This window comes from Terrapene carolina, unplaced genomic scaffold, assembly GCF_002925995.2.
Source record: "Terrapene carolina triunguis isolate 2854851 unplaced genomic scaffold, T_m_triunguis-2.0 Scaffold142, whole genome shotgun sequence".
NCBI lineage: Eukaryota > Metazoa > Chordata > Testudines > Emydidae > Terrapene > Terrapene triunguis.
The window spans coordinates 410,468-482,556 of NW_020664493.1; the positions used below are offsets into that span (position 1 = coordinate 410,468).

Here is a 72,089-nt window from a genome sequence, read left to right on the forward strand (position 1 = left end):
TTCCATGTGCTAAAAATATCCTCAGGGTGATTAATATGTTTTGGTTTAATCCAAAAAGGTTAGAATTAAAATCGTGTCCACATAAAATTAATCCCTTTCCCAAAATTCCCAGCTAAAGGTCCTTGCTTACAAGAAGAAAGACATGTTTTTGCCCAGTAGTTGGAGTAGTATCATTGGATAAATTTTATAGTAGTTAAACACACACTACTGTCCACTTATATGTAGGCATGTTTGGGAATCCCAAGTAGAACTGGGGAATTTCATTCTCTCTGGACATTTAATCTTGGCCCCTAATATGGAAGGAAAAGAAAGTTGGCAGGTAGGTTATGAATTGAATTACTCTGAATGAGATGTGAAAACTGGCCCAAGGATTTAGTGTCCATTAATTATATGCCAGGGTGTTGTCTTAAGGGGAAAGTCACAATGAATGGAATAAGATTAGGCACAAGCACAAGAGGGAGTAATTTAAATGCCTAAGAATACATAACACTTACAAATGTTTAACTAGGCTATAACCACTTTATATACTCCTTTCCAATGTCAACGGCCAAGGAACTTTTTGAGTAACAATACTATAAACTGCCACTTAGTTTGGGGCTAGATTGTACAGCCTTTACTCTCCTCAGTGAGCACTTACTCACATTGGAAACCCCACTGCCATCTTAAGTAAGGGATACACAATCTACTCCTCAGTGAACAGGAAATTAGCTATGCCATGTTTGGCTCTAGATTTACTTCAGGTCACGATTATGAGTGCAGTTACCAAATCTCTCTAGCTGCTTAATGATATTTCAACTGTACAGAAAACAGAATGAGAATGGAAGGAAAAAAATATTTTTTTCTGATCATTCACCTAATTGGACACAAACATGAAAGGGTAAATTCAAATTAGAAACAGAATTTGGTCCCTCTGTAGAGGAAATGAAATAATTTAGAGTAACATACAATAGTGTGAAGTTTTCCATCTAAATCATTTCTCCTTCAGAACATTAGCATTTACACAGTAATGCGTTTCATGAGCAAGCTGTTATATTGGTAAGCAGAGGCATGTGGTGAGATCAAAACAAATGAACATAGTCCATAAACACAGGAACATAGTAAATTGCTGCACAGGATGTTCAATCTCCCTTCTAAAATGTTGCACATTTTCCAAAATAAGCACAGTCCCTACCCTTCCCTTTAAAATATATACCGGTACTCAAAATTAAATAACAAATGTTTTGAAGCAGGGATGAAGGGCCAGATTTTAAAAGGTATTTAGGTGCCTAAAAGATGAAGATAGGTGCCTACTGGGTTTTTTAAAAGTGCCTAGGCACCCATTCACATCCTTAGGGACTGTGATGGGGTGTGCACCCCATACTGGCCCAGCAAGAGCTGGGTGGGGCCAGATGGGCCCAAGCTACTAATTAGGCTGCAAGCCAGGAAGCTAGAGGAATGGGCTCACCTGGGCCAGAACAGGTGTGGTCTGTAGAAAGCCAGATATTTGGCTACAGGGTAAGGGGTGGATGCTAGGGAAGAACAGGCAATTCCTGGAAAGTAAGAGGAGTGTTTGAGGCTGCAGGAAGGCAGGTTGCACAGACTCCCTGAGAGGAGAAGCTGGTGAACCCAGAGACAGGGGGAATCGGTTAGGTAAGGAAAAAAGCCCAGGGAAACAGCAGCAAGGTCAAAGGCAGTATAGGCCTTGGCTGTGTGTTATAGGGTCCCTGGGCTGGAATCTAGTGTAGAGAGTGGGCCTGGGTTCCCTTACCGGCCAGTGGGTCAGGATGCTGGAGGTGACAGCTGGTATGAAAAGACTGATTTCCCCAGAAGGTGAGGGACTTAGTGACCTGACTGGAGAGCCAAGCCATGGACCAGAAGTGGCAAGAGCAGGAGAGGCCACATACATAGAAAAGATGGGTTGAGAGACTGAGCTAATCCCCAAAGTGACCAGCAGGAGGTGCTATGAATGGAGAGGAAACACCATCTCAGGTGCCCAAATATATTTACAAACTTGGCCCCAGGTCTTTGTGTGTTTTTATACAGTGTCTAGCAGAATGAGGCCCTGATCCTTATTGGGACTTCTGAATGGCAAGATAATGTACTGAATTATTAAAATGTATTAAATAATTAAGAACATAAGAATGGCTATACTGGGTCAGAGCAATGTACCTGTCTTCTGACAATGGCCAATTCCAGGTGCTTCAGAGGGAATGAACAAACATGCAATCATCAAGTGATCCATCCCCTGTTGTCCACTCCCAGCTTCTGGCAAACAGAGGATAGGGACACTCAGAGCATGGGGTTGCATCCCTACCCATCCTGTCTAATAGCCATTGATGGACCTAGCCTCCATGAACTTATCTAGTTCTTTTTTGAACCCTGTTATAGTTTTGGCCTTCGCAACATCCCCTGGCAATGAGTTCCACAAGTTGACTGTGCATTGTGTGAAGAAATACTTCCTTTTGTTTGTTTTAAACCTGCTGCCTATTAATTTCATTAGGTAATCCCTGGTTCTTGTGTTATATGAAGGAGTAAATAACACTTCCTTATTCACTTCCACCACACCAGTCATGATTGTATAGGCCTCTATCATATCTCCCATTAGTCGTCTCTTTTCCAAGCTGAAAAGTCCTAGTCTTTTTAATCTCTCCTCATATGGAAGTTGTTCCATACCCCTAATCATTTTTGTGTCCTTCTCTGTACCTTTTCAATTCCAATATATCTTTTTTGAAGTAGGACAACCAGCTCTGCAAGCAATATTCAAGATTTGGGCATCTATCATGGATTTATACAGAGGCATTACGATATTTTCTGCATACACTCTATGCTGGCAGGAGAGAATTCTCCCATCAACATAATTAAAGCACCCCAATGAGCGGCAATAGCTATGTTGGTGGGAAAGCGTCTCCCGCTGACACACCAATGTCCACACCAGCACTTGGGTCAGGGGGTGTATTTTTTCACACCCGACTGACAAAAGTTTTACTGACAAAAGTGCTAGTGTAGACAAAGCCTTAGGGTCTGATTCTCTGCTCCACTGCTGCACATTGACATAAGTGTTCTACCGGAGTGGAGAATCAGATTCTTACATTTAGCGAAGTACATTAGAGGTCTTACATTTCAGCCCTTCTCAGTCTATTGTATTTCAGTACTTTCTGTTATAGTGAAAGGTTCTTTTACTGAAATATGCAAGTTCTACACTACTGTACAATACAATGCTAATATTCTTGAAGAAAATAGTACAAAACAATGTATTACTGGATGCAGATACTTGGAATCAACTTGAAAACGTACATGTAACACTGGTCTACAATTTTTGAGAAGTCGTCTGCTTCAAAGATAAAATGTGCTATTTATTATGTATTTTGATGTGCTGAATTCAAATATGACAATTAAAACAACTGATTTGCTACTGTTTCTAAGATATTTAAGTTTTTACATTTTATGTCTATGTATATTGTGTAGATAGTAGAGTTTTAATCATAAATTGTAAACCTAGGTCTTTTCATGTGTTTATGGTTGCTTTACATGATAATATTTCACCTGTCCTGTTTATGTAACACTTTAAAAATCAGCAAAAGGGTTATATAAATAAAATTTATTATGAAACAAAAGGCAAAAAACTATTCTGTACATAGTTTAGTCCTATTCAGTGTCTACTCGGCGCTTCTTGGCTTGTCTCTTGTATTCATTAAATGGAGCATCTCTTGTCACTGTCCAGCAATAGTCTGTAAGCATTGATGGGCTCCATTTGCCCTGATAGCGTTTCTCCATTGTTGCAATGTCCTGGTGAAATCGCTCGCCGTGCTCGTCGCTCACTGCTTCGCAGTTCGGTGGAAAAAATCTAGATGAGAGTGCAAAAAATTTATCTTTAGTGACATGTTGCAACCAAGGTTTTTGTATGCCTTGAGGAGGTTTTCCACCAACAACCTGTAGTTGTCTGCCTTGTTGTTTCCGAGAAAATTTATTGCCACTAACTGGAAGGCTTTCCATGCTGTCTTTTCCTTGCCACACAGTGCATGGTCAAATGCATCATCTCGAAGAAGTTCACGAATCTGAGGACCAACAAAGACACCTTCCTTTATCTTAGCTTCACTTAACCTTGGAAATTTTCCACGGAGGTACTTGAAAGCTGCTTGTGTTTTGTCAATGGCCTTGATAAAGTTCTTCACCAGACCCCAGCTTGATGTTTAAGGGTGGTAACAAAATCTTCCTTGATTCAACAAGTGGTGGATGCTGAACACTTTTCCTCCCAGGCTCCAATGACTGTCGGAGTGGCCAATCTTTCTTGATGTAGTGGGAATCTCTTGCACGACTATCCCATTCACAGAGAAAACAGCAGTACTTTGTGTATCCAGTCTGCAGACCAAGCAAGAGAGCAACAACCTTCAAATCGCCACAGAGCTGCCACTGATGTTGGTCATAGTTTATGCACCTCAAAAGTTGTTTCATGTTGTCATAGGTTTCCTTCATATGGACTGCATGACCAACTGGAATTGATGGCAAAACATTGCCATTATGCAGTAAAACAGCTTTAAGACTCATCTTTGATGAATCAATGAACAGTCTCCACTCATCTGGATCGTGAACGATGTTGAGGGCTGCCATCACACCATCAATGTTGTTGCAGGCTACCAGATCACCTTCCATGAAGAAGAATGGGACAAGATCCTTTTGACGGTCACGGAACATGGAAACCCTAACATCACCTGCCAGGAGATTCCACTGCTGTAGTCTGGAGCCCAACAGCTCTGCCTTATTCTTGGGTAGTTCCAAATCCCTGACAAGGTCATTCAGTTCACCTTGTGTTATGAGGTGTGGTTCAGAGGAGGAGGATGGGAGAAAATGTGGGTCCTGTGACATTGATGGTTCAGGACCAGAAGTTTCTTCCTCTTCCTCGTCTGACTCAAGTGAGAATGATTCTGGTGCATCAGGAACCGGCAGTCCTTCTCCGTGGTGTACTGGGCGTATAGCTGATGGAATGTTTGGATAATGCACAGTCCACCTTTTCTTCTTTGACACACCTTTCCCAACTGGAGGCACCATGCAGAAGTAACAATTGCTGGTATGATCTGTTGGCTCTCTCCAAATCATTGGCACTGCAAAAGGCATAGATTTCCTTTTCCTGTTCAACCACTGGCGAAGATTTGTTGCACAAGTGTTGCAGCATATGTGTGGGGCCCACCTCTTGTCCTGATCTCCAATTTTGCAGCCAAAAGACAGGTGATAGGCTTTCTTAACCATAGTGGTTATACTGCGCTTTTGTGATACAAAAGTCACTTCACCACAAACATAGCAGAAGTTATCTGCACTGTTCACACAAGTACGAGGCATCTCTGCTCACTTTGGCTAAACAGAAATGTGTCCCTTTGCAAAATCAAACACTGACAAATAAGAGAGCACGACACTGTATGATTTCTAGAGCTGATATAGGGCAATTTGTTCAGCAGAGTGATGTAAGCTTCGTTATGATTGCATCATCCATGACTTCTAGGAATAACATGATGCAATTCATATCATGTATGACGCAATACCAGCTTCAGATTGCATCGTTCATTGTTTTGCCTAAAAAGCAAGTACTGTCCAAACCCAGTCATAGATTTATGCATAGATCCAGTCAAAGATGTATTTTAGTCATTTCTGGTTTAAATTGAGATTCCTTCCCTTTATAACTCACTTATCCTCCGCCATTCCCAAGTCAAGGGTCGTATATACTGACCCAATAGTATATCTTGAAAACTAGAGCCAATCAACAATTTTAAGCATCATTTTCGTTCTCAGTGACCCAGAATTAGTAAAGTTTGACTACATTTATTTCAGAAGCATTTTGGCTGTAGAGCAGTGTAATGGTAGATAATAGAGAACAAATAATTTACTCAACAATTTTAGACTGTTTTCAGTTCACAGAATGTCTACATGCAGATTGTGATATCCTCTCATTTGTTCATTATTTGAATTAACTCAGATTTATTTTGAAAACTTATTTAATCTTATGGATCAGGTGTGTACAGGGTGTTGCCAGTATTTAATATTTTATACTGTAAATTCAAGTTGCGTTAGTTGCAATTGGCCACATAAGACACATGATGCCCTTTCTGTTTCCTGACTGTATGAATGTAATTCTTATAATCAAGACATCGCAACAAAGTCATGGGGCCTTTGTTTGGTGTATTCCTTACTCTCTCTCTAGTTGAGAAGTGTGTATATGTGGTTGCCTATATTGTAACTTAGAGGAATTCTTGGAGTTCTTGCAAATGTGTTCACAACCATTTTAATTGGGTATACCATACAAAAAAAGAAATCTGACTTTTCAAGCTGTACTCCAATAGAGGTATCTCACCCTCCCTGTTAGACAATGAACCCAGGCCTATTAGTTCCAAAAGAAGACAGGACAAAGCTATACCATTACTGTATGCTTTGATCTCACCGGGGAACCAGGTTTATAATTTATTTCCTGCTTTGATCAGCCAAGCATTAAAAGGTGTGGGGGGGAAACATTGTTTGAACAAGCATAGGAATCGTTATGCATAGGGATATTGAATATGCGTTGCAAAACTGAGCTGTTGCCAAAAGCAGGCTACAAAAAATAGTTCCCCCCCCCCCACAAAACCAATTTGCAAATGTGAGGAGTACAGGATCAGTGTATTTTCAGTTTCTACTAAAACAGGCTGGTTGAACAGCACAGCTTATGAAGCACTGTAATTTGAATTTCTTTTAAACTGAATTTACTACTATATGTGACTCAAAACTAAAAACTATCTAGGGAAGCATCTCTCCCAGCTTAGTGAAGTCTATATTTAGCCTATCTTTCCCTCCTTCTAGCAAATGTTTGCTAGCTTGAAAATTAACTAAATGAATTCCCCCCTCCTGCACCTCTGTCTCACTCCTTTCTATCAACCCTCATTATAGGCAATAGTGAGAAGTAATTGTAACTCTCTCATACTCTTCATTAGGTTACCATCAATTTTCTTACATTTGTCTTCTGGTATTACTGTCTGGCTTGAGGCTCTTTATTATACTGAGGCAGTAGAGACATCACTTCTCACCTGTACTGAAATGCTGAAGATTAGGAGTGATTTCACTGCACCTGCTGCATGGTATAGGAGTGTTGTGTGTGATCTCACTGTCAGTGTCTCTACTGGAGTATGATGAAGTAATCTGTTTGAGAGGTGACATAGATGCCTATTATCTTTTTTTAAATCTGCTTAATGCTGTTCTCATTACATTAACACATATTGTTTAATCCTCTAAAAGTTCCATTCATACACTTCTGATTGCATAAGGGCTCTTCAAATGCAAACTTATTTTGAGCGTCTGGTCTGGTCCATACAATGGGGACAACACACCATGAAGATTAATCTGCAAAGTGTACAAATCCCACCCCCGCTCCCCAATACCAAGCAGCTTCAGGAGAGATTGTGCTCCCTCTTTTTCCTTTATTTACAACTAAATCAGATTAGAAATACTCTTAATTGGAGATAAAATAAAAGGGCCCAATCACATAAACCCTTAGTCAGTTCACCTATTCATTATCCTGGTAGGATGGGAGTGATTCAAGTGACATCTGCCTAACAAATCTGTGCAAACATGCTGAGGAAAACTACTATACTCAGTGGTAGAAATGCTTCAGCTCCTTATGCTTCTTCTCCTCCTTCCTCCATCCCCCAACGCAGAGGAGATGAATGGGACAGACATGCGGGATCACGTGCCTCCACAGATTTTCTGCTTGGCTTGTACTGCCCATGCTCAGTAACACCATTGAAGCCAGCCAGGGCCGGCTCCAGCTTTTTTGCCACCCCAAGCAGCGAAGTGGGGAAAAAAAAAAAAAAAAGATAAAGCCGCGATCGGCGGCACTTCGGCGGCACCTCAGCCGCGTTGCTTCATTCTTCGGCGGCAATTCAGCGGCGGGTCCTTTGCTCCGAGAGGGAATGAGGGACCCGCCGTCGAATTGCCGCCGAAGACCCGGACGTGCCGCCCCTTTCCATTGGCCGCCCCAAGCACCTGCTTCTTTTGCTGGTGCCTGGAGCCGGTCCTGAAGCCAACTGCCCTCACTCTGCTCCCCCACTGCCGCAACTGCTTTGCAGTCATTTCAATGAGATTAAGGCTGTGGCAAAGTACAGGTGAATGTGTTGCCCTGAAGAACACATGTATGCATTTCAGTAACTGTGAATCCAGCTTCTCTTGCTTGAGCCTCACCATCTCTAGTCTTGTTAGGGGTGCAGTAGCTGTTAGCAACGTAGCTACAGTGAGAATGCATTGATAGGAACAACATTAACTTAAAGATCACATCTCTGTCTGATTCTTTTTACCTGTTATTTTTACAAGCAACACCAAAGATTACCATAAAATGAACATAATCACAGAAGAGAAATTCTCTATTTTTCACCATTTTGTTTACTTTGTGCATCTGGCAATATTGTGTATAGCAGTTTCACTCTTTCCCTCATGTAGACAGTTTTTGTTTCCATGGATTGATTATGGAACAGGTGACAGAAAAAAAAGGAAAACTGTATTGTAAATCCACAAATTGGGGCACCTAGAGCAGAGTTCCTTAAATGCAGCCACGGTGGCCACATGCGGCCACCAGGGGCTTTTCTTGCAGCCACAGCCTTTTGGGTGGTTATTGGTGGGGGCGTGGCAAAGCAGTGGCCCCTCTCTGGGGACGCAAAAGCTGGAGGAGCAGGCAGCCAGTGAGTTCTGCACCTTCCCAGAGGCAATGTGGTCAGGCTTCAGCCCTGGAGTGGCAAGTGGCAGGCTTCAGCCCCAGGGCTTTGGCCTCCGTTCCCCAAGCTCACCATCCCTCCCATCACTTCTGGCCCCCGCTGTCTTCCCTAGTGCCCCATTGCCCCTGGCTCCTGCTGCCTCCATACCCACCTCCCCATTCACAGCTCAATTTGTCCCCGGGGTTTAGGGTGACCAGATGTCCCGATTTTTATAGGGACAGTCCCGATTTTTGGGTCTCTTTCTTATATAGGCTCCTATTACACCCCATCCCCATCCCAATTTTTCACACTTGCTGTCTGGTCACCCTACTGGGGTTGCCAGGGCTGAGTTAGTCTGCTGTGAAAAGTGATATTAACAAACACACAAATATCACTTTTCACAGCAAACTTAGTAGCTAGCAAGTCTTTAAAAAAAGCAACCAAAAAAGCAAAAGAAACAATAAGAAAAAAGACATGAACGTGCTGGAAAAATTGTCTGAGGCCACCAAAATATTTGTTATGAGAACCCCTGAAAGAGTAGACACAGATAAAGGATAAAATGTGATGTAGCTTGAAAAAAATAGGCATGGTGAACAAGAAAGGCAGCTGCCTGTATCCTGGGACTCAGAACTATGTTTATGCTTCAGGTGGGTGTTACTCCAAGAAGCCCGCTAGAATTTCTAATCTAAATTTTAAAGTGTGTATGGCAAAGTTTGTACACAGACTTTGTTGAATCAGACTTGAAGTTTCACCTGAATTATTGTAATTATCCAAAACAAGCTAATGTAGCCCAAGGTCGCAAATTCTCTCAATTATCTGATACCTTGCTTTTTCAGGACTTATTCTTTGCCCTCTTTGTCAAAAAATGAAAATTACATCCCATTTTTTAATCAGATCTACAGTTCAATGCGAAAATTGAGGATGAACGATATCTCTTTGGTTAGACAATTCTGGCTTTTTAACCATTTTTACAGCCTCCTAAATATCAAGGGTGAAATCCTGGCTCTACTGAGGTCAATGGCAAAACTTCCATTGACTTCATTGGGGCCAGGATTCCTTCCTCTAGTCTCATGCAGTAGCACTGTCTTGAAGATTCTGTTTATATATGTAATGCTAGCATATGATTTATGAGATTAAGAAGAATTTTCCTAAGTGACCTCTGGGCAATATCTATTCTGTTATAAAAATCATGAGTGTCTAAGCCCTGATAGATTAGAGAACCATTTAACAAAAGTAGAAAACTGCCCTACCATACACAATTTCTATCTAGCTCTTCACTTTGCATCTTCTCTTCACCTTCCTACTGCCCTCTGGTTAACCATTACAATTTTATTAATGAGTTCAAGAATCTTCTGTGAATCTTTTTGCTTTCCTTAGTTACAGCAAACATTCTATTGAGACAAGCAGATATTTTAACAACATATATGCGCATATTGGAGTGTACATAAACTACCTGTATGATTAAGAAAATTTAAGAAATCTCTTCACTCAGCTAAAAATATATCCTCTAGGTCATAATTTTTGTTTTATAAATGCTTCAAATGAGCTATAGTATACATTAGTGTGTAAAATTCAAAGATATGTCTTATTACTCCTTCTCCTACAAATGACATGATTTATGGATATGAATAGAAGTGTTGCACATATTCAGTGTTGTTCCTTTGTATCACAATAACTCAGAGCATAAAGAACAGCAGCAATTAATTCTATAAATCTATAAAGAAAAATGAACAGTGCACAAGTAAGATCAATATAACATTTACTCCTCGGGGAATTCTGCACCCCAAAAAAAAAATCTGTGCCAAAAAATTAAAAATATTGCAAAATTCTGCTGTGTCACTCTGTATCTCGGGGAATACCCTGCACCCCCATGTTCATCCTTATAATACAATTGTGTGGTATCCAATGCAAAGTTTGTCATGTTGGAAGTCTTTGGAAGGCTCATGATGCACTGAGCATTGTTGTTATAGGAATGTTATGTTATAGGTTGTAATTTCGTGTATATAGTTATGAGGCTGAAAATGTCTCCTCATAGCTTAAAACAAGCCCAGGCAAAACTCACCAGGAACAGAGGGGCAGTTCACACCACATCAGGACATGTATGGGACAAACCCAGCCCAGCCTCACAAGAACAAAGGACATTGGCCTAGGCAGTAACAAAGGATCTGTTGGACTCTCGAGTGAGTCACCCACCCTTCCTTTGGTTAGTTTAGGACTACGATGAGGTAATGCTCACCTGACCCTTAAGGGGGGGGAGTAAAACCAAGGGGGAAGAAAGAACATGATAAAAGGGAGAGACCTTTGCCATGCTTTTCCTCTCTCTTCTACGTACATCTACAGACACCATCATCAAGCGACTGAAGTGCTGATCAAAGGGGAGAGCCTGGCTGAAGGGCAACCAGCCAGCCTGTGGTGAGAAGCATCTAAGTTTGTAAGGGCACTGAAAGTGTTAAGATCAGCTTAGAATGCGTTAATAAATTTGTTTGTTTATTCTACCTGAAGCAGTGCATTTGGTTTGAAGCGTGTCAGAGACTTCTCTTGGGATAACAAGCCTGGTACATATCAATTTCTTTGTTAAATTGACGAACTCATATAAGCTTGCAGCATCCAGTGGGCATAACTGGACACTGCAAGATGGAGGTTCCTAGGGTTGTGCCTGGAACTGGAGATATTGGCTAGTGTCATTCGGTTGCACAATCCAAGCAGCAGCTGGCCAAAAGTGCTCACTCACGTAGCTGGGAGCAGCTTACATGCCAGAGGCCCAGGAGTGGGGGTTCTCACAGCAGAGCAGGGTAAGGCTGGCTCCCAGAATCAAGGATTGGAGTGACCTAACAGATCACCGATCCAGATAACACCAGAGGGGAATGTCACATCTGCATATGTTGTCAAATAAAGCAATATAATCACGCCAGTTTCAATTATTTTGGTAATTTATTTAAATACAGGAAAAAAATTTAATACAGGAAAAAATGGCACAATAACTATTCAGCATTTCCTAAACACATGGAAGTTAAGTTACAGATACTTGCTAACCAATACCCTGCATTCCAGTTATAATCCTGGCTGGCTACTTTTGGAAGTGCTTGGTTCTGACTGTCCTGACATTTTATCGATTGATTGATAAACATTTTATTTGCCCTCAAAGTCTTTTTTCTAATGGGTAAGTAAAATAGATCCTGAGCTATAATCTAACCCCATTGTGCCTCTCTGGCACAGGAAAAATGCAAGAAAGCACATAGATCATCCTAGCTGAGGATTCCCTTACTGTCATTTACAGTAAGGCTCCTTTACACCACTCTGGCAATGTAAAGGAACCCTAAAACTTTTAGACCTGTTTTATGCTCTTGGGGGAATTCACTAAGAATGGGAACAATCAACTAACAACAATAGGAACAATTATGCAGGCAGGCTGCTACATTTTCTGCTTTGCTTGCGGGGACAGAGCCTGCCTCGTGCTTACCTCCAAACACTGAAGCCCTACTGCTCCACGTTGGGTGCGCCACAATAGCGAGCAAGAGGGACAGTCTCTCTCGCTTACACATGCAGCTCCACCCCCCGATGGTAATTGACATCTCCCCATGCACATCTCCACCAGCTACTGCGAGCACTCGAACAGACACGCCTGGACTGCTGGGGAAGGGGCGCATGTCCTCCGCTGATTTCTTTGCTTCCCCATTTTTCTGTGGGGAAGCAAAGAAGTCTGTGGGGAAAGTGAATTCTGGGCACACGCAGTGGCGCAGAATTCCCCCAGGAGTAAACATTATGTCTACTACAATACACAGCACATCATTCTGACTGTAAATTACATGACTATTATATTCCCCAATTTACTCAGGATGAGAATGTTCCTTAAATGCATTAGTATAATTCAACCTTCTAGTTCATGGCTAAAATGGTTAAGCTAATTTACTATGAAATCAAGAATTTTCATTGACACTTAAGGTTTTGTCTATAAAATTTAACAAAACAAGTTTTGGACTGTAACTACTTAACAGTGTCCCTGCAAATTACACAGTGGTGGTAGTCTGCCAATCTATAGCTCTCATGCCTTGGATCATATTCAAATTAAGAGACAGTGGGGACACAGACAACAAAGGAGAGGTGATCCTGTAAAAATGAAGATACATTGCCCAACAGAGAAAATTTTATACATTCTCACGTCAAGAAGCTTTAAATTTTTAAGTTGATGCCCAGAGGTCACAACCAAGACCAGGGCCTCATTGTACTAGGCCCTGCACTAATACAAGGTCCAAAGAACTTACCAGCCTACCTAGACAAGAGTGGGAGAAAGGAAGTGTCATTCCCACTATGCTGATGGAGAACAGAGGCCCGGTGAGATTAAATGATTTGCCCAGGATCATATGGAAAGTCTGTGGCAGAGGCAGGAATTTAATCCAGAACTCCTGAATCCCAGTCCAGGGCCTAGCCCCCAAACTTCTTTTCTAGCTTTTTGGAAATTGATTAGCCTAATTATTGTTTTCTGACTGCTGCCATATGAGCCTTTCTAATAAAAGCCGTTGCCTCTACTGTGGCAAACGGGGGCCATACTCTCAGCAACACTGACCCGAACAAATACTACACCCATGTGCCTATTATTTGCGGAAGCTTACCCACACCAAATAGAACTATGAGATCCTGGGTAAGGCGTTCCTAGCCATTAAGACATCCTTTGAGGAGGGGTGACATTATTAGGAAGGGGCTCACCATCCAGTCCAACTGTTCGCTGACCACAGAAACCTGGAATATGTGCTAAAGGCAAAGACATAAAATCAACGGCAGCTCTGGTGGGCTCTATTCTTTTCATAGTTCAGCTTCACTATCATATGTTGCCCCAGAACTAGAAACAGCAAAGCCGACGCTTTGTCCAAGAGCTTTGATACTGAACCACATGGACCTAGCTGGGAACCGGCCCACATCCTCGAGCCCCACAACTTCCTGAATGCTGCTCCTTGCTAGGACCTAGTTGCACTGATTTGTTCTGCCTCTGACTCTGAAATTCTGTCCAGCGAACTAGCTGCCATCAACAGGGAATGACATGACACTCAGGAGGGGATCACGTCTGTGAATAACAGCATTTACATTCCTCCAGGTCAGGCTAGAGTGGCAGCCTTACAGTTATGACATGACTCCAACTGGCAGGACACGTGGGTCGCTTTGAAACTCAGCAATTGATACCTGGTCTTTTCTGGTGGCCTCGAATAAGCCCCAAAATACGGGCCGTCATACCATCCTGTGATGTGGCTTGAGCCAAGATGTCATGCCACAAACCCTGCAGTATAAGTTCGACTCTAGACACTCCATCCCGACCCTGGGCCACTATGGCATTGGAGTTTATCGTGGAGCTCCCTGAGTCCAACAGGTTCATGACGATCTTGACAGTGGTAGACCACTTCACCACAATGGTCTATTGTGTGCCCTGCACCAGGTTACCTTCTACCAAAGAGACACCCAAAGTCACAATTTACAGCTTGAGTTTGGCGTGAGGCCCTACATTTTCTGGGGGTCCAGCCTCACTACTCCTCCACCTACCATCCTCAGTCTAATGGCCAGATGGAAAGGGTCAATCAGATTTTAGAGCAATACCTACAATGTTATATTAACCACCATCAAGAGGATTGCTCTGCACTACTACCCTACGTGAAATGTGTGTACAATAACGCAGATCACGCATCCACAGGGGAAAAAAAACTTTCTCAGCCAACTATGGTTCCACCCCTGATTCTACCCACAACTACCTACGACCTCTCCTAACTCCATCACTTCAGATTTAGTGCAGATGATTCATCAAATTCAGGAAGTAAGGGGCCACCTTGAAAAAAAAGTGAAAGCTAACTACAAGTGACATGCAGACCAACATCATCAACCAGGTCCCACCTATTCAGTGGTACAAAAAGTGTGGCTCTCAAAAGAACACCTCTGCATCAACAGACCCCCTCGCACAAGTTGGACTTCCAGTACCTTGGCCCTTAGGAAATCCATCATCAAGTTTATCAGGTCACCACTGAACTACACCTACCCCAATCTCTCAATATTCACCCGGTATTCCACATATCCCACCTGAAACCCTATATCAAGAACTCATTTCCACACAGGACTCAACCACCTCCCCTGACAGTGTGTGTATAAGGCCACAAAGAATATGTAATACATGAGATCTTGGATTCTAAATGCCAGCAGGGAAAACTTTTACACCTTATTGACTGGGAAGGTTATGGTCCTGAGGAGCATATGTGGGAGCCAGAGAAATACATTCATACACCTGCTCTAATACAATAAGCCTTCAAGAAGAACCACCCTGAGAAGGCCAGACCCACAACACCCAGAGGGCACTCCTTGGAGGGAGGGGGTGATATCAGGCCCTGCGGGTCTCAAACCTGGGTGCATAGGTGTCCTGGGAGTCATCACATTCCAATTCTCCACCCAGCAGCTTACAGATAGCACCTAGGACTGGGGTCCATGAAGCCCAACTAGGCCACAAGACTCGCCCCTACACTCTGATTGGGTGAGATCCAAAACTCCTTAATGGGCTGCAGCCTCTATTTAAGCCAGAGGAAGAAACAGGAAGTTTTCTGTACAACTGGGTCTCATCCTGCCATGGACTGCTAGTCTGGTGTTTACCTGTTCCTGCCTTCTGATCCTGACCTCCTGGTATCCTGACTGTCGATTCTGATCTCCTGACATTCCAACTTAGTCTCATTCCTGGTAATTGGCTTCTGGACCCTGAGCCCATGCCTGACACTAACCCCTAGGCCAGCCTGCCCATGCCCCAGCCCTGACCACTAGATTAATAGATTATAAAGCCAGAGGTGACCAATGTGACCATCTAGTCTGACCACATGCAGAGAAGGTCTCTTTCTTCCCAGCAATCACTTTTTTCCCGATCCACAAAGAAGAGGAGTCTCCAGGTCCATCGCTGAGCTCCCAAAATATCAGTGTTCGCTCAGTGAGCTCTGGAGATGGTCACAGGGCTCACTTCGGTAGTGTCAACAGCAGGACACCCAGAGCATGAACCCTAATGTTAATAGTGGTACACCTGAGATTAATACATACTACATTTAGAAGTCTACACATTTTTAAAGCCTTGCCAAACCAAAGTGTGCAGAAAGTGGCAGAAAGTTGTCTTAACCTGTATACGTGTTATAGAAAGATTTCAGTTGAAAGCAAGTACAAAATCAAAGGAATCATGTGGACTGAGTTTTAAACTAAAATATAATATAAAAATGCATATCTCAGGTTCTTCTCGGACATTAAAAGGCCACTTTCTACTGTTTTTTAGATATTATTTATTACCTTAAATTGTTTGTTACTCTTTAAAACTTAAAAAACATTCTCTGTGCCAGTGTATTAAATTTCTACTTACCAAAAACATTTTAGCACTGTAGCATTGCATTAGAGGAGGTGACTCATTTGCAGACATGTTTCCCAATTCAGAACTTTTCCACTAAGCTTCTAACTCCTAATCCACAGAAAAGAGAGATATGAGGAGTGGGTCTTGGCATTGTACTCAAAGAAATTAGAAGCTGAAGTCTGATAAATACACAGTCTTAAGAGTTTTTCTGATGTCTTCTGCTGCAACAGGTTAGAAAGACCTGTCCTGGATGAAGAAAATAAAAGGTCATATTTATTTTGCTGCCAAACAAGGGCTTCAGCAATTGAAAACCTCAGATTTCACAAACACAATGCAGGTTTTCTCTGTAAATTGCAGACAGATGCTCTATCCTATGCTGTCTCAGTAAATCTCTCTTTTACACTCTTCAGAAACACTAGATTACTGATCTGCGTAACTTCACTTCCCTGTCAGTGAAAACAGTCCTCCTGCAGCACCACTTGCAGACTTTACAAACCCTTTTCTGGGCTTGCCATCAAAGAACATAAAAAGAGGAATAGGAGAGTAATGAATGACAGAATAAAGGAAATGTACGCCCACTGACCTTTTTTAGAGTACTGTGATGGTTATTTTAACTGACATCTTGTACTCAGTCTGTCCTAATCAACCTTCCAGAAGCTGACATTAAATTCTTATTATATAGTCCAATTCCTGCTACTTCTTGAAGTAAGAAAATAAAACTAAATCAATATTAACTATGAAGTCATTACAATAAACTAAATTAACTGCAGTAGAAATGTAGTCCTAACAGCATAAGCACTTCATGAATAGCTGAATTACAGCAACAGTAGAAATAGGGCCCGTACTAGTTTCTCTATCATTGCCCTAGATTGAGAGTGAAATCTTGGTGCCACTGAAGTCAATGGCAAAATTCTCATGGACTGTGTGGTAGGGCCAGAATTTCACCCTGAATATACAGCAATGCTCTACCAAGAACCTGAAGTAGAAAAACTGTGAGAGGGTCCCATTAGTTAGTGTTAGAAATCAGGAAGCAACTTGGTCTGGAATAATGTTAATGTTTTCCAAAACCAGAAAGATACTCAGACTGCAATAAAAATGTACTCAGACTGAATTTAAATCTTTCTACCCTGTTTTGCTTTACTGTATGAGCCTGTAATGTCTGTGCACATTGCCTGATTCTCTGAGTCATCTTGTAAACAAGGTCATTTCATCTCCATTAACAAGCCAATCTACAGTATTACAGTGTATAAATAAAGTCAATTATAGCATTACATGGCCTGATTATGGAAGTAGGGGAATCAACCCAGAGGCAAGCTTAATGGGTAAGGCATTCTGTATAACTGGATGAAACTACTTCCTTGAACTATGGAGTGTGATCATATAAGGATGATCTTTTGCGTTTGCTGGTAACACTAAATGACCCCAGCAGTAAAGAAATAAGCACCCCTGCGATTAAATTGTACCAACAGAGCTACAATCATATCACAATTCAACAAAGCATGGCACAAAGGGTAGGATTCATGAAAGGACTAAGGTGTTGCATTGCTGAGTGTCATGGCACCTAGAAAATTACAAGAACAGCACTGCAATCCACAAAGCCGAGTTAGGCGACTAGGCTCTTCATATAATGAATGAGGTGAGATGGGTGCCTAAAAATGTGATCCACAAAACCCAGCATCCTAGGCAGGAAGCCACTTAAGCCAGCCAATGGGGGATGCTGACAAGAGGTGGGTGTGTTAAGCCCTGACCCTCTCTTGGAGATAGGCACCTAAGTCTGGGCAGCAGGAAGATGCCTATCTCTGCTTAGCGATCCAGGAATAGGAACCTGATGCCTGGAGTCAGGCAGTTTAGGTCACTAAGGGGTTTCTTGTGAGACTAAGTAAGGAGCTAGCAGTCAGTGGTTAACACATTCCCCTAGAATTTGAGAGACCTAGGTTCAATTTCCCTCTCTCTATCAGAGGAGGAAAAAGGATTTGAACAGGGGTCTCCCACCTGTCAGGTGGGTACCCTGACTACAGAATCATTCATTCATATTCTCCCTTCCCCCATTCTTGACTACTTAAGTATTTACCCATTATGAAACAATCACTGGTGCCAGAGAGAAAATGACTGAAAGGTGGGAGATCTAGGATGCAGTCCCCCTGCTCCAATCATTCTTTCAATGTGCTGTGACATTTTTAATTAGGCATGCAATTCTACACTTGCATACAAAGTGGCATCCTTCATGTACATTCAGGAGCTGGACAGAATCACCCCACGGGCACAGCCAGCCCTGGGACATGCGAGGCATGCATTGTTTAGACGGATGGCATACCATTGCTCTTTCATTATGTATTCACAGTGGAACAGTTTCAATAGGATTGAGGGAGCCCTCACATCAGCATATCCCATAGCTCAGTGATTAGAGCACTCTCCTGAGAGGTGGGAGATCCCCCTTTCTCTACCTTAGGTAGAAGCAGAAATTGAACCTGTGTCTCCCACATCCCAGGTGAGTGCTCTAACCACGGGACTAAAAGTTGTATAGTGGGCAGCAGCACCACCTCCTCCTCTGGCCTGATTTTGAATGGCACCCAATCTGGTTGGCATGCCAGAGGTCACCTACCAGTTCGGGCCCTGCATGTGACTTAGGTGGCCAAATGCCTGTCTTTCCCTAGTTCATGAATTGCTCTGGGGCTTAGGTGGGAGACAGGCATCCAGATGCCGAGTGAGGCAGCAATGAGTATGCCCAGAGACAGAAACTGCGACACTGAAACCCCTTGGCGAAGAGTCTCCTGTTCTTTGCAAACTCCTCTCAGCTCAGACCTGGCAAATTCACCACACCAAACATGTCTTACAGGATATTTATCCATAAAGAGTATCATGTAAGGTATCTACAGAAATCTTGTAACTTGTCAAGATTCATAATCATTGTGAGGTGGAAGTACGGGTAATATTTAAGGAATTGTGTATTTATATTGAAGGTATGCTTTACGGATTTAAGAGTGAAAAATATTCACCAGGGATAATGTGTTTCACTGATGCCCATTTGAGCAAAGGAGAGTTGTCACCGCACCTTGGGGTTAGCCAGTGAAGTGTCTAGCCTTGCTTGCTCCCAAGATTATCAATTGAAAACCACCAGAAACAACTATAAATGATCAAAACCTCTAGGAGGTAAAAGAGGAACATTACAACAAGACAGGAGCTTGCCCTGTCTGTGAATAGGAACAAAAGATTGTTTTCAGTATAACATAGAGGAGGGAGAAGCACTCTGTATTCATTCACTCAGGAAAACCCCTCATGGAGGGGGATGCTTTCATGAACGTTTGGATCCTGGTTTTTGTGAAACCAACCAGATCTGCAATAGCCTGAATTTTGAGGGGAAAAAAGCCTACTTTATTATATAGGAAAGGTACGTATTGATAAGTGTAGAACCAGATTTACATTTTATGATTTTGTTTTGTTTTGTCATCAGTTGTTCCCATCACTTTCTCTCACTTCTAGGTAAATCTTTATTCTTAAAAAACCCACTTGTTTTATTATAAGTAAGGCTACAATTTAGTCATGGGTATTTTTAATAAAAGTCATGGGCAATAAACAAAAATTCACGGCCCATGACCTGTCCATGACTTGTAATATAAATACGCCTGACTAAATCTTTGCTGGGGGGCCACTGTCTGAAGGTTCTGGGGAGGCGCTGCTGGGAGGGGCCCCTGGGGGGAGCGGCTGCTCTGCGGGGCCTCAGAGGGACGCTGCTCGGGAGGCGGGAGCTGATGCTCTGGACGGTCCCCGGAAGCCACTGCTGGGGGGGGGGAGGGGCTGCCCCTGGGACTGCTGCCAGGGGCCGTCAAGCTATGACTGCTCCTGCTGCCCCCGAGGTCTCCAGGGCCAGCCACACCGGCCGTTGCTCAAGCGGTCCCCAGGGCTAATTACCTGGGGCCACCTGAGCAGCGGCTGATCCATCTGGCCTTGGGGCAGCTCCAGCAGCAGCCAATGTGGCTGGCTGTGGGGCTGCCTGAGCGGCTGGTGTGACTGTCCCTGGGGCCTGCTGCTTGGGTGGCCCTGGGATCAGCCACGCTGGCCACTGCAGAAGCCATGGAGTTTGCGGAAAGCCATGGAATCCATGACTTCCGCAACCTCCATGACATGGAGCCCTAATTATAAGTACTCACAAGTGCGGTTTAGTTTACAGGAGCCATGGTTTAATAATAAACTAGTAAGCAGGTATACACTGCATCTCTGAGTGCAACGGATCTGGAATTTCTGTGAGTAGCCAGTGTCAGGAGCTTGATATCATAGGGGAAAGATTCAAAGGGACTTGAGTGTACCTACTGTTAACATGCCTGCCAGAGGAGAGTGCTTGAGCGGCTGAAGGGCTGGCAATGCCAGGGAGCCGACACACAGATGTGACAAGAAAGGCTCCTTCTCCCTGGAAGCGGGGAGTAACAAGGTCACTGGCAGTCCTGGGCACCCAGAGAATTGTCTAAGAAACTCAGGCACCAAGTGACTTTAGGTGCCGACCACATTTGGTAAGAGTTTTGTATACCATTCATATGTTCATCTGTTTTAAAAACAAGCATTCATATATATATCAAAAGAAAATATTATGTACACTAAGTATCACTGTCAAAAATGTCATAGTGCTCATCATACATGAGATTAGAAACATGAATCAATCTGGGACACCTGGAAAATTACACAAAATAAGTGACACTTCATAAAAATGCAGGAAAAAATGCCCTGGTCCCTTTATACTCTTATGGTGGCTTTGTCCTTTCATTAGAGTTAAATTTCTGGTCCCAGGTCAAAGACATCACAAATGAGCTCACAGGACTACAAGTTCCACTTGGTCCAGCCATTTTCCTTGTAGGATGCTAAATATCCTTCTGATTCATTTTTTAAAATCTCAGTAATCAACTTCTCTTAGCTAAAAAATATTACTGGCCACATGTGGAAAAGAGGACCAACATCTACAACTGATGAATGCATTCAGTATTCTTGCTTTGGAAGAATGTAACTGCTTGCTTGGCAGCCAAGTATCAGAACTATATATGTATGTGGACCGCCCTTGTATCAATACATAGAAAAGAAATTTTGCAATGTATGAGACCTAGTCTATGGGTGTGTCTAACGCACAGCTGGCCTGTGGCAACTGACTTGGGGAATGTTTAACTGCAATGTAGACATTCCACCTTGGGCTGCAGCCTGGGCTCTAGGGCCCGCAAGGGTCCCAGAGCTCAGGCTGCATCCTGAGCCTAAACGTCTACACCACAACTGAACAGCCCCTTTGCCTGAATCCAGAGAGTCTAAATCAGATGGCATGAGCCACCACAGGTGTCTAATTGCAGTGTAGACACACCCTAAGATTCCTCATTATGTGATCTTGGAAGGATTAGATTTTTATTGGTAAATGTCGGTTAACCTCGATTTCACTGTACGTGCACAAACCAATGAAAAAACATTTTCATCAATAATTGAAATTTACAGATAAGCAAAGTAAGAAAAATGCTGCTTGATAGCTTGTTAAAGTTTGATTTAAGGATATTTACTTTATATATTTTGACATGTGATGTTGACATTTTGTGTTTTAATGGTTATAAAGCTTTAATTTTTGAATCTCAATGTCTACTTTCATTAAATAATTGTCTGGCCCCTCTTACCGTCTGCCCCTACCATAATTTCCCACACCTATGAAAATGTAAATCAATGACAATAAAAATTCTTATAACCCATATTTTGCACAATTCTGTACATTTACATTGATAAAAATTAAAATAAATGTTCAAAAATAATTATTCATCAAAATAATTTAAAAAATTGAATTCTACCAACCCTAATTATGACTGATATGATCATTATGACTGTCTATTGTGTTTGATTTGACAAACTATTTTTGTACATTATTTCTAAATGAGAGAACTGTAAGGATAATTTTAATCATGTTTTGCTAAATAAAGATTACTGAGATGTATTCATTCACATAATTTTCCAAAATACGCAAATGAAACCATTGTGTTTTATCTTCTTTTGATTATGTCTTATTTTGAAGAGACACAAACACTTTGTGCATGGCAATTTTTGTTTAAGGTGCATATTTAAACATATACACACACACACGGTTATATTGTATTTGCTTTGATCTTTCTCTGGAAGATGAGGGTAACTTTTTGTCAACTGCGTCATCTTCTAGTACAGAAGAATGCCCAATTTTATAAAATAACTGGGGAATAAAATCAGTTAATTGAACATCTCAGAATTACAGTAAATGTGGTGCATCACTTTCTTCTTGTCCTTCAAACCACTCCAAAGTGATTTAAGGCATCGAAATATGAGGGAATGTCGAGTTGTTCTTTAACCAACATCACTTTCATTATGTGATTTATTTATTTTTCCATCAGGAAAAACAGTTCATATAACTAGTCATTCATAAGATTAGTGTTTGTAAAACTGAGGGTCTACTGTATAACAATGAATAAAATTAAAATTACACTCTTAAAAAAGGCATTTCTCATCAGCAACGGCAACAAAATATGAAGTTTCTAGGCCAATACATTTTAGACATATCATGAGCTAAAAAACTGTTGGAAAACTTTTCAAAAAGAAAGCTACAGCTGCATTTTCAAAACTCCACACTATGGGCCAGATTCTTTCCTGTGGTCAAGCTCTGGTTAGTGCTAGAGTAATGGGGAGGAATTAGGGAGCTGATTATGACTTCCTGGTTCTGAAGACTGGTCTGCACCAGTCCTGACCGGAATTAGATCTTCTCTAACTTATGCCACTTGTGTAGCATTTTAAATGGACAACACACCAATGGATGATAGGTGTTGCAAAACTCTGCTACTCCATGTGTGATATGACTAATACACCCAGGTTGTGAAAGGAGATAGTGTAGCTGGTGCAGGAACAGCCTGTCAGTTTTGTGGGAGCACGGAGTTCTACACTAGGGAAATTCTCTGCTGGCCACTTATAGCTCCAATCTAGATCCATAATTAAAAAAACCCTTTAGGTGCAATTCTCCACTGCTTTCTACCTTGTGTAGACTTATTTCTAGGCAGCAAGTTTAAAATGCTACCAAATCAGAATAGTAACCTCTTACACCCACCTGGCACATGGGTAAATAATTAGTGGAGGATTGCAAACAAAGGATTGTTATAAGTTATGGGATTGGCTTCTGGCCTTAATGGCCAGCATGGAATTGCCTTAATGTAGGAGAAGTCCCTGGGGTCTGATTTATTGAACCAAACTTTCCAGAAAAAAAATTCACCCTGGGATAAGATGCAGCATGTAAAATTTCAGGAAGAAGAGTTTCTTTTTGAGGAAAGGGAGGGCGGGGCTGAAAATAATACAGCTCAGTGTAAGTTTAACATTAGTAAGTAGATTTCAATAATGTAAAAACTTTGTACCTATCCTATTTTTATTCTACTTCCTTATTGTCCTGTTTAATTTCCTTTTCAACACAGCAAAAACAGGCCTATTTGGGTGGATATCTTTATATTACAGACAAATGAGAAGAAAAGTGCCTTTGTTTTGCAAGCTTTAGGAGTAGCCTCCCTCTTCCTGCTTATTTTTTCACACGTTAATTACAACTCCAATTATTATTTTAAAGTACTGCATTGTTTTTTTTTCTTTAATTCAAATATATTCACATCATGCCATTCAGAGGGGTATTTCTGTTGTTTTGTGGCAGGGTTTTTAAACTCTTCTGCCTAACACTTTCCAGTCTGCTGGTTTATTTCTATTTATTTGTTTGAATCTCTGATATTGCCTTCCAGTTTCTGTGTTATAATTACACACTGCTAAAAAAGATAGAAATGAGGCAGATAATTAGCTATCACACAACACAGTCAATACCTCAAGGGTGTGTAAATAAGAAATGCACAAAACAAATACAATAATGAACCCCCAAGTCTAGAATTGCTGCCCCAAGTCTCACTCATTTGGAGAAAGAGAGGAGACTTAGTTAGGGGTAGATTTTAGGAAGTTTTGTTTACATTATCTCTGGAAACGAGAAGGAATTTGCTGTGCATAATTTAATTAGACATGTAGCATTCAGCTCTAGTCCATCCCTTGCTGGATCTGTATATGGAATAACTCAATACTCCCTGGTTGGCAAATTCAGATCATATCCACTCTCCTGCTATTTAATATTAAAAAAACCCTCGCTGAGCCACTCAAAGTAAACAATAGCAGTATAAATGAATTTAAACGAGTGTACAAGACCTAGAATGCAATGACTAATAAAATTCCAGTGTCTGGCAACGACAGAGCAAGCACTTCTCTGAGAACACTTTAGGTCCTGAATCTAATTTTAAATATCCCAACTCTGGGGCTTGCAACAAATGAGAAGATTATGCCACAATATAATAGATTTCACTATGAAGTTCTTTTGACATTATCTCAATGTTCCCTTTCTCAGTTTCACCCCATGAACCCCGGTTCTTATACCTTTGTGTACCACAGTAAATTATTACCCCCTTGGTGTTTACATCTTTGTCATCTGTTATCATGTCCCTCTGTTGTGTCACTGCTTCGCCAACTTGTACATATTTAACTCTTTTAATCTTTCCTTATACATCTCAGTCATGGTTAACCCCCTCTCAAACAATTCATCCCACTTTGTGCCAATGCTCCTGAAATACCCTTTCTCTTTAGTGGGATGCATTGTGAAAGCAATCTACCTTAAAATTGTGTATTACTGCCTATGACCATACCCAGTTGCCTTCTGAGCAAAATATATTAGCAATAGCAAGTTCATGGAATCTCTGGTTCTTAAATTTCCAGTTTATAGAAACTCTACTTGAGATAGGGTTTTTCTTGTTTTGTTTTGTTGATGTAGAGGGCACAGAAAGGGACCACTTGATGCTATGAATGTTCTGGTTATGGTAGAAAAGATTGATAAACCAGAAAGCTTGCACAGTGTTTCCTAAAGGTGGTCAGATTTTAGAATCATCTAAATTCCTCCTCTGGAAGTTCATTCTCCATCCACAGTCTCTCAACTCTCTCTTATCTTGTTGAACCCTACCCTTGGCTGAAAACTTGAAATGACCAGAGTGAATGAAAAGTGGCAGAAAAAGATCATTTTCGTCTATAAACAGGCATGTAAAATTACTGTTGAAAAACCCCCCTGGGATGTAGTCACCACATATCTAAACAGTTGTCTCAACTAAAAACTGATGTTTACGGGTTTTCTAGGCTTCTAGTGGCGCTACAAAATGGTTTTACTAAAAGACAGAATTTTTTGAGGACAAGAGGAAGTGTATATATAGATATGAACCACAAACTATTCTTTGGATGGGTTAATTTTGACAGGATAAAGTTGCCAACGTTTTTGGACAGGCTTTTCTGGGGAGCACCTAGTAACTTGTTTACACCTGGCAGAGAGCATTAGCCATCATCACATTTCTGATCCTGAAAGATTTTTTTCTTACCATCCAAAGAAGGAATCAGAAGCCATTTCATGGCTGTGTCCTGAGCGACTCCTGAGATGTGAAGCTAGGGTCCATTTTTTCCACCTCCTCAACATGTCAGTTTCCTCTTTCACCTTATTTCTGCTACATCTCTTCTTTCTTTTTGCCTTCTATCTAATAAGATTACAATTCAGCAAGCTATGACAGATTTAATTTTGTAACACTTTTGCTGTGACCAGTTTGGAAAGCAATAAGCGATAACAAGCAGCCTAATCTGCAATGAAAAATGTACCTCCCATAAACCAGTGAGGAAAATAAAAGCAATTTAGCCAAAAATTTGCCACAGGAGAAAAGCCAAAATGCAGAAATGGCCAATTGGGTCACAAGCTGTAGCCTATGATCTTCTAACAACTGAACAACAAACACCAGAGACAAAAAAGCTGCATTTTCTTATGTTTTCCTATTCTTTCACAATTATTGTGTCAGTCTGTTTTGTCCCAAGAACAAAATGGATTGAATTTTTACAAACAAAAACCTGAGAGCTACTACCTAAAATTTATTCTCTTCTTCTAAGCAAGAGCATTTGAGACCATCCAAGAATGTCAGGCGAGGAGTTTACTTTTAAGAGATTCTATAGAGAGAACATGGGAATTGTTAAAATGAAGACTTAATTTTGAATTTTAAATGTTTTTAGTAGGTTCTGTTTATTTTCTTCTCTTCTTTTGGGTTCATTTAATGAATGTTGAAAATTTATTTTTTGTTTGGTGAACAATCAAAACCAAGACCAAAGCAACCAAACCCAAATTACTGATAAAGTTTGCAAATGGCACAAAAATTTTAATGTTACCTGGGGTTCTTTCAACCCAAAGCTCTTGGTAACTTTTACTCTGTGCAAGGTGGTGTCAGGAAATAAATCAGGGGAGACACGGCTGGCCAACCGATAGATGGCTGGCACAAACAGGACAACACAAGAGTGGTTTCACTTAAAGCTAAACTTTACTTAGTCTCAAGCACTTACACACCCCCAACCCTCGATAATTACAGAAGCTGAGCGTGGCTCTCGAGTGGCACAGCAGCAGCCTGTCTGCTGGTAGGGAACACAAGATGCATCCAGAGGGAGTCCAGTCCCGAAGAGTCCCACTACTTCAAACTTTTCCCCCTTATTTAGTAATAGAATGCCATGTCCCTTAAAGAAAACTTGTTAAGCAAGCCATTTCAATGGTCAACCAGGTTTTCTTCTGATTATTGATTAACTAGGTGTGTTTTTTTCCAGAGTTTGTAGCCTTCAGACCCTGTTAGACACATTCCTGAGGGCACATCCTGCTCTTCTAAAATGCATGTATCAGGAACTTCAACACAATTCTTATCAGGAAGGATGTGGGGTCAAGCTGCCCTTTCTGTGGCACCCAAAACCCCCTCCTCTCCTTCCTTGGATAAGCTAAGCCTGCTGACTTGGCTGCTTTTCGCCATAAGCAATAGTGGGTTCAGGCACTTTATTGGTTTGCTGACATCTCCCCATACAGTAGTAGTAAATAATGAAGAGGAAAGGTCACTGATTCAGAGCAATCTAGATTGCTTGGTAAACTGGGCACAAGCAAACAATACATCTTTTAATACAGCTAAATGTAAACGTATACATTTGAGAACAAAGAATGGAGGTCATACTTACAGGATGGGGAACTCTATGCTGGGAAGCATAAGAACAAGAGAACAGCCATACTGGGTCAGACCAAAGGTCCATCTAGCCCAGTATCCTGTTTTCCAACAGTGGCCAATGCCAGGTGCCACAGAGGGAGTGAACAGAATAAGGAATCATCAAGCGATCCATCCATTATCGCCCATTCCTAGCTTCTCTCAAACAGAGGCTAGGGACACCATCCCTGTCCATCCTGGCTAATCTTCCATGTGTAGTGACTCTGAAAAAGATTTTGGGGTCATGGTGGATAATAAGCTGAACATCAGTTCCCAGCATGACACTGTGACCAAGAGCTAACGTGATCCTGGGATGATGAAACAAGGGAATCTCAAGTAGAAGTAGGGAATCTCCATCACTTGGGATTTTTAAGAGCAGGTTGGACAAACACCTGTCAGGGATGGTCTAGATAATACTTAGTCTGGCCTTGAGTGCAGGGGACTAGACTAGATGACCTCTCAAGGTCCCTTCCAGTTCTATGATTCTAATAGATAGAATATCAGGGTTGGAAGGGACCTCAGGAGGTCATCTAGTCCAACCCCCTGCTCAAAGCAGGACCAATCCCCAGACAGATTTTTTCCCTAGATCCCTAAATGGCCCCCTCAAGGACTGAACTCACAACCCTGGGTTTAGCAGGCCAATGCTCAAACCACTGAGCTATCCCTCCCCCTCCCTAAGTTATTTTGCAGCTCTATTTGGTACAGGTGCGACCGCTGCTGGAATACTGTGTCCAGTTCTGAAGTCCACAATTCAAGAAAGATGTTGATAAACTTCAACGGGTTCAGAGAAGAGCTATGAGAATGATTAAAGGATTAGAAAACATGCCACAGAGTGATAGATTGAGCTTCTTGAGTCTATTTAGCTTAACAAAGAGAAGGTTAAGGGGTGACTTGATTACAGTCTAAAACTACCTACATAGGGAACAAATATTTAATTATGAGCTTAGCAAAAGAAGATATAGCATGATCCAATAGCTTGAAGCTAGACAAATTCAGACTGGAAATAAGCCACAAATTTTTAATGATAAGAATAATAAAAACACGTGGATTCTCCCTCAGTACAATTTTAAAATCAAGTTTGGATGTTTTTCTAAAAGATATGTTCTATGAATTATTTTGGGGAAGTTCTGTGGCCTATGTCATACAGTAGGTCAGACTAGATAAGCATAATGGTCCTTTCTGGCCTTGGAATTTATGAATTATTAATGTTGTGGAAGTGAGAAGAGTAACAAGTAGGATAACAAGTTATAACATTGTTAAATTAAAAAAAAAAACCCTCACAAAAAGCTATCTCCAATCTTGCAATATTCCTGCTATCCCTTCTCTCTGGAAATTAGCCTCTATTGTGGGCAAACACTGCCTGGGCCCCACCTCTCTCTAGGTTGGATCCTTCCAGACTCCTCTCTTCCTTTGCCAGGCTGCTAGATGAACTATTGGGCTTCTGTCATCCTTTGATCTAGCCTTCCGGACTCTACACTACTTGGCCCATTGGTGGCTCCAGCTCTCACCTGCTTCTCTGCTCCGCCATTCCCCCTCCCTGTGGCCTCACAGACAGTCATAATCATAGAGTTTAAGGCCATAAGGAACCACCAGTACAGAGGCCATTCGTCCAGTTATAAACCAGACACTTCAGTTCTCCTTTTGGGGTGGTTTGTCCCCCATGCGGTACCGAGATAAAATCAGATGTAGGTTTGTCTGGTATCAGATGGGGCCCTCCATAAAGAGGGGCGCGCTGCCCCACCCCCACCTCACAGACCCCATGGTAGCGGCATGAGCTGTGGTGCCCAAAGGGGTCACGTTGGCAGGGGCAGGCCCACCCCGTTCCTGGAAGAACCAGACCGACCTCCCGCACCAGCACCTGCCCACTCAACCCCACGGCCAATTACACCCAGGCGTCACCGCCCACAGGAGACAGACCCTTGTGCGCCACAGGCCGAGAACAGGCACCGAGGGGCCCCGCCGCCCCGGGCCCCGCCATGGCGGAGAAAGACTGAGACGCGCCCACCGCTGTCCCGGGCAAGTGACTCACACCCACAGGGAGGCGAAACCCCGCCCCAAGGTCCCCGCCAGCCTGGGAACGTCCTTCCCGGCCCCTCCGGGCGGCTCCTGCCGGTTACCCGCCCGGCCTTGTCCCCACTCTCGGTATTTGCGCGGGTCCAGCAGCACAGGCCCCCTGCGCCACCACGGGAGCCGGGGAGGAGCCAGGCCCCGCCCCGCCTCCCAGCGGCAGGACCCAGGGTAGCTGCCCCGCCGCTGCCTGACGAGGACCCGCCCCTTGGCCCCGCCCCCGCCGGCGCAGGGTCTCGCTTGCTCCGTGGCGGTTTTGTTCAGGCGGCGGCCGGGCAGCTCGGGCGGGGCGGAAGCGGAGGCGAAGGGCCCCTCGGCCGGCCGGCGCAGCGGCGGCTGACGTGTGCCTAGGGGCGGCGGCGGCGGTTCCTGGGCCCGGACCGGATCATGTGAGTGACACGGACACACTCCCCCCTCCCCCACCCGCCCGCGGCCTCGCCCTGCCCCGCCGGCTCTAACGCTCTGTCCTCTGCCTCCCCAGGTCGAAAGTCACCTTTAAAATCACGCTGACGTCGGACCCGCGGCTGCCCTACAAAGTGTGAGTGACACCTCCCTCCGCCGCCGCCTCATGCCTTGTGCGCATGCGCTGCCACATCCATCCTCTCCCGCACCCACTGCGCGTCCTCCCAGGGGCACCACTGACTGCACGGGCACTGCCCCCCCCACGCCACACACCCTCTGCCCCCAGCCGCCCCGCCCTGGGCACTGTCCTCTACACCAGTCTCCTCCTGCTACCAACCCCCTATTAATCCCCCAGTTACCCCACCCCCAGGCACTGACCCCTGCATGCCAGCCCCCCTACCCTGCCCATGGGCATTGCTCACCAGCCCTCTGCCACCGACCTCCCTGCTACCAACCCCTATACCTTGTCCATGGGCACCACCCCACACCAGTCCTGCAATTACCCTGACGAGGTACTGCCTGCCCACACCAGCTCCTCCCACACCAAAGGCCACTGCTCCCTCACACGAGCCCCCTTGCCATTGACCCTCCCCGCTCATGGGTATTGCCCCTCACCCCCCCAACTCCTGCTGCCCTGCCCATGGGCGCTATGCCTCCTTTCACCGCCCTGCCCACAGTCACTGATCTGCACCCGCCCACTGATACTGTGTGTAACCCTCCCTGAGCTGTGCCCCAAACCCACCCGTCTTGCCTAAAGACACTGCCCCTGAACCCATGAGTGCTGCTCCCTCCCACAGACTTCTCTGTCCATACAGAGACTGCCTCATGCCCATAGTCACAGAGTTTAAGGATAGAAGAGACAATCAGATCATGTAGTCTGATCTCCTCCTCATAGGTCACCAATACCACACACTAAACCCAACAACTGAAATTAGATCAAAGTATTGCAGCCCACACAGGAGACTAGACTGGTATATGCCACAGGCAGAGAACAGGAGGGACTGAACTGCACTGATGCCAAAGGGCCCTGCAAAGGCAGAAAATTGATTGAGATATACCCAGGTAATCTCGGTAAGTGACCCGTACCCCATGCTGCACAGGAATGTGAAAACTCCCTAGGTTCACTGATCTGTGTTGGTACCACAATATGGTTTTTGAGGTCTTATCATTAAATCAGTGGTACTACTCATGGTGTTGAACACCATCCTCCATAGTAAGCGTTTGCAAGATCAGACTGTTGGTAGGGGAAAGTTGAATATGTAATATCTCACACTCAAAAAGGTATGGAGACTAGATACTGGGAAGTCTTCCACAATTCTTATGTGGTAGACATGTTGACATCACTTCTTCTGGAATGCCTGTAATAATGTATTTAAAAATAAAAACTTCAGTTATTTTTTTGCAATGTACCAGTCTTCTTTCAGTGTTTTAGGCCCTGATCTAGCAGAGCATATAAGTACATGCTTAACTTAAACTGCAGGAACACTCCCATTGATTTCAGTGAAATTATAATCAATAACTTTAGGACCATTGGAATTGGTCTCTAATTTGGTCTAGAAATCATGTTTTCTATTAACTTTTCTTTGTTTCAGGTTAAGTGTGCCTGAAAATACACCTTTCACAGCCGTCTTGAAGTTTGCTGCAGAAGAAGTAAGTTTTGAATTGTGACAATGTTTACATCATTAACCAAAGAGTTAAATTACAAGACTCATGTACATTTTTGTGTGAAATTATAGATGGCTGGGGCAAGAATGAGTCATGTTGGAAGTTTGCTTTTATTGAAAAAGCTAATTGGAATTTCATCAAGGCAGTTACATAGTTATTCTTTTTTAAAGTAATAAAAAATATCTGATCCATACTTATAGCATGGGTGTAAAATATGTGTGTGTATGATTTAAAAATATATAGAGATAGAAAATAGGAAGTAAACATTAAGTTAATGAAAGAGAGAAACCTGGAAAGCAGTAATGCTGAAATTCTGGTAGTGATTGTGGACAACAAAATGTTGGCTTTTTTGCTATAACACATTTAACTTGTTTTGGGCTGCATCTGAGGAAGTGCCGCATCACAGTTCAGTGGGGAAATGGTGTATCTCTACTTGGCTTTGGTGAATCTACACCTGGAATATTATGATATTTTGAACATTTTCTGGTTCAAGGGAAAGTGATACTTTGGAGGGATTTCAGAGAAAGTAAAAATGACGAAGGAGCTGGAGGGATAAAAGAAAGAGCAAGAGAAATGTGTATAAATTGCTAAGTGATGACTAATGCCCCATGTGGGCAGGGGACTGGACTCGATGACCTCTCGAGGTCCCTTCCAGTCCTAGAATCTATGAATCTATGAATAAGGTGGAGGCATAGCTTATAAATATTTGAAGGGTATAAATTACAAGGAGTAGTGAAGAAGAATGGTCCAGAGGTTAGGGAGTCAGGTTGAGATTTGGGAGACTTCCTGTGTGATTTCGAGCAAGTTACTGATGGCTTGCCATTGTAGGAAAGTTTATACCAGTATAAAGTAAGATGTGAATTTAGGCTGTGTCTACACTGCCACTTTCAGTGCTAAAACTTTAGTCATTCAGGGGCGTGAAAAAACACTCCCCTGAGCGACAAAAGTTTTAGGGCTGAAAAGCGCCAGTATGGATAGCGCTTTATCGCCGGGAGTTGCGCTCCCAGCAATAAAGCTACCACCCCTCATTCGGGGTGGTTATTTTTTATTTCTGGGAGAGCTCTCCCCCTTAGACTTTGGGCTGGTCCACACTGGGGCGGGGGATCGATCTAGGAAATGCATCTTCAGCTACGAGAATAGCGTAGCTGAAGTTGACGTTTCCTAGATCGAACTAAGTTTACTTACTGCGGGTCCACGCGGCGCAGGCAAGCTCCCCCGTCGACAGCGCTTCCTCCTCTCAGCGAGCAGGAGTTCCGCAGTCGACGGGGGAGCGCTTCTGGGATCGATTTATCGCGTCCAGATGAGACGCGATAAATCGATCCCAGAAGATCGATCTCTACCCGCCGAATCGGGCGGGTAGTGTGGACCTACCCTAATATACCCTTAGGGCTTGTCTACACTTACCGGAGGGTCCGGCGGCAGGCAATCGGTTTTCTGGGATCGACTTATCGCGTCTAGTGAAGACGCAATAAAATCGATCCCTGATCGCTCTGCCGTCGACTCCGGAAATCCACCGCGGCAAGAGGCGGCAGCGGAGTCGGCGACAGCGCGGCAGCGGTCGACTTTCCCCCGTCCTCACCGCCAGGTAAGCCGACCTAAAATACGCAACTTCAGCTACGGTATTCACGTAGCTGAAGTTGCGTATCTTAGGTCGGACCCCCGCTGTAGTGTAGACCTAGCCTCAGACTAATATAGTTGTACCAGTATAACTCCCTGTGTGGACACTCTTATTTCTGAATAAGAGTGTCCACACAAGAAGTTGTACCGGTGTAATTGTATCAGTTTAACTATACTGGTATATATAACTGGTAAAACATTCCTGTGTAGTCAAACCCTTATTCTCTCTCTGTTAAATGGCTAAAAATAACAGTATGGCTGCAGTGGCTCAGGCTAGCTGCTCAAGTACAATCCCACTTTACTCCTTGGAAAATGTACTAGAAGAAATAATAGTGTATTGGCAGAGGGAATGGACTTGATGACATAGGACTTTCCATATTAGAAAGGGTTTGCCAGTATAGCTGTTCAGGCAGATCCTCTTACTGGAGAAGCAGTTTGCACCAGCAAAGAGTGCTTTTGCCAGTATAGCTTATACCAATTCCCCAAACAAAATAAGCTATACTGGCAAAACGACTTTTTTGATGGTATAACTGCATCCAAAAAGTGTAGACCAGACTTTTATAGGTCTTTTCCATTTCTAAGGCTTTCATGTACCTAGCAGCCCATGCTTTAAAAACAGCCATGTTAGGAAAGGATTAGTTATTAAAACGGTCCCATTAAACAAGATACAGTTTCAACTAGTGTGTATTTATGTACTTTGGATCATGCCTTTTGAAATCAATGGGAGTCTTTCTGTTGACATCAGTGGGCTTTGAATCATCCCCTTTGTGTAGGTTTACAACCTAAAGGGATAATTATAGCTGTTTTCAGGAGGCTTAGTGGGAAAATGAAGAACAATTGTTGTAGTGGGCTCTTGTACCCCACATATCATTAGTGTTCAGTTATATAAATCCACTTAGCGCGCACACACACAAACATTTTATTTTTAAAAGATAGGTTATGATATTTTTATAGGTTTTTTTTGGAGGCCACCTATAATACAATATGACAATATTTAGCTCTTTCACACGCTGGTACAAGGATCTATTATGGGGAGGAGGAAATAGTGAAATGATCACTTTTCAAAATACTGCATTGTCTTTGGTTGTTGTTATTTATAATATTTATTTGTACTACAGTAGGGCCAACGAGCTCTAGTCATGAACACAAGACCCCAGTGTGCTAAGTGCTATACAAACATAGAATAAAAAGACTTTGCTTCCTTGCTTATTAGCTACATTCTTTGGGGAAGGGGAGAGGTGTAATTTAATTTTTAATTCAGACCACAGGTACTGCATGTATTTGGCATTGAAAAGAACAAGACCTGGTTTCTGGCTTTATAAATGGACTATACTCCTTGAACCACTTAGTTTAATGTTAATTCAGTCATTTGAATAGATGAATCATTCATTTACTGTGGAGGGAATTTTTAAAGATAACATACAGAATATCTCGTAGCCCCTCAGAATAAACATGCTAGTGCTCTTTTAGAATGTAAAAAAAGCATTGTTTACGTGTTTCTAGAGGTAGAGAAGTAAATGATTTCTAAATTATGTTTTTACTTGGGCATGCCATCTGAAATATGTAGATATTTTGTTCAGTTTATTAAGATGTTATCAATTATTAAATATGGTATGAATAGGTTTCATATGAGTAATGTTTTTAATACTATACCTTTTAATATTATTACCCCTTTTGACTGAGCTGTTAGCCGAATTTGGGGTGTTGCAGGTAGGAAGAGAAATTGATGGCAGAGACAGGTATTTTCTTTGATGCAAGCTTGTTTGTTTACAAAAAGTATACATAAAGTCCTGTTTTCCTGAATACAATAGGAATCAAACAGCAGGAGACAGTTTCTTTACTTGCACTTCCATACCTGCCTTGCCACCAGCACTCTGTGCCCAGATAGTTTTCTTTCTTAGCTTTCTATCAGGGCCACATTACCAGCACTTCTGTTACTTTTGGCTTTCTTGCTGCTTTGGTCTCTGACCTACTTCTCACTCTCGCATGTGCACATACACACACACACGCCCTTAAACAATGCCCAGCTGAGCCCCGGTCCACATAGTTCATGTTCCTTAGTAGCTTGGATGTGCCTTTGTTTTGGCTGGAGACATGGGCCTGTGTTTAGGGTGGAGTCAGCTTCATTGTTTCAGCCACCTGATTACAATATCTTCTTCGTATTTATCCTGAATATACAGCAGATGATTATGCCTGACCCATAACAACAATGTTTAACTCAGCCCATAGCAATATGATTTTTTTTTGGGTATAACTCTGTGAAGCAAGTATTTAAACCATGATTTAACCATTCTTTTTATACCTAAGCATTATTTTGCCACTAATATTGCAAAGAATACAAATGTGGACATTTCTACAATAGACATGGTATTTGCTTGCAAAAAGGATAAGTCCAGCAAAATTGGATGGCTTTTTCTATAATATCAGATATGATCTTCACATTATTTACCCACATCAGTTTGAAATATAGGCATTCCCGCAAATAGGTCTTGATCTGGCTCCCGCTTCTTTTCACGGAGTAGGATCAATCCCCAAATCTGTATTACTGACATAAAAACTCTGTTAAAAACAAGTTACATAGTCAAGCACTCAAACGTTAGAAACTGCTTGTGCAACCTTAATTTAGCCCCCCTGTGCATTATGATACAGTTTTTCATTACATGATCACATACTATTTTTTCCAAAGGACCCCTCCCTCATTCAATGCACATCTCCTGTTCTGGAGATGAACCTGGGCAGTGTAGTAAAGGAGGCTGCTGTCTGTAGGATCCCTGCCTCATTTGTTGCAGAAGTTGAAAAGTAATGAACAACACAGGGAGCTGGATGAAGAGAAAGGATGGTTTCATGGTTAAGGCAGCTGGATTCTATGCCTGCTTCTGCGACAGAGTTCCTGTGTGATGCTACCATGCAAGACACTGAGACCAAACCTTTCAGAGGTGGTCACTAATTATGTGTTTCTTATTTTCTGCATGCCCAACTTGAGATCTTGCGCCTGTTTTACAAAAATGCTGATCGCTCACAACTGCAGTTGGAAGTCCAGGAGAGCTGTACTTGAATATATAAAGTGATATAAAAAGTTAAATACTTTCAAAAATCAAGTCCTAGGCATCTCAGCTTGGGCACCCAAAATTGGGGGGTACTTTTTACCTTACTGTCTCTGTGCCTCAGCTCCCCATCTATAAAATGGAGATAATTCCACTCTGTCGCCTCACAGGGGTGTTTGTGAAGATAAAATAATTTTATGAAGTACTCATATATGAGAGTGATGAGAAACATAGAAAAATTCATGCAGATATCTTCAGAGCAGGGTTTGAATATTGTGTGTTTAATGAGGTCTATGGCCACACCTTACATAAAAAAATTAATACAAAGTATTGTATAGCTGTTCATCCAGTGCATTGAATGAGACAGATCTGATGGTAAAAAGAGTAGGTGATCATGTAATTAAAGGCTGTGTAGTAATGCATATGCACAAAGGGGCTCAATTAAGGTTACACTGGAAACTTTAATTGAGGCATTTCCTAACTGTTAAGTGTGTGACTTTGCAATCTGAATGTTTTTTTAGTGTAGTTTTTGTGGGTGTGTGTAACTTCCTATCTTTTTAAACAAGCAAACTAAACAAACATAAATTCCATCATGTGGCATCATATGGACACTCAATGATTCATCAACCGGATTGAATCCTATAGATCCACCATGCAAATCTCTGCCACCGGAGCTAACAAAGTAACCGATAGTAGTAGTAAATTGTCATCCTCTGTGTGGGCCAGCAGTAAATGGGGATGAGACACTTTGCCAATAGGTTTCACACATACTTTCAGACAGCAGAGGACTGTTGGGATAGGAACCTTGGGTTCCATTTCAAGCTCTGGAGGGGAGTGTGCTCTAGTGGGAACAGACTCTTCTTGTTTCCCCAACGTGATCCCTTATACCCCTGCCCCTCCCCCTCCAACCTGTCCCTATCCTGTCTTTTCCCCATCCCTGGCTCATTGTCCCAGTCCCTCTTCTCTTGCTTGTCCAGTCCGTCTCTACTCCTCAGGCTTTTCATTCAAGTTCCAGCTTCCTTGTCCAGTTGGTTCTAATCTACCCCTCTGGTCTTGCTATCCCAGTTCCAAATTTCCCCTCCCAACATCCAGTCCCATTCTCCTTGCCAAGTCAGTCCCAGTCCAGCCCCAACCTTCCCATCCGATCTGTCTCTCTCCTCTCTCCTTCCACTGGCTCCCAGTTCTAGTCTCCCTCCCTGCATTCTTCATCCAATCCCAGTCTCTCACCTTCTCCCTAGTTCCTTTCCCAGTATCCCCTGCTGTCTTATCCCAGTCTCTTTGCCCAGAAAATCCAAGTTCTTTCCTCATAATCCATTTCCTTGTCAGATCTGTCTCCCCTTCCCCCAACACACACACTCTGGTTCCTAGATCCAGCCTCCTTGTTCAGCTTCCCTCCTCCCCCCACTTCCTCATCTCGTGTTATCTCAGTGTCTTCGCACCCCAGTTCCCAGTCGTAGTCTCTTTGTCCAACCAGATCCAAACTGCCCTTCCTTCCTACCCAACCAATTAAAGCCTTCCCTTTCCCTGCCCCCCACGGCTTCCAGTTCAAGCTTCCTCTCCCTTTCATTCCCAGTCACCTCCCGCCCACCCTGTTCCCTTGCTCAGACAATTCTCGTTTTCTCTGCCCCCTCCAGCCATAGTCTTGCCAGACTACTTGTCCGAATCTCCTCTTTTCTCTCCCCAAGTCTGCCTTGTGTCTGCTCTGCTTTTGAATTTGGCAGTTTCCACCTTCTTACTGGCTGAGTTCCAACAGAGGTGTCGCTGAGAGCACAGGACAGACTGGCTTCTTGCTCTCAATTCCAGTGCCAAGCCACACTGCAGCCTCTAGCAGCCGTTACAGGGAAAGTCCGGCTTCTCCTCTGTAGCCTTGGGCTGGAAGGAAGCATGTTCAGTCATTCACTGGAGATGATGCATATACCAACCAGTCATATAGGAGATGTGAGAAGATGGATGCTCAGTTGCTCTTTGGGGATAGCTAACAGTATCCTTTCCGTTACATACAGTTGGTGCATGAATTCAGGGGTTCCTTGGAACATTAGCAAATAATGAGTAACATTGGGAGCCGTATAAGCACTGATTACTGCTGCTTTCCCCTTTCATCCCATACATCATAGACTTAGGCCATGTCTACACTACCACTTATGTCGGCAAAACTTATGTCGCTCAGGGGTGTGAAGAAAACACCTCCCTGAGCGACATAAGTTTTGTGGCATAAGTGATAGTGTGCACAGCGCTATGTTGGTGGGAGAGCTTCTCCCGCCAACCTAGCTACCATTGCTCATTGAGGTGGTTTTATTATGTTGATGGGAGAGCTATAGAATCATAGGGTTAGAAGGGACCGCAAGGGTCATGTAGTTCTGCATCTTGGTTAGATTTGTTGTGTCTAAACCATCCAAGAATGATGGTTATCCAGCCTACTTCTGAAAACATCCAGTGAAGGAGCTTCCATGACCTTCCTAAACAGTCTGTTCCATTGTCCTGCTGTTCTTACAGTTTGGAAGTTTTTCCTGAGATTTAATCTAAATCTGCTCTGCTGTAGCTTGAACTCATTGTCACTTGTCCTGCCTTCTGTGGCAAGAGAGAACAACTTTTATTATGGCAGCCTTTCAACTATTTCAAGACCGCTGTCATGTCCCCCTCTTAGTCTCCTCTTTTCCAAACTAAACATACCCAGTTCCTCCAGCCTTTGCTCATATGGCTTGCATTCCATCCTTTTGATCATCTTTATCGCTTGCCTCTGGATCCTTTCCAGTTTCTCCATATCCTTTCTATACATAGGTGACCAAAATTGGACACAGTACTCCAGCTGAGGCCTAACCAGCGCCAAGTAGAGCAGTACTGTCACTTCCCGTGACTTACATGCAATGCCTCTGTAACAGCATTGCATTATTGGCTCATGTTGTGGTTGTGATCCACCACAACTTACAGATCCTTCACAGCAGTGCTGCTACCAAACCGGTTATCCCCTATTCTGTATTTGTGCATTTGATTTTTCTTCTCTAATTGAGGCACCTTACATTTGTCTTTGTTGAATTTCATTTTGTTGTCTATAGCCCAGTTCTCCCATTTATCAAAATCCCTTTGAATTTGAGCTGTATCCTGCAAAGTGTTCGCAGCCCTTTTCCCCCCCCCCCCCCCTTTGTGTCATCTGCCAATTTGAACAGGATGCTCTCTATTCCTACATCTAGGTCATTAATAAAGATATTAAATAACTCTGGACCCAGAACAGATCCCTGTGGAATCCCTCTTGAGACCTCCTTCCAATCTGACATCATTCCATTCATAGCTACTCTTTGTTTGTGGTTGTTTAACTAGTTATATATCCACTTAATGGCAGTTCCTCTGAGCCCACATTTCTCCAGCTTACTTATTAGGCTGTCATGTGGGACTGTGTCAAAAGTCTTGCTAAAGTCCAGGTATATTAATGTCCACCGCTTTCCCTCTGTCCACCAAACCAGTTACCCTGTAAAAGAAGGAAATCAAGCTGGTTTGGCATGATTTGTTCTTAATATATCCATGCTTGCTGCTAGTGATTACCCCTTCATCCTCCTGGTATTCACAAATTGAATGTTTTATACATTGCTCTAGTAGCTTCCCAGGTATCGAGGTCAGGCTGACTGTACAGATCCCTGGCTCCTCCTTTTTCCCCTTTTTAAAGATGGGCACTACGTTATCCCTTCTCCAGTTTTCTGGGACCTCTCCAGTCATTGATGCATTTGCAAATATTATTGTCTATATTTACCTGAATTTTAAATGTTGACCAGGACTCAGATTAAAAAAAGAAAAGGGGGCTTGAATCAATGTGACTTTCTCCGGTAACAGTAACCCTTTGTCCACACCTACTATTTTCTCCTGTACCTGATGTTAAGCATGATATGCGGAAGACCATTTGAGTCCAGAAACAGAGCATACTGGGTCAGATCTTTCAAAGATTTAAGCTTGTGAGTAACTTTATGGACCTGTGTGTTTATAGGATCGGAATGTTAGATTGGAAGCTCTTTGAGGCAAGAACTATATTTTACTATATCTTTGTACAGCACCTAGCACAATGAGGTCCAACTCTGGCTGGGACCTATGGACAGACTGTCACATAAAAGTAATATCGTAGTCCATCAAAATTCATAACTATTTTCACTGTATTACCTTAATATAGCAAAATCAAGTAACCTGAAGTGAGTGTTTCAATCCAAGAGACTTTTGAAAGACTCACTGAAAATATGGTCAGAAGTGCAGAGTAGAGACTATTTTCTATCTGGCCAGCTGTGTTTTTTTTTTTTTTTTTTTTTTAAAGGAGTTAGCAGTTTATGAAACGGTTGTAAATTCCCCCACATAAATTGTCCCTGTAACAGACCATCCCTGCCCAGCCCCAAGTCAAGCCAAGCAGGAACTCTGCATTGTGATTCTGCTCATTGTGATCTTAATAAATGTTACTAAATATGCACACAAGTGATTTTACAGTTGCTCATGCACTGAAAAACACCATAGCTCTCAACATCAGGACTGTGTATGTGTCAGATTTCAGACTTCAGCCGTTTTTGCTATAGCCATGTCTTTAAAAAAAAAAAAAAAAAAATCACCCTTACGCAAAGACCAAGGCTCCAGTCCTGCAAATGCTTATGCACATGCTTAACTTTGTGCCCATGAATGATATTTGAGTAAATTCCATGAGATTGTTTATGTACATAAGTGTTTGAAGACTTTATTTGGCCATTTTTATTCCAGAAGGTTCTGGCATCTGTATTTGATCAATTTAAATGAAAGCAAATTATAAAACAAAATTGCATATTTATTCCAGAAATGTATGCAATTGAGTAGTTACTCATTTTCATCAACATTTTTGGTGCTGCTCCTTACTGTATTATCAGAATTATTTTTTTCTGAACTCTTCAATTAGTATAATTTTGACATTATTTCCAGATATTTTTTTCCAGATGATTAGATCTAATCAACTGTTTTAACACTGTGTACTTTGTTCCATATAACCTCTTAGTGAATAATAAGCTTTGATTATAAACAATTATTTTGATAGTTCTATAAAATCTGAAGAGATTTTTTTTTCCATAATTATTCTTCATACAGGCCTAAGCAGCTAAAATTACAACAGAGTTTAAATGTTCACTGTAGTATTTTCCACTTTGTTGTCTGTCTTTAAAATTAATTTGTCATACTTTTGTTTCATTTAGTTCAAAGTTCCTGCAGCAACAAGTGCTATTATAACAAATGGTAAGAAAATAGTTTTTATATTGTTGATTCAGTTAAGCTGAATTCCAGAAAAGCATAAACAGATTTTCTCTATAATCTAACCAGCATACAAACTGATGAGCATCAAAAGTAATACCTCACTGTTATACATAATGCTGGTGCATGGGGTTTTGCCATGAATATTTTATTGCTATTTGAGAGGTTTTAGTCTACAGCATATCTTGTGGTTTACTATGCTGAAATTTTTATCATCAGCTATAAGTAATAAAGCTGACTAGCAATACTTTTTGGCAATAGGAAATTAATAAAGATTGATGTTTAATAATTATTACAGTATATTGTTTAGAACCTTGAATATTTTGCATTCATTTTAATGTTGTAAGTTTACACTACTAAATACTTGGATCTGTTTTTGTTTTAGCCCCCAAAATTAATAACTTTTTTTTTTAACTTAGATGGAATAGGAATAAACCCTGCACAGACAGCGGGTAAGTACTTATTTGTAAAGTCCAATTAAGAAAAAACTGAATTATTTTTTATTCAGTTACGATGCACCACAGTGAATGACTTATGTTCTCATCTAGTTTATCCAAGTTTTAACAGCTTTTCAAGGGACCCAGAAGTACTAAACAAGGCTGAAAACTGCATCCAAAGCCTCATGTCAAACATCATTAAGATCATATAATTATTGCTCAATATTTTGTTTATTTAGATCTGTGAAACAACAGTAAGCGCCTAGCTAATATTCCAGGGCCCTCTCATAAATACTTAATATGATAAAGAAAAAGAAATAGCAATCCCATAATATATAATACTAAATAACCATGCAGGGAAAAAACAAAAACAAAAAAAACCTTAACTTCCCCTGTACATCACCCAGCAATATTTACTACTACTGCAGCCTTTCTAAAAAGATTTAGCAGTGTGCCCTGAAGGTCAACTGATTAAAGCTACTTTGGACTGGGTGAGAGAAACATTCCAAAGGAAAGGGATCTCTCACAGATTGCCCTGCCAGCAGTCCCCTCTCACTCAGATCGAGGGGGACCCAGTTCAAGAACCTCTTCTGATCTCAACTGTGGCAATGTGCCACAGAGAGAGAGGTGGTCTCTCAAATAGGAAAGTTTGAAGTCATCTTAAAATCAGTATCTTAAACTGCACCCAGAAATACACAGGCAGCCAGTGCAGATGCTGGAGCCCTGATTGAGTATGCTCATGGAAAGACTCTGTTTACAAAGTAGGCTGCTGCATTCTGCCCTAGCTTACCTTCCAAATAAATTTAAAGTGTAACCTTAAGAGAACATTGCAGTAGTCTAGTCTTCAAGTGACAAAGGCACAAAATATGTTGTCAAGGTCCACTTTGAAAAGAAATGGTCACAACCTTATAGCCAGACACAAATGATAAAAGTGGTCTTAGCTACTGCTGAACAGTGATCATCCAATGATAATTAGGAACCTAACAAGACTCCTATGTTTCAAATATGAGCAACAATTGGTGGTCACATACCTTCAGTAGGTGGAATGTATGTGACTTTTGCCATATCTTCTGATTGCTTTCCTCAGCCTACCAATATCATCTCCTTCTTATCTGGATTGAGCCTCAGACAGATCTAACTCATCTGTGCCCCATTCTCCACCAAACATTGTGGCAGACACACAACCACTCTGTTGGGATCAAAAGAGAGAGAAAAATGAAGCTGGGCGTTTTCAACACATTGGAGATACAGCAACTCTTTCTTTCCCACTAAGGCCCAGTCCCACAAAAGATTTAAGCACCTTGCTGAATCAGGGTCTAATCCACTAACATCCTCATATACACACTGAATGAGAGGGAGGAGAGATTAATAAGACTGGGACTTTTCAGCTTGGAAAATCAACAACTAAGGTGGAATATGATAAAGGTCTATAAAGTCATGATTGGTGTGGAGAAAGTAAATAAGGAAATGTTATTTACTCCTTACTACACCAAATGAAATTAATAGGCAGCAGGTTTAAAACAAAAGGTAGCATTTCTTCACACAACACACTGTCACCTAGTGGAACTCTTTGCCACAGGATGTTGTGAAGGCCCAGACTATAACAGAGTTTAAAAAAAAAAAAAACCTAGATCAATTCATGGAGGATAGGTCCATCAGTGGCTATTAGCCGAGATGAGCAGGGATGCAGCCCTATGCTCTGAGTGTCCCTAGCCTCTGTTTGCCAGAAGCTGGGAATGGGCGACAGCATGGATCAGTTGATTACCTGTTCTGTTCATTCCCTCTGGGGCACCTGGCATTGGCCATTGTCGGAAGACCGGATACTGAGCTAGATGGACCTTTGGTCTGACCCAGTATGGCTGTTCTTATGAGAACAAGATAGCATCTTACAGAATCTAAGGCAGATGATAAATCTAATAATGCAGTATGGATACTCGAACTTCATCCATCACCACTAGAAAGTCATCTCGCAATGTTACAAGAGCAATAACATAATTGATAAGGGTCAAATAAATCAGAGGCATTTAGGTACCGAGAGTTCTCACCACAATCTTCTCATGATTCTTAACTGCAAAAGGAAGATTAGACACAGGGTGATTGGAAGCCAGATTGTCAGCGTCAGGTGATGGTTTCTTAAATATGCATCGATGCTGCTAAGCAATGCTGGCACATTGCCCTTCTGAAAGTGTTGAAAGTCTTCACCAGCACTAGACTCGGCACATTCACTCATAGTTAGTCCCCCATGCTTCAGTTGTGATGGGTCATACGTTAACCTAGATGACTTATGACAAAGCTGGTTATCAATAGACATGGCATCATGTACTACACCTGGGGGAATTCTATGCCACTGTGCATGCACAGAATGTATTTCCCACGCAGATTTCTTTGCTTCCCCACAGAAAAATGACTTTCTGATGGGGAAACAAAGGGAAGCCACAAGAGCAGTTATGCGACCCTCCCCAGCAGTATGTTTCTGGTGCCAAGGGCAGCCGGCAGAGAGATAAATCACTGTGGTGCAGGAGGCAGGACTGGGGAAGACCCGGCTCCCTTCCCTGTGCTGGACTCAGCTATTAGTCCTGGCTGGGCTCGGGAGGACGGGACTTCCTCTTGCTTTGCATGGCATCTAGGACTGGGTCAGACCCATCCCCAGATTTCTCCCCCAACCACAGGAAGCTCTGCAAACTCTCCCCCTCCTCCTGCTTCCTGCACTCATCGCTCCTCAGCTGCAGAGGGAGGGATCCCTGTACAGGGAGCAGCTCCCCCATCCATCCAATCCCCATGCATCCAGACCCTCTCACACCCAGACCCTCCTACCGATCCTCACTCCCCTGCACTCAGAACCCCCCTGATGAGCCCCACTCCCCTTGCATCTGGACCACCCCAATGAGACACCCGCACCCTGATCCACACCCCACCGAGCCCCAATCAGCTGCACCTGGATTCCTACCACACTGACCCACACTCCTCCAGCATCTGGACCCCCCACTGAACCCCCCCCCCACCGAGATCTATACCCCCACATCCAGACACACACACACGAGCCCCAATCACTTCACCTGGAGCCACCCTGCAGAGTCCCATTACCATTGCACCCAGAACCCCCCAACAAACCCCTGTACATCCAGATTCCTCCCGCACCCGGATCCCCCATTAAGCCGCCCGCACCCAGATTGCCCCACACAGAACCCTCTCAACCCATACCTGGAACCCCTCACACTAAGCCTCTCCACACTTGGATCTTGCGTTGCTGAGCCTGCCTGCCCACACCTGGTGCACCTGCACGGAGGGGGTATGTTTCTGGGGCAGGCCCAGTCCTTGTGTTGTGTCAGGGTTGGGTGCAGCCTCACCGCTGAGTCTGGGGTGGGGGGGCTGCAGGGTGATCTCCCACCTCTGTGGACCCCGTGGCCTGTGCTCCCCAGTGCCATGCTCAAGCCTCTACATTTATTTGACACAAAAAATTGCAGAATTTTAAAATATTGTGCACTGAATTTTTTAGTGCAGGATTTTAAATATTTTGGCACAGAATGCCCTCAGGAGTAATCATGTACATACCTATTTACCGATATGCAAGAACTAGTGTTTTTGATATTTTCATTTAAAATGCTTTTAGTGCTTTAAAATCTCCTTTGATAGAGCAATTGTTTCAGTCTACAAAAACCTCAGAATGTTATACCAATAGAATAAAAACCAGCAGGATCTTATTAAGAAGGATAAGGCAAAGATGCCACATTTATTGTAAATATAATGATAAAGCAAAAGATAAAAGTAAACAACGTTGTTTGACTACTTATTTCTATCACTACTTATTCCTTATATATATATATATACACACACACACACACACACACACACACACACACACAGAGAGAGAGAGATTCATTTACACAATCATTTATTCAAGTTCTGTATAGGTGTTATAGTTACCAGCCTAGAAGTTGCTCATGCCAAGTTACTGGCCAGGTATCTTGGTCATGAGGATGGAGCCGAGTCTGTGTCAGGTGCACCGGAGGCTGGCAGCAGAACCAGAGACTCAAAGTCCTCAGTCTTGAGAGTCCATTCTTATAGGAATTAATTCCTATGTTAGTCTATGGGAGCTGTTTCATCCTGCTGTTGCTGACTCAATCGGCGGATGGCACGTTCCTGGGCACATTCCTGGTGGCTCCACACTGTCCAAAGTTTGTGTTTCTCATCCTTCCAGGTGATGGGGTGGATCCCAGTTTACCCTCCAAGGGTTCTGGTGGTCCACTTTACACATTCTTCGGCCGATGGATACTCCCTTTCTAGGCTGGCACCTCCCTAACCATTTATGTACATCAAGCATTCATCAACATACATTTCATATCTTAACCATATTTTAATTTACTGTCTCCACCACTTTCAGGGTGTGTGCTAATTCATTTGAGCCTCCCGGCTCTTTAATCACAGAGGGTGGGGGTCTGTTCCTAGGAGCCATTGCTGTTACAATGAAGTGAAAGTCACTTAACGGCTTATAGCATTTGTTTACATTGTATTAATTACTTCAAGAACAAAGTCAATTAACTTGTTTGTAAGTTTTACAAGTATCTTTCACAAGACAGATACAATCAATGGTTTCTACAGACAGTAGCTTACAAGTTTTAACAGAAGACCCAAGAGATTTTTGTACTTGGTGAAACTGTTGGATTTTAAAGTGTGGGGGACAAATTATGGGGTGTTGGCTTTTAAAGTGTGGGGGACAAATTATGGGGGTCACTGTCACTTGGGGGAATCACTGTTAATACCTTCTTTAATATCCCTACAAGAACGTGAGGATCTATTGGAAAAAATGTAATGTTATCCCTGTGGATCTCAGGCATTCCATGAGAAGACAACAGTCCTTCCATGCCGTTCCCTTGTCTCCCAACCCCAACAACAGTAATGTTATACTGCCAAAATATAATCTCTCCTCCATCCCCCACATTGACTCTGCTACCTCCATTTTGGGAGGGGGAGGTAAAAGGTGCAGAGCAGGAGTTAAAGCGATCCAACCAGCATTAACTCCCATACAGATTTCCATTTGGAAGACTCTCTGGTTTGGGGGCAAGCATGCCGTACCTTTTTGAAGAAAACACTGTTGCATTAATGGTAGAGGCAGGAAGGGAGGGGCAGGAGTGAGTGATGTGTGCCTGGGGGCAAATGTGGGCCTGTTTAAATAACATTTGTACATTTTTTGTTTGGTGCATAGTGGCACCAAGTACATTTCATCCAGATTAGCAGGTGTAGTCCTCAGGGTATCAGATTCATTGTTCAAGCCCTAATGTGTTTTGTATATAATCTGCTTTATCTTCATGTCTCCTTGGCTTTGTAAGTAGCAGAAAATAATACAATAGCCATATAAAATCTTTCAGCTTTTTTGTGCTTCAGCAATATATACTCCTGGCAAACCTCTTAAAAGTATATGCTTGTGGCAGGACACTCCAAGTGCGTGGATCTGCCAGCCCTCGTTAGGCTGGACAAATAGAATATTTTAAATCACAGCCACTGTGCCTAAAGTGTCCCTTAGTTTTAACTTCAAGGGAAAATGGTAAATTTTGCTGCACTGTAGTGATAACTTGGACAAGTGTTAGAGATTTTGATCTGTCATAAAAGCAAGCACTTAGCAGAAGTGATGTTGAGGCTTCTGGGAGAGAACTTGTAACAGGCATATTTTCACACATAAGTACCAACGGATAAGTGCCTTAGATATTTGTCACATGTAGGTAGATTTTTGCGGGGGATAGAGTTGAAATTTCTACAGGAAATATTCCCTAAATATTAGATATTTTTACTTAAAACTGCTTTCTCTTCCTTAAAAGCCTGTCACTACCAGCAGTATAGGCCTGCGATCCATTTAAATAGTGGTTAAGGTTATACAGAAGCTAGGTTTTGTTTGCTCAGTCATACTAGTACTTCTCAGTCTCAGGGCTTGTCTACTCTACCGTTCGGGGTTGATTTAAGAATAGCGTAGCTGAAGTCGACGTACTTAGATCTACTTACTGCTATGTCTTCACTGCGGTAAGTTGACAGCTGGCGCTCTCCCGTTGACTCCGCTTGCGCTTCTCGTTCTGGTGGAGTACCGGAGTCGACGGGAGAGCGCTCAGTGGTCGATTTATCACGTCTAGTAGACGCGATAAATCGACCCCCACTGGATCAATCGCTGCCCGGCGATCCTGCAGGTAGTGTAGACAAGCCCTCAGTGTACTTGTGTTTTTTGTATTATCGTTGGATTGGAACAGCTACCTAAGGATTGGACAGGGCTTCCGAAAAGATGGGCTTACTCTCACCCCTTGTTTTTCAGTGTTCTCTGCCTTCCTTTCATTTCCTGTGTGGTCTCATCTCTTCACTACCGCCACCCTTTATGTCCCTTTATCAGTTACCACCACCCTTTATGTCCCTTTATAGTTATCTCTGTTTTATTCTCTCGCCCTACTTTGGTTTTCCTGATGCTTTGCTCCAACCTGTCCTGGTGTATGTGTGAGCATTAAAGTGAAATTTACTAAATTCCTTATCTCTGAAGTGTACTATCTGCAGGTTCTTAAGATATTGGAAAGTGGTCTTCATTTTGCTGCCCGCACAATACAACTGAAAGAGAGAAGGAGAAGGAAGGAATTAAGGAGGAGGAAAAGAGACAAGCAAAAATAGTATAGAATTTTCTCTTTTCAGAGGCAGAGATGAGGAACCACTGACAAGACTAGAAGATACATTTTTAGTATAATACATAAAAATAGAGGAGTGCAATTGTGTTTTCTCTTCAATGTCCTGCTCAGGAAAGAGATTAAAAAGTATTGCTGCAGAGATGTAGAGAGATGATTCTTATAAACTTATAACCACTGTAATATGTATTTCTTAAGGATCCACTAGATTTCTTTCTTCGTTTCATTTACAGTTTGAGCTGGTCATAATTTTTTAAAATAAAAAAAATGGAAAATGTTTTGACTAAATTTTCACATTCTCCTCCCCCGCCCCCCACCAATCAAATATAGAACTGGTCAAAATATTTGGAAAAAGGGCAACATTTCAATATTGACCTCTTTGCCCACCTTTTTTCCACTCCCCCACCCCCCAACATTTTTCATAGCTCTATTTACGAATCAGGAAATCAAGATGACTTATCACTTTTTAATTTTTGTTCTTAGATGTATATTTTAATCGCCGTCTCTAACAGACAATTTGGTTGACATTCACATTTGAGAGATTAAACATCCAATCAAGAAAGCTTTATTCATTTGAGACTTTATTCCCTGATTTGCAAATACCTGTGAACAGTAGTAACATATATAAGGTATGTTGACAATAGGGTAGCAAATTTTGAAGGAAATCTGAGTTTAATGATGTTTGGCTGATTTGAGGTTCGTAGAGCACAGAATGGGTAACATTTAAGTTAATTTAGGGCTATGTTTTGACATTACAAACTCCCCAGTGTAAGAAACAGGAGTCTGGAGGAGTTGTAAATCTACTTTACAGCCTCCTGGCTGCTCCAGATTAGCCTAAACTGTATCAAGTCTATACCCAGTGCTGTGGAATCTCCCTGATATACAGCACCACCAAGGTTCATTTGGGTGTGTGAGAAAGAGCAGAGCCAAGATTCCACCCACTCCGCCTCCCCCCCCTTCTGTGTACCTCTAGGAAAGGGTGGAAGTAGCAACTCTGCTGAACCTGCTTCTCCCTCCATGTTGCTTCCCATGATGTGGGTAGCTGGTACAGAGTTTAAGGGCACCTTGTGCCCCTGTACCTCCACCAAGAGATGTGTGTCTGTATATAAATTCATAGTAAGATCACCTTAGGCTTGGAGAACCTTAAAAACCAGTAAGAAGACTCAATTCATTAGACACCTGTGAAAAAAGTTCTTGAAAACACAAGCTAATGAGTGAGGAGCTGACTTTTCCTGCTTCAGTGTTATTCAAGCAAGATAGTACATTTATATTCAAAGACACAAAATATGTTGAGATAGTTAAGGTTGAGAGTATGTATCAGTGATGGTTAGGGTTGCCAGGTGTCCAATTTTTTGACTGGAACACCCAGTCGAAAAGGGATCCTGATGGTTCCGATCTGCACCGCTGACCAGGCCTTTAAAAATCCGGTTGGCGTGGGGCTGGCGGGCTCCCTACTCGGCTCCGCGTGGCTCCCAGGAAGCAGTCGGCATGCCCTTCCAGCTCCTAGGCATAAGGGTGGCCATGGGGGCTCCGCATGCTGCCCCCACCCCGAGCGCCTGCTCCACAGTTCCTATTGGCCGGGAACCTGCCCCAGCCCTGAGCCCCCTCCTTGATCTTGCACCCCAAACCCCATCCCGCATCCCTGCGCCAGCCCTGATCCTCCCCCCCCCCCGCACTCAAACTCCCTCACAGAGCCCGCACTCACTCCCGTGCCCCAACCCCCTGCCCCAGCTCAGAACTCCTTCCTGCACCCAAATTCCCTCCCGGATCCCCTACCCCCTCCAGCACTCCAGTCCCCAGCCCATAGTCCCCTTCCGCATAGCAACCCCCACCTGGAGCCCTCACACACACCCCGTACACCAACTCCCTGCCCCAGCCAGGTGCCCCCTCCCGCACCTTGAACCCCTCATTTCTGCCCCTACCCTGGAGCCCACACCCCCAGACGGAGCCCCTCTCCACTCCCACACCCTAACCCTCTGTCCCAGCCCAGTGAAAAATGCATGAGTGAGTGCGGGTGGGGGAGAGCGAGCAATGGAGGCAGGGAGAGGGAGGGGATGGAGTGAGCTGGGGCGGGGCAGAACAAGGGTGTTCGGTTTTGAGCACTTTGTTTAATTTTTTTGACAACCAGCTAGACTATGCAACTTGATCCAGACTGTTAAAAACTCACTACCGTGCACAATATATGGGATGAACAGAACACATATAGCAGGCTGTACATAATGCTGGGAGGCCTTGAAAGCATATTGTATTTGCAATATCTTTGCTTTTTATTCTTTCCTTGAATTTTTGTTGATGTCATGTTTAAAATCATGGTGAAACTATTAATTTATATTGTTAACTAATGAGCTTAATATGTAACCTTGTGCCTGGCTTTTTTGTTTAAATTGCGAAGTGTTCATTAGACTGTGCATACATGAGAGGAACTGGAAAATATGTTACAAAGCATACAGTCAGTTTCTCATGCATGAGAGAAATTTCGACTATGTAATTGAAAACTGAAACATGATGATATTATTCTTCCTAAGATCATACTTACACTTTTTGGTAACTGATTTCTTTGAAGAGCTCTTATTGATAACACATACCTGTATTTAACCTATAGGTGACCAACTTTCTCTTTTTTGTTTAGGAAATGTTTTCCTAAAGCATGGTTCAGAACTACGGATTATTCCCAGAGATCGTGTTGGGAGCTGTTAATATCTACTGAGTGGTTTTGGAATAAGTGAAATCACCATGCTAAAGAGTAAATGGTCATATTTATTTGGATTTCTACAGTACAACTAATGAATCAGTCTGTTTTAAAATCACTTACAATGACTACCTGGGATTTAAAAATTAATTAAAAGCGGAGTTTTCATTTTCTTTCCCTGTTAGCATTTAGCAAATCATAAGCTAGCCTGGCCCTCCATCTACTAACAGAAGGATGGTCTGTTGTAATGCTATATTCTTGAAAGCAGGATGGACCTCTTTCTTTTTAGTAACAGAACCTCTTAGGAAATGTTATTGAAAACAAAAGGGCAAACCTTGTCAGTAGAAACTTACAACTGTGATTGATAGATTAATAACAGAATCCTGTATTTAGAAGTTCATTTTGTGGAAGGAGAAGCTGTATTTGATTTTTAGAAAAGGAGACCATTAGGAGAAAATTCTTTCCTACTGAAAGCTAAAAAACATTAGTCTAACCCCTGAATTATGTATAATGTACATTGTCAAACTCAAAGAAACAATTTTCCTCACAGTTAAAATTTTCAGTCCAAATAGAAGGGGTATCTTGAAAACTTCAGACTCTTTTGTTACTGAAGTATGCAGAGAACTTCTAAGAAATGTAAATACTTGGCTATAATCATAAGGTACTGGAAAATTTTTAATTAAAGAAAAATAAATGTACTTTTGTTAAATCTTAATTTGAGCTTCATTGGTCAAACTAGCTTTTACAAATTTTCACTGATACTGGATTTAACATTAAATAAAGTACCCTCAACTGAAAGGTGTTGTGAAATCACAAATCATGGGAATCCCATGCGCTGTATGATAGGGATTTATCAGTTGAATACTACATTCCTTTATCAGCAAACATATTTATTTGAGGAAAACATCTTAGTTTGTTGCTACTGTATGTTACTTGGGAAACAGTGGTGGAATCACTTGCATGTTTGTATGTTCAGAAATGAAGCATTTTGTTTATAAATTGTCTGAAGTTAAATTGTTACATCAACCATGGACCTACACTGGAGAAACCAGTATGTCTTGTTTTGACACACAATAATATACTGTAGTTTCAAGATAGTATGCATTTTGCCAAACAAATCATCATTGCGTTTTATCTGTCCTCATACATTTAATTTATTGAGGTTACAAAAAATTGAACAATAAACGATAATACTTCATAAAAACAAGTATTTGTCATGTATGTCTTTATCTCATTCAGAAAACAAACCCAGAGGGGACTCAGAAAGGTGTGATGGTGGCTAATGCTATGCACAGGCACATGAGTCCCCTTCTTAGTGGAGATGAAGAAATGTGCATGCGGAGGCCCCCTACGTGTTCACATGTGAAGGAGGCAGACAGGCTTCTGCATTTTTCAGCTCTGTCTGAACTGCTTGTATTTTGGTTTCCCTTTAGCAGAGTAAACAGTGTCCTGGAAGGAGGGGAGGGAGAAAAGAAAGAGTTGAAGCAGCCTGTGTTCATTCATCATTTTCCTAATTAGATTGTGGTAATAAATTAGAAATTGTGCCCTTACACCTTTTAATCAATATACTCTGAAATTCATTATAATCGGAGAGATCCCTATTACAATAAATGTTATGGTATGTTGATTTAAAGGGCAAAGTGCATAATTTCTATTAATCCGTTGCCACGATATAATTAAAATGAACAGAATTAATTGCTTCTAATTTTTGTCCTCAAGACTGTTTGGCTGGATAGCTGAAAACCACTTGCCATCAGAGCATAAAAAACAAACATATGGCGTTTCTCTAATCAAGAAGTTTTCTTGTCTGTACAAAGTGCAATACATCTTAAAGCCTATCAGATTCTAAGGTCACTTGAAAATCTTCAAATACACTCAAGTAATACCTTGATTATTTCAATAAACAGATTTGACATATTTCAAATTGTAAGTAAGAAAATTGAGTAAATACTGTGAAAAGGATCTCAGCAACTTGAAACAATGAATGATCACTTAGTATTGCATGTGTGTATTCTTGCAGTACATTTTTTTAAATCTGGGCATAACTCTCCTCACCATTAAAGCAAATGATATGTTTGCTTCAGTATAAAAGACTTGTTGAACTCTTTGTGGGTGTGCAATCTGATTTGATGTGATTTTCCATTTTGTTATGATCAGCATTCTTAGTTGAGGTGAGATTTTTCAAAGGAGCTCTGTATAGAGCTCAGCATCCACAGGGGTGCGCACTTTTGGAATCTGGCTACTTATGGAAGTTGAACTCTTCATAAAATCTGGCTCTGATTGTGAGTGTTGAGCTCTTTTTGAAAATCTGCCCCTTAGGGTCTGATCCAAAGCTTACTGAAGTACTCTCCTTGACTTTAGTATGTGTTAGATCACTCCTTTGGTGAACAGACACATGAAGCCAATTCTTGGGCTGGTTTGTGCATTGAGTAGGTCTCAAATATTCTGGCAACTAATTTTTCAATGTAAAAAGTGTGATTTGTCACCAAAAAAAAAAAAAAGTCAGTATTTGCATGTAAGAGCCAGTGTTATAATCCATGAAAACCTCTCCACCAAAGATGTCAAAGAGCTTTGGTCAGTCCTTAGATTTGTAAATTGATGCAGAAAATTTATTCCTAGGGCACATACATTACTAAAGCTCTTATCAAAGAAATTTGCTTGGGAGTGAACTGCACAGAGACTGGTAGATTATGGGAGAATTGAGCAATTCTAATCTGCTGTTAAAATTACTGTCAGTAGTATCTCACTTGCTATTGCCAGAAGTGCTGTCCTCACTGTTTCTACCTCTGTTACTAATATTCCCAAGCCACAGAGTTGAACCATAACAACAGGCTTATTCAGGCTTTGGAAAGCAAAAGACTTTGGGGGGGTGGAGGGGTAGTTATCCTCTTGTGGCTGAAAAATCACTGTAAAAATTGGTGATGACAGCTCCCAGTGTTGGATGTTTTCTCAGAGGGAAGACAGATTTTTAACACCTGCTTCAGTGTTTAACCTCTGCCAGTACAAAGGATACAAGATGCAGTCAGGGTGAAAGGAGGAATGCTGTTGGTGTGACTAAAGACTGACAGTGGCCGTCGAAGATTATGGATGCTGCAGCCCTTCATATGGCAGTTTGTAGGGTGAACAACTTAATGAGCAAGATGAAACAAAATCCTTGAATCAGCCTAATGTTACTGTTGCGATCACATTTCAACAATCTTGTCTTTAGTTACATGCTCCATCTGGGTGAAATTCACCCATAAGAACAGCCATACTGGGTCAGACCATGGGTCCTTCTAGCCCAGTATCGTGTCTTTTGACAGTGGCCAATACCAGATGCTTCAGAGGGAATGAACAGAACAGGTAATCATCAAGTGATCTATTCCCTGTCACCCAATCCCTGATTCTGGCAAGCAGAGGCTAGGGACACCATCCCTGTCCATCCTGGCTAATAGCCATTGATGGACCCATCCTCCATGAACTTATCTAGTTCTTTTTTGTACCCTGTTATAGTGTTGGCCTTCACAGAAATCCTCTGTCAAAGAGTTCCCCGTGTGGGGGGGGAGCACAAGCCCTATGTCCTATATTTCATGGATTTAAGTAGGATTTAAGTTGTCCATAGTCTTTATACTAGTGCTCTATAAAACAATAAATTTCATTCACTGCTTCCACCAACTCCCAGGAGGCTGAAACAGCAAGAAGCAGATATATTGGTTCTATTTGCAGGAAGCTGGGAATGGTCAACAGGGATGGATCACTTGATTACTTGTTCTGTTCATTCCCTCTGAAGCATCTGGCATTGGCCACTGTCAGAAGACAGGATACTGGGCTAGACGGACCTTTGGTCTGACCCAGTATGGCCGTTCTTATGTTTATAGTATTCAAGTACTGTCCTACCTACCCACCTAGTGTTGGATCTGCGTGTATGTTTAGTGTAGCAGGGCATATGAAGCTCCCACGGTCCAGTTTGAAGCCAAAATAATAGGATCTTATTTTGCATGTGATTTCTTCATCGTATAGCTATATTTGAGCTCCCCCATTTCAATTTGTTTGCTGTAGTTTTAACAACAGACAGCAGTTGCCAAATTTTACAATTGAATTTGTCATTTAAAATTATTTTTAATTTATTTCCATCTGCAAGCAAGCAATACACCCAAGTATCAGAGAGAGGAGCTGCATTCCTTTTACTGCATTTCTTCTCTGTATATTATTTACTTTTTCTACCTTCAGTGACTAAAAGGTCCCTGTAAAGCAATGTGAAAAACCCCAAATACACATGAATATTCAAGATACAAGTACAAATAGTAGACCTCCTGCATAATGCTGTTCATTACTAGAGAGCAAATTCTGTTCCCAATGCCAAGTGAGAATAACTGGTCTGGGTGTTGCAGATCTCCCGGCAGGACCAAGGGATGAATCCTCTTGCTCTGGGTTTGGAAAGACAGCAGAGCTGCTCTGTAACCACTGCTCCAGCCTTAGAGCAGGATCCATTTCATGTGGATAAGTAGCTTATAGATTCACACAACAGCAGATCCACAGACCTTGCTCCAAAATAAACTTTTAGGGACAAGCAGGGAGACTGTAGAGATAAGCTTGGTGGCATGGAGGAAGTGCAGACCTTGAAATCTACCAAATCTAGATAACTGACCTGCCATGTTGACTGCACACACAGAGAAATGGGCAGGATTTATCCCAATGGGATTTTGCATCAAAGGCTGAATACTAATTGAAGGATAGAGTGCATGTATTTTCTAAAGAAGACTCGGACAGGCATGGGGGCTGTCAGAACTAAAGAAAAATAATTGTGAAGAACGTGCTTCATCTTATACCTCTGTGCATCTCAGTCATTTTACAATCCTAGGTTTTTCTACATCAGCCTTTACTAGATATGTGCTACCCAGACCTCTGTGACTTACCTGATTTATAAATTATAACATTGCTTGTGAGACAGTGTATATGAGAGAGAAGAGTACCTCAGGTGGCCTATCACCTCTTACTGTACATTGAATTATTTATTGTGGTGTCTGATCTGTAGTGTCCTACTATATTGCTTTACTCTCTTTATCATTTAATGTCAGGGTTACTAGATTTTTTATTTTTTTTTTGCAAGGGTCAGGCATTTTGAGGCAATGAGTTAAAGTTCATGAGTGATAATTACCTTAAGTTTCAGAGTAGCAGTCGTGTTAGTTTGTATCCGCAAAAAGAACAGGAGTACTTCTGGCACGTTAGCATAACTTTGTTAGGATTTCTGTAGCCACTCAGCATAACTCAAATGATAGGCTAATGTTTGCATTAAAAACCATTTGACTTTTTATACTAGAATTCCTTTTGAATGTTCAGTGATACAGGGTTTGAGTTATCCAATGCTGTTGCTTTGTAGCACTTGTCAAACAACATCTTTGAAAACATCCTAGTACAAATAAAGAGTTAGAAGATGTGACTTAGACTACCCCGGTGCAGGGGAATAAAAAAGAGTAAGAACACTCCCTATAGCCCTAATTGAGCATACAGGGACCTTAGGTACATATGCATGCGAGTAAGTGGGGGCATGCACCTATTTATTCCTCCCTGAAGAAGGGGGCTGGGGAATGGAGGGAGTGAGCCAATGCAGGTGAGTAGGTAGTGATTTGCTGATGATAAAGGCCAGCAGAAAATGACTGCCTCCTTGGAGCTAGGAGGAAGAAGATGCGAAATTTGAGTCGGAGATGTGTATCTGTAGTCCTAGGGCTTCTCTTGGGGCAATGCAGCTTGTGCAGTACCTTTTGCTCAGGGCTGGGCCCAAATAAAAAATCTAGCACAAAATATAAGCACTTGATCATGCAATGCTTCCTCACGTGAGTTGCTTCATTGGAGTCAAACAGATTACTTCCCAGTGTAGGGATTCTCACATGAGCATGGGGTGCACAATCTGGCTTGATTGGAACAACTGACCCACCCTTTGTTCTGGAATAGCCATTAGAACAAGTTGCAGATATCAGGATATCAGCCAATATAAGTTTGTCAGTGAATATGGCTCTAGAAAAAGAAAGAAAGAGCAATTGTTTTCCCTGAACATTTAGCTGGGACTCCAAGTCTAATTACAGTTGTCAACAGCAGTTTCCTTACTTTAAAAATTTACATTTTCAAGGAAAATACTCCCACAACTTTTTGTTCTGATAATTTGTTGCTATGTGTCTGTACACCTCATACTTGCAATGCAATAAATAGGCTATATTGCTGATCATCTCATAATTACTGTATTGAAAGGAGACCAAAGTTGAACTGATGTATGCCTCAGATATATATATATTTTTTGCTCTGGAGCCATCAAGACAATGACACGTCATCTGAATCTTTTGATATTGGAGATTTGATTTTATCTCTTCATACAAAGTAATATTTCAAAGGCTATTACAAAACATAATGATTGTTAGCTGGTTGTTAGGAGTCAGATGGAAAAATGCAGCCGTGGTGTTTGTCTCTTTGCCCATCTCACAAAATTGATGCTGAGAGCTCTGTGCAAGCCTACAAATGCCTACTGAACTGCATCTCTACTGTATTCTAAATGAATTCTTGGGAGATTAGAATTTGGGCCTTGGTTAAACTAATAGCTTCTATAACCAGTTAAAAAATTGAATTGGCACAGTAGATGACTAGTAAGTCTGTTTTGCTTGAAATAAACTCTGTGCTTTATTGGTGAGTGAAGCTAGGTGAGACAGCATATAAGCCAAAAGCTCTATTATAAAATTTGTGCACTCACCTGAATTTTCTGTTTTATCAGATACAAGTCCCAAATGAATTGCCTGTCCTATGTCATAAAAGTTCTAAATAAATATACAGTCTGAGGGGCACTTTTAAGTGTAGCCCAGTAATAAATTAATGATTCTTCAAACTATAATTTCTTTGAGAGTTCTAAAATTAAACTGTCAAAGAACCAAATTCTGCCACCTTTACTCCATTGAGTAAAAGTGTGAGTAACCAAACGCACTAAAATGAAGGCGGCTATGTATGGAGCATGTTGCTACTCAAGGTAACTAAGGATAGTAGACTATGGTCCTAAATAATGACACACTTTAAAATAATAGTTCAATTCCACATATTAAATTTAATCTTCATTATTTACTTAGATTGGGACAGGGCAATTTTTTTATGTGTTTGTACAGGGCCTAGCACAATGGGGCACCAATCCATGACGAGCTCGTAGGTGCTACCTCAATACAAATAAATCATTATCATCATTATAATGTTGATGAATTATCAGTGACGAATTTTGGAAATTCCTAGAAGCAGGAGATCATGCAAAGGCCTGGAAGTTGCAGACCAAGGTAAAGATTTATCATAGCATGCATGTATATATCTCTATAAATATCCTTGTGGAACTGATCATGTAAAGAATGATATTTAGCAGAACGTTGATGTTACTAACATAGGCCACAATCCTGCCTTCGGATCCACACAGGTGCAGGGATCCTCACTAACGTAGTGAGGAGGGCTTTATACTAGGTTTGCCAGAGGATGGAGACCTAAGCCCTGAGGTAAGTGAGGAAGTGGGATACCAGGAGGAAACACGAGGAGGGTGCAACAGGGTAGGCCTCCTGATTCATACTGAGACAGTAAGGCAATCAGCTAGTTATCTTCGGTGCCTGTACACAAACGCAAGGTGCCTGTACATGAAGCCTGGGAAACAAGCTGGAAGAATTGGAAGTCCTGGCACAGTCAAGGAACTATGATGTGATTGGAATAACAGAGACTTGGTGGGGTAACTCACATGACTGGAGCACTGTCATGGATAAACTGTTCAGGAAGGACAGGCGGGAGAGAAAAGGTGGAGGAGTTGCACTGTATGTAAGAGAGCAGTAGGATTGCTCAGAGCTCCAGTATGAAACTGGAGAAAAGCCTGTTGAGTGTCTTTGGGTTAAGTTTAGGGGCAAGAGGAACAAGGGTGATGTAGTGGGGGGCATCTGCTATAGACCACCAGACCAGGAGGATGAGGTAGACGAGGCTTTGGACAACTAACAGAAGTTTCCAGATCACAGGCTGTAGTTCTCACGGGGGACTTTAATTACCCTGACATCTGCTGGGAGAGCAATACAGCTGTGCACAGACAATCTGGGATGTTTTTGGAGAGTGTTGGGGACAACTTCCTGGTGCAAGTCTGGAGGAACCAACTAGGGGCTGTGCTCCTCTTGACCTGCTGCTCTCAAACAGGGAACAATTGGTAGGGGATGTAGAAGTGGGTGGCAATCTGGGCAGCAGTGACCATGAGATGGTCGAGTTCAGGATCCTGACAAAAGGAAGAAAGAAAAGCAGCAGAATACGGACCCTGGACTTCAGAAAAGCAGACTTTGACTCCCTCACGGAACTGATGGGCAGGATCCCCTGGGAGGTGAATATAAGGGGGAAAGGAATCCAGAAGAGCTGGCTGTAGTTTAAAGAAGCCTTATTGAGGGCGCAGGAACAAACCATCCCACTGTGAAGAAAGAATAGCAAATATGGTGGGCAACCAGCTTGGCTTAACAGAGAAATCTTCGGTGAGCTTAAACACAAAAAGGAAGCTTACAAGAAGTGGAAACTTGGACAGATGACTAGGGAGGAGTATAAAAATATTGCTCGGGCATGCAGGGGTGTAATCAGGAAGGCCAAATCACAACTGGAGTTGCAACTAGCAAGGGATGTGAAGGGTAACAAGAAGGGTTTCTATAGGTATGTTAGCAACAAGAAAAAGATCAGGGAAAGTGTTGGACCCTTTATGAATGGGGGAGGCAACCTAGTGACAGATGACGTGGAAAAAGGTGAAGTACTCAATGCTTTTTTTGCTTCAGTCTTCACAGACAAGGTGAGCTCCCACACTGCTGTCCTGGGCAACACAGTATGTGGAGGAGTTGAGCAGCCCTCAGTGGTGAAAGAACAGGTTAAGGACTATTTAGAAAAGCTGGACATGCACAAATCCATGGAGCCGGATGCAATGCATCAGAGGGTGCTGAGGGAGTTGGCTGATGTGATTGCAAAGTGATTGGCCATTATCTTTGAAAACTTGTAGTGATTGGGGGAGGTCCCAAACGATAGGAAAAAGGCAAATGTAGTACCTATCTTTAAAAAAGTGAATAAGGAGAATTTGGTGAACTACAGACCAGTCAGCCTCACCTCAGTCCCCAGAAAAATCATGGAGCAGGTCCTCAAGGAATCCATTTCGAAGCACTTGGTGGAGAGGAAGGTGATCAGGAACAATCAACATGGATTCACTAAGGACAAGTCATGCCTGACCAACCTGACTGCCTTCTATGATGAGATAACTGGCTCTGTAGATATGGGGAAAGCCGTGGATGTGATATACCTTGACTTTAGCAAAGCTTTTGATAAGGTCTCCCACAGTATTCTTGCCAGCAAGTTAAAGAAGTATGGACTGGATGAATGGACTATAAGGTGGATAGAAAGCTGGCTAGATTGTCAGGCTCAAGGGATAGTGATCAATGGCTCAATATTTAGTTGGCAGTTGGTATCAAGCGGAGTGCCTCCTTATGAGGAGAGGCTGGGGGAACTGGGCTTATTTAGTCTGCAGAAGAGAAGCGTGAAGGGGAATTTGACAGCAGCCTTCAACTACCTGAAGGGAGGTTCCAAAGAGGATGGTGCTAGGCTGTTCAAGGTGGTGGCAGATGACAGAACAAGGAGCAATGGTCTCAAGTTGCAGTGGGGGAGGTCTAGGTTGGATATTAGGAAAAACTATTTCATTAGGAGTGTCTTGAAGCACTGGAATGGGTTACCTAGGGAGGTGGTGGAATCTCCATCCTTAAAGGTTTTTAAGTCCCGGCTTGAGAAAGCTCTTGCTGGGATGATTTAGTTGGTGTTGGTCCTGCTTTGAGCAGGGGGTTGGACTAGATGACCTCTTGAGGTCTCTTCCAAGCCTAATCTTCTAAGATTCTATGATCCACTTGCACAGATCCAGCTGCAGGATCAGGGCCATAATGTGAAATTTACCCCAATGTAGATGGCTAGTAGAAGGCCTATATACTGCTTAAAACCTACATAAGCCCACAAAACAAGGCTTTTAAGTAGGATTTAACAGTGAGATATCAGAAGAAAGTAATAATGCTGTTTATTTTACTTATTTAATATCACAATATTATATCAAGAACAAGTTTCTAAAAATCAAAATAGTGGAAACAATGGCCTGTTAGCTGTTTTGCCTGACCACAGGGGTCCATCCACCCATTAGTCAATTATTATTCTGTTAGAAAAGTTACAGCAATATATTTCAACCTTCTATAGAATCTAGGCTCTGGTAGATTCATTATATAATTATGATCAAAACTGAATACATGCTAGAATATTAGGACATGACTTTATTTTTTTTTAATTATAAGACTATCTACCTGCATCCCCAACAAGGGTTCCGTTCATGAGCTGTGGCCAAGCTGCACTGAGGCTCTGGTCCCAGGAGAGCAATTTTTTCTTATCTTTGGCATGTGATAATAATTCATTAGATAGACTGTAATATATCCCGTAATACACACCTGTGGCTGAACCTTCCTGGGTCTGCTATCAACAGTCTATAATGTATCGGGGTTACCATGGAATGTTACTCTAATAATGACACTTACCACTTAATTCATTTGATCATATTAGGCTTATTTTACTTTCTGTTGCTCTATATGGAATTCAGTATAGAAGCTGATGCTTTCTGTGTGTATTGTGTCTCCGCAGCCATTTCCCCCTGTCCTGCCTGCACTCTGATGCCATGACTCCATTAGAACTCTCCTGTCAGGGCTTCCCCAAACTGCTCCTGCCCCAGGACTTTGTGCAGAAGGATGACAGAAGGAATGCTGCAGTGGGGTCCAGGGAAGTTGGGGACAGAGCCACCTAGCTGGCTGACCCCTTATCTCCACATAGGCAGGGAAGATCCATATTAAGGGACCTTCTGTGCCTTTACTACCAGTCAAACTCACATGAGTAACTCTGTAATATTTAGTGGGAAATGAGGGCTTTTACCACTGCGTAGGATCAGACTTCTAGTGCTATGATGCCTTAGTTTCTTCATGTGTAAAATGGAGATATTATTTGCCCACCTTAGGGTGACCAGATCACCCAGGTCAAATATCGGGACGCTTGGGGGGGAGGAGAGGGCGAGGCAAAAAAAACCAAAAAACCCTCCTCCACAAGTGCTGGAGGGAGGCCCCAGAGACGCAGGGGGAGCGTGGTGCCGTGAGTGAGAGTCCGGCCTGGCCTCAGTGAAGGCAGGACTCAGTCGGGCGGTAGGGAGAGTAGGGGTGCGGCCCGCGGGGCCAGGCGGCGGCTGTTCTCCCCCCCGGGCAGCAGGACTCGGGAGCAGCCGCTGCTGCAGCTCCCACTGCCGCGGGGGGAGGAAGCGGCCGATGGCCAAGCTCGGCGGCTGCGGCTCTGGCGCCCGGGCCCGAACCCCCCGAGCCTGGGCCTGCTGTGGCGACCCAGCGTGCACGCTGCACGAGCCCAGCCCCTGGCCAGTCGCGTCTGGGCTGCTGCCCAGCTGGTGCAATCCCGCGGCAGACCTGGAGTGGGGGCAGCAGGCCCCAGCCCCCCCGTCCTGCTCAGGTCCCACAGGGGAACGAACGGGGCTGGGCTGCCGATGCCTCCGCCCCGGGGCCGCCGCAGGATTGCACCAGGTGGGCAGCCAGCCCAGACGCGACTGGCCAGGGGCTGGGCGCAGCGTGCGTGCTGCTGGGTCCCTGCAACAGGCCCGGGCTCGGGGGGTTCGGGCCCGGCGCCAGAGCCGCAGCCGCTGAGCTTGGCCAACGGCCGCTTCCTTCCCCCGCAGCAGTGGGAGCTGCAGCAGCGGCTGCTCCCGAGTCCCGCTGCCCAGGGGGGGAGAACAGCCGCTGCCTGGCCCCGCGGGCTGCCCCCCTACTCTCCCTACCGCCCGACTGAGTCCTGCCTGCGCTTGGGGCCAGGCCGGACTCTCACTCACCCCGGCCCCACACTTCCCCTGCGTCTCCGGGGCCTCCCTCCAGAGCTTGTGGAGGAAGGAGGAATGGTGAGCCTGGGGAAGAGGCGGGGATTTGGGGAGGGAGCCAATCGGGGAAGAAGGAGGGGGCGGGGGGGGCGCGAACACTTCCGGGCTCCAGAGCATTTGCTTGTTTGTCCAGTGTCCCAACCTAACATCGGTCGGGACGCGGGACAAACAAGCAAATATCGGGACAGTCCCGATAAAATCGTGACGTCTGGTCACCCTAGCCCACCTCTGCAAGTTGTGTGTCCCTATATCATTTAGGACTACTAGACTAACTTTAGCATCTGCCCTGTTCAGTCACAGTTTCTTCCCTCACCTGCCTTTGCTTCCAGGAAGAATAAGTTACTTCACTCCTTACTCTGCCCTGGGTGTTTGGCTGGCAAGTGGGGGAAAGGCACAGCCACTGCTCCTTTCACTCTCTATGCCTATAGCCTTCCCCACTCAATCTGGGGGGAGTATCAGCCCCTGTTCTCCTCCCTCTGCTGGTGTTGCAGTCCGAACAAGGCTGGGTAAGGGAGTTTACTCCCCTCTGCAGCTGAGGAAGAGCTGTGACAGTTCAGTCCATAGAGACTGTAAAATATTTGGAGACTGGTGAATGAAATGAGACCTACGTGTAAAATTATTATTTATTATTAGATGAATAATAGTCAATTTTTTTTAAATTAACCATTTTTTATTTTAAAAAATGTTAAAACACAGACAAAATCTACTTAGGGTGTCGCTAATCAATAGTGGTGCAGGGAGCATGTGTTCACTGCGATAAATTTTCCAGCTGATACATCTCTCACTTGGGACAATGTAAATGAAGTCATTGTAATAGAATGCTGTCACAGCATCCAGGTTTCTTGAAAATTAAGATCTTCAGTTCAGTTTCACTTTGACATTTCCCATTAACAGTGGTGATTTAGCAGCAGAGACCCATTAATTTGTCAGTGTTTTATTCCATTCATATTAGAATCTGAATCAGGAAAATGTAGGGCTAGAAAGGACCTCAGGAGGTCATCTAGTTCAGCCCCCCTGTGCTGAGGCAGGACTAAATATACCAAGAGCATCCCTAGCAGGTGTTTGTCTAACCTGTTCTTAAAAACCTCCAATGAGGGTAATTCCACCACCTGCCTTGGTAATCCGTGCCAGTGCGTTACTATCCTTATAGCTCTTGAAAAGATCCAAATAATATTTGAAATGCTTGTTAACAATGGCAACTAGTAGGCATCCTCAGTACCATTGTATCTAGCACCAAGTAGTGTATGTGTTCACCATCACTAAACACTATACCTATGTGGATGAGGATAATGGGCAAGTGTATAGTGCATCCTGCCAAGTGCATGATAGTTAAAGCCACAGCATGAAACTTCAATCTACTCTGGATGACAATTAAGACAAAATCACCTGTAATGATGATATTGTCTATTTTAGGTTTGATTTGTTTCATTCAGATTAAGAAGATTCACTTAGTCCTGCCACTTGAACCAATCCCGCTCGCACTGACCCTGCACCATTAAAGTCACTGAGAGCTTTAATGGACACAAGATCAAGTCCATTGAAAGCAATGGGATTTATGCCATTGACTTCAATGGGAGCGAAATTGGGAAATTTTAATGATTTGTTTGTAGTTTTTCCAATTCATTTTTGTTTTGAGCCATATGGGCTGAGATCTTCTTATGATGGACATCATATAAGGATGCAGATAAGGAATTAAGTAATTCCCTTTACTTGGTTATCCTTTCCCTGTCTGTATTTAATCAACCCTTAACGCTTGAGGAGGAAAGTAAAAATCTCCCATAATGCACCTTGTTAACTAATCAGTTATGCATATTTGGGAGAGATTACTTCCTGTTCTCTGTAGGTCTTCATCCACGTAGCTTGCCGAACTGCAAACACTAATATGAGCCATAAAATTATTCAGCTCTTTAAAACTGATTATAAACTAGGCAGGAGAAAAGCTGCGCACATAGTGCCTGTCTAAACTGCTTTAATTAAACTTGTTTCATAAGTATTCAGGCAGTAAATTAATTTGAAATTTTATGAACATATATGTCCATTCAATTAATTTCTTGCTGCGTGCATTTAAAGATTTCAATCTTTATTTGTTATGGGGCTTTCTTTTACTTCATTTAATGCTGCGTTATTCACGATCAGCTCCTTTTTACATAATTGTCTGTACATCTACCTTTCTATCCACATCCTTTTGGCTTTATATTTTCAGTAGGCTTCCTCTTTTTATTTAATCTCTTTCAGAATCTCCATCGTCGGCACAGGCTTTACTCCATTCCAATTTTGTATTGCTATTGTGCCCTTTCCTGTCACCCACCTGCACCCTCCTTCCACAGCCTTCCTCTCTCTTATTTTAGGCAGCGCACTAAGTGCCACGTTCTGCCAGGCCCTCCTGATCAGTGTCTTTCTTCTTGTCTGTTTTGCTTTCATTTTTGTCCTAATCGCACATCGACTGCAGCAGTATTTGTCATCACCGTTTTGTAACTTCTTTTCTCCTTTTAATCTGTGTCTTCTCTCACCCTCTCCATATTGTTTCAAGACAGCTACTCTTGTGTTAGTGGAAAGGCTCAGGATTGAATGGTACTTGTGTGTATGTGCTGGTCGATGAGGGGGAAAGAGTCTGGGAGACATTAGCTCCATCTTGAGCTTTTAAAACTCATTGCTTGCTCCCGAAATGTGAGGTCAGAAAAGTTTGCCATTAAAACGTTTCCATTCAGGGGTGATTTTCTGTTTGTTTTCTTGAAAGTCTCCTTGTTCGGGTCATTGATCATTCAACAGTCATTTCAGGTCATAGATTTGTATTTTAAATGGTGGTTTTTCTCACATCTGTGATGGAGCTTAATTTATTTTTCACACAAGCTGTCAAACGGGAGAAGGATGTTTTCAGTTTGTAAGGTTTGTTTTAGATAAGAATCAACTAAGGGTCATCCAAAGCCCATTGAAGTCAAGCCACTGATTTCACTGAGCTTTGGCTCAGGATCTAATATGACAGAGAGCTAATGTACTATATACCTTCATTTACAAGGCAGTTAGTAACTGCTGCCATTTAGGGCTTGTCTACACTATGTGAATAGCGTAGCTGAAGTCAACGTACTTAGATCTACTTATCGCAGTGTCTTCACTGCGGTAAGTCGACAGCTGATGCTTCCCCATCGATTCCGCTTACGCTTCTTGTTCTGGTGGAGTACCGGAGTCGACGGGAGAGCGCTCAGCGGTCGATTTATCGCATCTATACTAGATGTGATAAATCAACCCCCGCTGGATTGATCGCTGCCTGCCAATCCGGCGGGTAGTGTAGACAAGCCCTTAGGCCCCACTCCAGCCCAGCACTTAAGCACGTGCTTAATTGTAGGCGTGTGTGTAGGCTACAAAATTAGTATGTGCTTAAGTTCTTTGCTAGGTCAGGGCCTTGCTAGTCACAGATTTACCATATTTTACAAAAATATTTATTTCATTTATATTTATTTCAGTTTAATTTAATAGCCACTTTGGTGAGGAGCCAAGGCCTATATTCACATGGGGGATTTAAGTGCCTAGATGCCCTTTTAAGCACCTAAGTCCAATATTTAGGGCACTGCTGGCAGTCCCAAAAGCCCTGCTCAGCTGCCACCCAACCATGTCGGTGCCTAAATTCCATTGAAAAAGTCCCCCAGATGCCTATATTTCTGCCAGTGAGTAAATGCACAGCCACCTAAGTCCTGACACCACTGAGCTGCTCAGTGCCTAATGCACACCTCAACCCTAGCAGGATTCACAAACAAGGAATTGCCCCACCTATCTCACCTGCTGGGCACAAGCCACTTGGTGTGCTCAGAGCACACCTAACCTGTGCAAAATTTGGGGACACTAGTGTCACCCACCCGAAAGCCCAGTGGTTAAAGTACTTACCCATGATGTGGGAGATGTAGGTTCAAAGCCCCACTTTGCCAGAGCCCAGCTCCCTCCCTGCTACAGTGAGTACCTCAAGCTGTAGGTACTCTGAGGTGGGCCCCTCCCTGTTGAAGCAGTTCTATTTTATAGGAAATACTTAAACATTAATTGGACCAGAAAAGTGTAACAAATTATTCTGTAGCCTCATGGTTAAAACATTGATGGGGGAGAGACATGGGTTCATATCCCTGTTCTGAATCAACCAGAGTGGGGATTTAACCCAGGGCTCCTACATCCTGGCTGAGCACTCCAATCACTGGCCTAAAGCGGAACAGGGGGAACATCACAACCATTTTTTCTGACAAAGGACTGACCTGGCTTAGGTGACTAACTCCAACATAGTGTTCACTGCTGTGATAGGCACCTCCCTCCAGCCTGAAGTTAGGCGCCTAGCTCCCTTTGAGGGGTGAAGCTTAAATCCCATCCATCTTCTCAGCATTTCCTACTGACTAGCTTAGGTAGCACACTGCTCAGTATTCTGGTTTCTGTGACTCCCTAACTCTCCCCATGCAGTGGGTGGGAAGCCTGGGCATCCAACTCAGGGTTGTGAATTCCACACGGCAGCCAGGCACCTAAAAGTTAGATGTTGCAATGCTCAGCATGGCAACACCTAAGTCCCCCTTATGAAACCAGCCTCACCTGTGGGGGAGGGATAGATCAGTGGTTTGAGCGTTGGTCTGCTAAACCCACAGTTATGAGTTCAATTCTTGAGGGGGCCACTTAGGAATCTGGGGCAAAATCAGTACTTGGTCCTCCTAGTGAAGGCAGCGGGCTGGACTCAATGACCTTTCAAGGTCCCTTCCAGTTCTAGGAGATAGGATATCTCCTTACATTTATTTAAACCTTTTCCTGTGTATACAATACCTAGCACAATGGGGCCCTAGCCCTTACTTGCACCATTGGATGCTACTGCTGAATTTTAAATCTCTGATCCTTCAGCTGCTAGCAAGCAGGGGGTCTGCTGCACCCACATGGAGCCACAGTAAAGCCAATGGATACAATCACAGAAAACACTGGTTTGCTGTCCATTGCAGAACTGGGGCCTGTTTGTCATTATTAATGAGTGTGGTAGCGCCTTTCATCTTAGTTTTACTATGGTTTCAGTTCCTAACTAGGTGCTATGCTCTGCATTTACAGTAAGAGAATTCTGGAGATGAAGCCAAGGATTGTTTTAGACAAGGGCAAGCCCAACTGACCCAGAAAGATACAGGTCCAGATTCTCCAGGTCCAGTGTGATGGTGAGTTTCAAGTGTTGAAAGCGCGTGGTTTGGTTTTTGGTTTTTTTAACAGATTTTTATGTTATAATCAAATACAATAGACCCAAAAATAAAGGATACAGATAACCTAAGAAACTCCCAGACCACTCTTTTTCTATTAATAATACCAGAATAACTTATACCAAGATCCCTCACCCTATGATGTTGGTATCTTTAGTCCTTCTTAGACAGTACTATTTTCCCCCTCTGATTGCCCAGTCACAAGTACCATTTAAGGCTTAAATTCCACTCTTTTTATGGAGGTATATTTCCCAGCATGCTCTGTTGTGGTAGCTGGCCCTTTTAATCCAGAAGAAAGGCTAAAATGGTAATTTTTGTATTCCTGTAGCTGACTATTATAGTTTCTAGCTCCTTCCTCTCCAGCTGTAGGTATAATGGCTCATTTTTGTTTTTTGTTTTTTCTGGTTTCTCACTATCTTTTCAGCAATGCCCATTCCTTTCAGAGTGACTTTTTAGCCACTTTTTAAACTGTATTACTCCATAAATTCACCATACACTATAATCCCCTCACTAACTCCTGGTTGTTCATGGCTAGTAAAACAACACTCAATGAAAGTGAGGGGGGAAAAGATAAAAGAAGAGGTTTTGTGTATCAAGCAGAGAATAAAGAAGAGTATCCAGCATTTCAAAAATCACCCTTGACATAGAAGGAATCTACAAGAACATCTTGGGTAGGTATTTAGTTCAGCTAAATGGCACATCCTTAGAGGCAGGGAACTGGGCTAGTTTCAGCTGGTAGACACTCCATAGGAAGAAGGGGGTGGGGATGTAGAGGGTTCAGCATTCTAAATTTATGCCCATCTGCATGGATCCACTATGGAAGACTAGCATTAGCTGATATAGTATATCTGTGGATTGATTTGAGTCGATGCCAGAGGCAGGACCGGCTCTACCATTTTTGCCACCCCAAGCAAAAAAAAAAAAAAGCTGCTCAGAGTACCGCCCGAACTGCCAAAGCAAAAAAAAAGCCGCTTGGACTGTGCCGCCCCAAGAATGGATAGAATGCCGCCCCTTAGCATGTGCCGCCCTAGGCACGTGCTTCCTCCGCTGGTGCCTGGAGCCGGCCCTGGCCAGAGGACTAGACTCTGCCACTCATATATTTATTGCCTGTTTCAGTGGGACTATTTGCAGAGTAAAATACTGGTTATCCTGAGTTAGAGGGGGAAAATCTAGCCCTCTGATATCACTGCACCACAACCCACCAGTTTAATGTAACATAAGATGGAAAGTTGCAACCCTGCTAGTCCCCAAACCTTCAAAGCCAAGGAAGCTCATACCTGCAAGAGACCTGCGGAGAGGCTTTTCATGGGACAAGGAAAGGGGGAGCAGGTCAGACAGTCATTCGTCTCCCACTTCTGTGCTTCTCGTTCCAGATGCTCTTGAAATGGGTCCCTTCGGTACACAATGGAAGGAGTTCTGGCATATCTTTGAGTCTATTTTGTATCAACTTTATAAATGTTATCTGCATGCTTGTGAGTCAGACCTTGGAAGAATGTAAATTTCAAGGACTATTCTACTGAGATGGTCCAGACAATATCAGTTTGTAGAATATTCAGTGATGAGCTCCCAAAATCCTAATAACCGGTTCCCTACCGGGTCCTCGGCGGCACTTCGGTGGCGGTGGGGTTTTCACTCACTACGGGTTTTCAGTGGCATTTCGGTGGCGGGTCCTTTACCCGGAGCAAGTGAAGAACCCCCCCCCCCCCGAAGTGTCGCCGAAGACCCGGTTGGGAACCGCGCGGTGAGTACAAGCCCCACGTGCCTGTCTCCCCCTACCCCATCTGACTCCAACCCACGTCCTGCCCCCGACTGCCCCCCTCAGAACCCACAACCCATCAACCCCCCTCGCTCCTTGTCCCCTGACCACCCCCTCCCGAGACCCCCCCACCCTAACTGCCCTCCTAGGGCCCCACCCCCTACCCAACTCGCCCCGCTCCCTGTTCCCTGACTGCCCCGACCCCAACCACCACCACCCCGACAGACCCCCAGAACTCCCACGCCTACCCACCCCACCCATTACCCATCCCCTGACCGCCCCCCCAGAACCTCCGCCCCCTCCAACTGCTCCCTGCCCCTTATCCAACCACCTCATCCCAGCCCCACCCCCTTACCATGCTACTCAAAGTGGCAGGAGCTGCAGAGCTGCCCAGAGCGCTGGTGGCGCGCTGGGGCTCTGCGAGCAGGGGGGGGGGCAAGCGGCCGGTGGAGCCTCCCTAGCTGGGAGCTCAGGCGGGCTGGACAGGACAGTCCCGCGGGCTGGATGTGGCCCGCGGACCAGAGTTTGTCCGCCTGCCGGCCCCTTTAACAGCCAGTTCTACAGCAGCTTCTAAATTTAACAACCGGTTCTTGCGAACCGGTGCAAACTGGCTTCAGCTCACCACTGAATATTCATAGACCTTTGCATCAATCCACGTTGTATTTGTGCATTCCTGGATCACTGAGTGGATTCCCTGTGGAATATGGAATCAGGAGGGGGTGAGTGATGCAAAATCCCAAGACTGTTTATGCAGAGACCCAGCCTGTACCCCTTGGGGAAAGGGGCCATGACAGGTTTTATCTCTTCCAGGAGGCCTGAGACCAAAAGCCCCGAAGAATATAGAAGTGTTAGCCTAAGCTGACAGAGGGGTATCCTTGTTCTGCAAACTGACATGAATCCTTAACCAAAGGGGCTAACTCAGCTCAAAGGGATAGAAGGGTTGGAACTTGTCGGGGTCTCCATGTGGAAGATGGTTGACACTGGGTAAGCCTAACTTGTTTAGATCTTTTTATTGGTTTTGATGTTTTCTCTATAAGGCTTTTGTCCTCAGACAAAGGCACTTTGCTGTGTGGAAGCTGGTTGGTCACTAAGATTCAGTGTCAGAGCTGTTGAGAGAGCAAACTGCAGGTGTAGGACTAGGTTCAAACCTTCTGGATAAATCATAGTAAATTGCAGGGGAACTGCAGCCTAAATCTCTGGTCAGGAGGTAGTAGGATGTAGTTCCCTGACTATAGTGAGTTGACAGATGGAGGCCTGAGATCTAAGTGGGGCATCCCTTGAGCAGACCACAGAGGGGTTTAGAGATGCAGTTACCCTGAAACTGTGGCTATGTCCTTCACTAAAAATACATGGAATGCTCTATAAAACTACTGTGACTGCAAGGAGATCATAATGCCAGAAGTTTTGACTTGAAATTATTTAGTGAGCTCTGTCTTAGCCGTTCTAAATTTTCTCCTGTCATATTTTGAGGGTGGGTGGGTCTTTTTCCTATTTTTTAATTGAAAAGCAAAATTGGGGGGGGTGGAGGGAAATCCTTTCTAAAACGTAAGATTTTAAAAGAAGACCATACTGAGTAAGTATTCCAAATGTCAACTACTTCTTTACTTTATAAAGGCAGATGAATGTACTGTTTGTTATTGCAAAATGCAATTGGAAAGAGTTAAGAACTTACATTATTCCCTCGAAAATATTAGGATTTATTTATACGACCCTGTGTCCCAGTATAAGATAAAAGTACATTCACTGCGTTCCTAAGAAAAAGCTAGGCCAAATAGTGACATAAATCAAACCTTATTGATTTATTAAGTCTGTTTTCCCATGTATGGCTCTGCACATAGCAAAGGGCAGGTGAAAGTTTAAATGAAAACTTAGTGCTGGAGCTTACTAAGAAGGCAAATACCTTAAATGGATGCAAAAACAGTACACCTCTGTTCCTTCATTTGTCTCTTAAAAGCATAAATTCTACAGTTTGGCACTACAAAATAACAGTTCTAAGCAAGAAAGACATAGCAAAAATTAGTAAAGCTGTATTACAAAAGAGCATATACACAAATATCAGGAAAAACCTACTGGCTCAGTGTTTTGTTGCTGTGACTGGCTGGCAAGGTAACTTCATATCAGCAAAACCAGAATAAATGCCAGTTTGCAAACGTTAAGATTTAGTAAAGAAATGCTTTCCTGTAACTGAGACAGATTCAGAAAGACTCCAGCTGGCATACTTCGTAGCATATTTGAAGCAATGCTCATGGAGCTTTATGCTTCCAATAAAATATTTGTATTT

At 43.0% G+C, this 72,089-nt stretch overlaps 1 protein-coding gene and 1 long non-coding RNA gene across 3 annotated transcripts; one reads left to right on the plus strand and one right to left on the minus strand.

The window, feature by feature from the left end:
- Positions 1-15,575: 15,575 nt before the first annotated feature.
- LOC113406858 lies at positions 15,576-29,217 on the minus strand. Its single transcript, XR_003369891.1, has 3 exons — positions 29,134-29,217; positions 16,042-16,275; positions 15,576-15,693 (listed from the first exon to the last, which is right to left on the minus strand). It is a non-coding gene; the product is annotated as an uncharacterized LOC113406858 (long non-coding RNA).
- Positions 29,218-29,470: 253 nt separating this feature from the next.
- On the plus strand, positions 29,471-51,710 carry LOC113406867 (ubiquitin-fold modifier 1). Of its 2 annotated transcripts, XR_003369892.2 has the most exons (7): positions 29,471-29,560; positions 29,653-29,709; positions 31,166-31,223; positions 41,083-41,122; positions 41,557-41,589; positions 48,708-48,853; positions 50,854-50,932. XR_003369892.2 is itself a non-coding variant. In XM_026653664.2 (6 exons), coding segments are annotated over exons 1-6 (258 nt in total). In that variant the 5' UTR covers positions 29,471-29,558; the 3' UTR covers positions 50,922-51,710. The 2 variants fall into 2 exon arrangements, 1 of the variants encoding a protein (XP_026509449.1); XM_026653664.2 differs by lacking the exon at positions 48,708-48,853 and having other exon boundaries at positions 50,854-51,710.
- The last annotated feature ends 20,379 nt before the right edge of the window (positions 51,711-72,089 follow it).

Excerpts from the sequence above, each read along its gene's own strand:
- LOC113406867 (XM_026653664.2), top strand. Across the intron at positions 41,123-41,556 it reads AAGTGCTATTATAACAAATG|ATGGAATAGGAATAAACCCT; the intron begins GTAAGAAAATAG and ends TTTTTAACTTAG. Across the intron at positions 41,590-50,853 it reads AAACCCTGCACAGACAGCGG|GAAATGTTTTCCTAAAGCAT; the intron begins GTAAGTACTTAT and ends TTTTTTGTTTAG.